The sequence below is a fragment of the Orcinus orca genome, chromosome 5, assembly GCF_937001465.1.
Source record: "Orcinus orca chromosome 5, mOrcOrc1.1, whole genome shotgun sequence".
NCBI lineage: Eukaryota > Metazoa > Chordata > Mammalia > Artiodactyla > Delphinidae > Orcinus > Orcinus orca.
This window is the reverse complement of record NC_064563.1, coordinates 676,927-749,015: the sequence shown is the minus strand read 5'-3', so window position 1 is coordinate 749,015 and position 72,089 is coordinate 676,927.

Here is a 72,089-nt window from a genome sequence, read left to right as displayed (position 1 = left end):
TTAGCTGAAGGAAGAATCCCTTAAACCTGGAGAGTTGAGACCCGTGGAATGGGTACCATGCAATATGACTTCAAAGGGTCTTCATTTGCTCACCAAAACTCTCCAATCCTATCACTGCTGCGTTTTTGCCCCTGTACTCACGATTGATTCACTTTCAGAGACATAGCAATCCATAGGTTTTAAGATACTTACTAGTCAGGTACATTATTAGGCGTTTAATATGGGGTTTTGAGTCCATTTCGTTGAGCAAGGAGTAGCTCTTGTCTATTACATATTTGGCTTAAGGAACTTTATCTGTGCTCATTTCAATCTCTGGTTTTATGCAGCACCCCAACTCACCTTTCCCCTTAAGCAAGCATAAGTTGATTTTCTAAATTTGGGACCATGTTCTGTTTTGAAATTCAGTTCCTGTGTAGCCAAGTTTACATTCCGTGTATTAGTGATATCTTATGATGTTTCTTTTTCTGTGTGACTTATTTCAGTTAGAATCATCATACCTGAATCCACTCATTATGCTGCTATGGGCCTGATGACATAGATGTCATTGCTGAGTGATATTGCATTGTACGTAAGTACCACAACTTCTTTATCCATTTTTCGCTTTATGCGATATTGAACTTGTACCGTAAACGAGTTTCTTGTAAACAGAGCCATCCCAAACTTTGGGGTGGCTGTGTCTTTTTGATTTCAATTTCCCTAAGCTATAGGACCATAAGTGGAAGTGCCCTAGGCTCTGTTGCTTTGTTTTTTAGATGTTTCAGGAAACACCATACACTTCTCCCGAGTGGCTGTTGGCAATTTACATCCCGCCCATCAGCATAACAAGGCTCCCAGTTCTCCATGGCCTGTCCTGCCTTTCTGGATTTTACACTTTTTTCAGATGGCCTTTTTCACGGGGGGGAAGTGAGACTTCATTGTAGTGCAGATTTCCTTTGCAAGCTTGCTTGGTTGGCCAAAAAGGGCGTATGCGTTTTTTCCTGAATATATTCAGGAAAAAACGCATACGCCCTTTTTGGCCAAGTGCATCATTGTCTACCTTCTGCCTCTTTTCCTATGCTTTAAATGCAATTCCAGTCTACCTCCTGAAATCGGTTTCCTGCAATTCTGCCCGGCTTTCAAGTCCTCTTGGCAGACTTACTTCAGTATATTTTTGGATGATAGCTGTCATTTATAACTCTGCAGGTTTGTGAATTACAGTGCCCCTGAGCTCCTTTCTTCAACTCGCTTTCTTGTGAGCTGGCCGCAACACCGCAGTATTGCTTCAGGCCCTAATCTGGTTCCGGCATGGCACGCTGAGCCTTTGGTTAATTCCTCTTCCTGGTGGGAAATGAGAGTTAAATTTTCCCGTCCAGACACCTCCAGCTAGTCTCTCATTGGTTCTCCCTATTCCTGTTCATCTTCCACGGAATTTGCAAACTGGGCCAAACAGGAGGTTAAAGGCACTGTCTCTCCAAGTCGGGAGAGTGTTAGTAAAGCATCCGGAATGTTGCACCCGAGTACCAGGGGACGAGAACTGAGACATATTTCAACACGTCTCCCGATCACACGGTTGATCATACTCTGGGTTCCACATGCATGTTTTAGCTGAAGGAAGAATCCCTTAAACCTGGAGAGTTGAGACCCGTGGAATGGGTACCATGCAATATGACTTCAAAGGGTCTTCATTTGCTCACCAAAACTCTCCAATCCTATCACTGCTGCGTTTTTGCCCCTGTACTCACGATTGATTCACTTTCAGAGACATAGCAATCCATAGGTTTTAAGATACTTACTAGTCAGGTACATTATTAGGCGTTTAATATGGGGTTTTGAGTCCATTTCGTTGAGCAAGGAGTAGCTCTTGTCTATTACATATTTGGCTTAAGGAACTTTATCTGTGCTCATTTCAATCTCTGGTTTTATGCAGCACCCCAACTCACCTTTCCCCTTAAGCAAACATAAGTTGATTTTCTAAATTTGGGACCATGTTCTGTTTTGAAATTCAGTTCCTGTGTAGCCAAGTTTACATTCCGTGTATTAGTGATATCTTATGATGTTTCTTTTTCTGTGTGACTTATTTCAGTTAGAATCATCATACCTGAATCCACTCATTATGCTGCTATGGGCCTGATGTCATAGATGTCATTGCTGAGTGATATTGCATTGTACGTAAGTACCACAAATTCTTTATCCATTTTTCGCTTTATGCGATATTGAACTTGTACCGTAAACGAGGTTCTTGTAAACAGAGCCATCCCAAACTTTGGGGTGGCTGTGTCTTTTTGATTTTAATTTCCCTAAGCTATAGGACCATAAGTGGAAGTGCCCTAGGCTCTGTTGCTTTGTTTTTTAGATGTTTCAGGAAACACCATACACTTCTCCTGAGTGGCTGTTGGCAATTTACATCCCGCCCATCAGCATAACAAGGCTCCCAGTTCTCCATGGCCTGTCCTGCCTTTCTGGATTTTACACTTTTTTCAGATGGCCCTTTTGACGGGGGGGGGGGAAGTGAGACTTCATTGTAGTGCAGATTTCCTTTGCAAGCTTGCTTGGTTGGCCAAAAAGGGCGTATGCGTTTTTTCCTGAATATATTCAGGAAAAAACGCATACGCCCTTTTTGGCCAAGTGCATCATTGTCGACCTTCTGCCTCTTTTCCTATGCTTTAAATGCAATTCCAGTCTACCTCCTGAAATCGGTTTCCTGCAATTCTGCCCGGCTTTCAAGTCCTCTTGGCAGACATACTTCAGTATATTTTTGGATGATAGCTGTCATTTATAACTCTGCAGGTTTGTGAATTACAGTGCCCCTGAGCTCCTTTCTTCAACTCGCTTTCTTGTGAGCTGGCCGCAACACCGCAGGATTGCTTCAGGCCCTAATCTGGTTCTGGCATGGCACGCTGAGCCTTTGGTTAATTCCTCTTCCTGGTGGGAAATGAGAGTTAAATTTTCCCGTCCAGACACCTCCAGCTAGTCTCTCATTGGTTCTCCCTATTCCTGTTCATCTTCCACGGAAGTTGCAAACTGGGCCAAACAGGAGGTTAAAGGCACTGACTCTCCAAGTCGGGAGAGTGTTAGTAAAGCATCTGGAATGTTGCACCCGAGTACCAGGGGACGAGAACTGAGACATATTTCAACACGTCTCCCGATCACACGGTTGATCATACTCTGGGTTCCACATGCATGTTTTAGCTGAAGGAAGAATCCCTTAAACCTGGAGAGTTGAGACCCGTGGAATGGGTACCATGCAATATGACTTCAAAGGGTCTTCATTTGCTCACCAAAACTCTCCAATCCTATCACTGCTGCGTTTTTGCCCCTGTACTCACGATTGATTCACTTTCAGAGACATAGCAATCCATAGGTTTTAAGATACTTACTAGTCAGGTACATTATTAGGCGTTTAATATGGGGTTTTGAGTCCATTTCGTTGAGCAAGGAGTAGCTCTTGTCTATTACATATTTGGCTTAAGGAACTTTATCTGTGCTCATTTCAATCTCTGGTTTTATGCAGCACCCCAACTCACCTTTCCCCTTAAGCAAGCATAAGTTGATTTTCTAAATTTGGGACCATGTTCTGTTTTGAAATTCAGTTCCTGTGTAGCCAAGTTTACATTCCGTTTATTAGTGATATCTTATGATGTTTCTTTTTCTTTGTGACTTATTTCAGTTAGAATCATCATACCTGAATCCACTCATTATGCTGCTATGGGCCTGATGACATAGATGTCATTGCTGAGTGATATTGCATTGTACGTAAGTACCACAACTTCTTTATCCATTTTTTGCTTTATGCGATATTGAACTTGTACCGTAAACGAGTTTCTTGTAAACAGAGCCATCCCAAACTTTGGGGTGGCTGTGTCTTTTTGATTTCAATTTCCCTAAGCTATAGGACCATAAGTGGAAGTGCCCTAGGCTCTGTTGCTTTGTTTTTTAGATGTTTCAGGAAACACCATACACTTCTCCCGAGTGGCTGTTGGCAATTTACATCCCGCCCATCAGCATAACAAGGCTCCCAGTTCTCCATGGCCTGTCCTGCCTTTCTGGATTTTACACTTTTTTCAGATGGCCTTTTTCACGGGGGGGAAGTGAGACTTCATTGTAGTGCAGATTTCCTTTGCAAGCTTGCTTGGTTGGCCAAAAAGGGCGTATGCGTTTTTTCCTGAATATATTCAGGAAAAAACGCATACGCCCTTTTTGGCCAAGTGCATCATTGTCTACCTTCTGCCTCTTTTCCTATGCTTTAAATGCAATTCCAGTCTACCTCCTGAAATCGGTTTCCTGCAATTCTGCCCGGCTTTCAAGTCCTCTTGGCAGACTTACTTCAGTATATTTTTGGATGATAGCTGTCATTTATAACTCTGCAGGTTTGTGAATTACAGTGCCCCTGAGCTCCTTTCTTCAACTCGCTTTCTTGTGAGCTGGCCGCAACACCGCAGTATTGCTTCAGGCCCTAATCTGGTTCCGGCATGGCACGCTGAGCCTTTGGTTAATTCCTCTTCCTGGTGGGAAATGAGAGTTAAATTTTCCCGTCCAGACACCTCCAGCTAGTCTCTCATTGGTTCTCCCTATTCCTGTTCATCTTCCACGGAATTTGCAAACTGGGCCAAACAGGAGGTTAAAGGCACTGACTCTCCAAGTCGGGAGAGTGTTAGTAAAGCATCCGGAATGTTGCACCCGAGTACCAGGGGACGAGAACTGAGACATATTTCAACACGTCTCCCGATCACACGGTTGATCATACTCTGGGTTCCACATGCATGTTTTAGCTGAAGGAAGAATCCCTTAAACCTGGAGAGTTGAGACCCGTGGAATGGGTACCATGCAATATGACTTCAAAGGGTCTTCATTTGCTCACCAAAACTCTCCAATCCTATCACTGCTGCGTTTTTGCCCCTGTACTCACGATTGATTCACTTTCAGAGACATAGCAATCCATAGGTTTTAAGATACTTACTAGTCAGGTACATTATTAGGCGTTTAATATGGGGTTTTGAGTCCATTTCGTTGAGCAAGGAGTAGCTCTTGTCTATTACATATTTGGCTTAAGGAACTTTATCTGTGCTCATTTCAATCTCTGGTTTTATGCAGCACCCCAACTCACCTTTCCCCTTAAGCAAGCATAAGTTGATTTTCTAAATTTGGGACCATGTTCTGTTTTGAAATTCAGTTCCTGTGTAGCCAAGTTTACATTCCGTGTATTAGTGATATCTTATGATGTTTCTTTTTCTGTGTGACTTATTTCAGTTAGAATCATCATACCTGAATCCACTCATTATGCTGCTATGGGCCTGATGTCATAGATGTCATTGCTGAGTGATATTGCATTGTACGTAAGTACCACAACTTCTTTATCCATTTTTCGCTTTATGCGATATTGAACTTGTACCGTAAACGAGGTTCTTGTAAACAGAGCCATCCCAAACTTTGGGGTGGCTGTGTCTTTTTGATTTTAATTTCCCTAAGCTATAGGACCATAAGTGCAAGTGCCCTAGGCTCTGTTGCTTTGTTTTTTAGATGTTTCAGGAAACACCATACACTTCTCCTGAGTGGCTGTTGGCAATTTACATCCCGCCCATCAGCATAACAAGGCTCCCAGTTCTCCATGGCCTGTCCTGCCTTTCTGGATTTTACACTTTTTTCAGATGGCCCTTTTGACGGGGGGGGGGGGGGAAGTGAGACTTCATTGTAGTGCAGATTTCCTTTGCAAGCTTGCTTGGTTGGCCAAAAAGGGCGTATGCGTTTTTTCCTGAATATATTCAGGAAAAAACGCATACGCCCTTTTTGGCCAAGTGCATCATTGTCGACCTTCTGCCTCTTTTCCTATGCTTTAAATGCAATTCCAGTCTACCTCCTGAAATCGGTTTCCTGCAATTCTGCCCGGCTTTCAAGTCCTCTTGGCAGCCTTACTTCAGTATATTTTTGGATGATAGCTGTCATTTATAACTCTGCAGGTTTGTGAATTACAGTGCCCCTGAGCTCCTTTCTTCAACTCGCTTTCTTGTGAGCTGGCCGCAACACCGCAGGATTGCTTCAGGCCCTAATCTGGTTCCGGCATGGCACGCTGAGCCTTTGGTTAATTCCTCTTCCTGGTGGGAAATGAGAGTTAAATTTTCCCGTCCAGACACCTCCAGCTAGTCTCTCATTGGTTCTCCCTATTCCTGTTCATCTTCCACGGAAGTTGCAAACTGGGCCAAACAGGAGGTTAAAGGCACTGACTCTCCAAGTCGGGAGAGTGTTAGTAAAGCATCTGGAATGTTGCACCCGAGTACCAGGGGACGAGAACTGAGACATATTTCAACACGTCTCCCGATCACACGGTTGATCATACTCTGGGTTCCACATGCATGTTTTAGCTGAAGGAAGAATCCCTTAAACCTGGAGAGTTGAGACCCGTGGAATGGGTACCATGCAATATGACTTCAAAGGGTCTTCATTTGCTCACCAAAACTCTCCAATCCTATCACTGCTGCGTTTTTGCCCCTGTACTCACGATTGATTCACTTTCAGAGACATAGCAATCCATAGGTTTTAAGATACTTACTAGTCAGGTACATTATTAGGCGTTTAATATGGGGTTTTGAGTCCATTTCGTTGAGCAAGGAGTAGCTCTTGTCTATTACATATTTGGCTTAAGGAACTTTATCTGTGCTCATTTCAATCTCTGGTTTTATGCAGCACCCCAACTCACCTTTCCCCTTAAGCAAGCATAAGTTGATTTTCTAAATTTGGGACCATGTTCTGTTTTGAAATTCAGTTCCTGTGTAGCCAAGTTTACATTCCGTGTATTAGTGATATCTTATGATGTTTCTTTTTCTGTGTGACTTATTTCAGTTAGAATCATCATACCTGAATCCACTCATTATGCTGCTATGGGCCTGATGTCATAGATGTCATTGCTGAGTGATATTGCATTGTACGTAAGTACCACAAATTCTTTATCCATTTTTCGCTTTATGCGATATTGAACTTGTACCGTAAACGAGGTTCTTGTAAACAGAGCCATCCCAAACTTTGGGGTGGCTGTGTCTTTTTGATTTTAATTTCCCTAAGCTATAGGACCATAAGTGGAAGTGCCCTAGGCTCTGTTGCTTTGTTTTTTAGATGTTTCAGGAAACACCATACACTTCTCCTGAGTGGCTGTTGGCAATTTACATCCCGCCCATCAGCATAACAAGGCTCCCAGTTCTCCATGGCCTGTCCTGCCTTTCTGGATTTTACACTTTTTTCAGATGGCCCTTTTGACGGGGGGGGGGGGAAGTGAGACTTCATTGTAGTGCAGATTTCCTTTGCAAGCTTGCTTGGTTGGCCAAAAAGGGCGTATGCGTTTTTTCCTGAATATATTCAGGAAAAAACGCATACGCCCTTTTTGGCCAAGTGCATCATTGTCGACCTTCTGCCTCTTTTCCTATGCTTTAAATGCAATTCCAGTCTACCTCCTGAAATCGGTTTCCTGCAATTCTGCCCGGCTTTCAAGTCCTCTTGGCAGCCTTACTTCAGTATATTTTTGGATGATAGCTGTCATTTATAACTCTGCAGGTTTGTGAATTACAGTGCCCCTGAGCTCCTTTCTTCAACTCGCTTTCTTGTGAGCTGGCCGCAACACCGCAGTATTGCTTCAGGCCCTAATCTGGTTCCGGCATGGCACGCTGAGCCTTTGGTTAATTCCTCTTCCTGGTGGGAAATGAGAGTTAAATTTTCCCGTCCAGACACCTCCAGCTAGTCTCTCATTGGTTCTCCCTATTCCTGTTCATCTTCCACGGAATTTGCAAACTGGGCCAAACAGGAGGTTAAAGGCACTGACTCTCCAAGTCGGGAGAGTGTTAGTAAAGCATCCGGAATGTTGCACCCGAGTACCAGGGGACGAGAACTGAGACATATTTCAACACGTCTCCCGATCACACGGTTGATCATACTCTGGGTTCCACATGCATGTTTTAGCTGAAGGAAGAATCCCTTAAACCTGGAGAGTTGAGACCCGTGGAATGGGTACCATGCAATATGACTTCAAAGGGTCTTCATTTGCTCACCAAAACTCTCCAATCCTATCACTGCTGCGTTTTTGCCCCTGTACTCACGATTGATTCACTTTCAGAGACATAGCAATCCATAGGTTTTAAGATACTTACTAGTCAGGTACATTATTAGGCGTTTAATATGGGGTTTTGAGTCCATTTCGTTGAGCAAGGAGTAGCTCTTGTCTATTACATATTTGGCTTAAGGAACTTTATCTGTGCTCATTTCAATCTCTGGTTTTATGCAGCACCCCAACTCACCTTTCCCCTTAAGCAAGCATAAGTTGATTTTCTAAATTTGGGACCATGTTCTGTTTTGAAATTCAGTTCCTGTGTAGCCAAGTTTACATTCCGTGTATTAGTGATATCTTATGATGTTTCTTTTTCTGTGTGACTTATTTCAGTTAGAATCATCATACCTGAATCCACTCATTATGCTGCTATGGGCCTGATGTCATAGATGTCATTGCTGAGTGATATTGCATTGTACGTAAGTACCACAAATTCTTTATCCATTTTTCGCTTTATGCGATATTGAACTTGTACCGTAAACGAGGTTCTTGTAAACAGAGCCATCCCAAACTTTGGGGTGGCTGTGTCTTTTTGATTTTAATTTCCCTAAGCTATAGGACCATAAGTGGAAGTGCCCTAGGCTCTGTTGCTTTGTTTTTTAGATGTTTCAGGAAACACCATACACTTCTCCTGAGTGGCTGTTGGCAATTTACATCCCGCCCATCAGCATAACAAGGCTCCCAGTTCTCCATGGCCTGTCCTGCCTTTCTGGATTTTACACTTTTTTCAGATGGCCCTTTTGACGGGGGGGGGGGAAGTGAGACTTCATTGTAGTGCAGATTTCCTTTGCAAGCTTGCTTGGTTGGCCAAAAAGGGCGTATGCGTTTTTTCCTGAATATATTCAGGAAAAAACGCATACGCCCTTTTTGGCCAAGTGCATCATTGTCGACCTTCTGCCTCTTTTCCTATGCTTTAAATGCAATTCCAGTCTACCTCCTGAAATCGGTTTCCTGCAATTCTGCCCGGCTTTCAAGTCCTCTTGGCAGCCTTACTTCAGTATATTTTTGGATGATAGCTGTCATTTATAACTCTGCAGGTTTGTGAATTACAGTGCCCCTGAGCTCCTTTCTTCAACTCGCTTTCTTGTGAGCTGGCCGCAACACCGCAGGATTGCTTCAGGCCCTAATCTGGTTCTGGCATGGCACGCTGAGCCTTTGGTTAATTCCTCTTCCTGGTGGGAAATGAGAGTTAAATTTTCCCGTCCAGACACCTCCAGCTAGTCTCTCATTGGTTCTCCCTATTCCTGTTCATCTTCCACGGAAGTTGCAAACTGGGCCAAACAGGAGGTTAAAGGCACTGACTCTCCAAGTCGGGAGAGTGTTAGTAAAGCATCTGGAATGTTGCACCCGAGTACCAGGGGACGAGAACTGAGACATATTTCAACACGTCTCCCGATCACACGGTTGATCATACTCTGGGTTCCACATGCATGTTTTAGCTGAAGGAAGAATCCCTTAAACCTGGAGAGTTGAGACCCGTGGAATGGGTACCATGCAATATGACTTCAAAGGGTCTTCATTTGCTCACCAAAACTCTCCAATCCTATCACTGCTGCGTTTTTGCCCCTGTACTCACGATTGATTCACTTTCAGAGACATAGCAATCCATAGGTTTTAAGATACTTACTAGTCAGGTACATTATTAGGCGTTTAATATGGGGTTTTGAGTCCATTTCGTTGAGCAAGGAGTAGCTCTTGTCTATTACATATTTGGCTTAAGGAACTTTATCTGTGCTCATTTCAATCTCTGGTTTTATGCAGCACCCCAACTCACCTTTCCCCTTAAGCAAGCATAAGTTGATTTTCTAAATTTGGGACCATGTTCTGTTTTGAAATTCAGTTCCTGTGTAGCCAAGTTTACATTCCGTTTATTAGTGATATCTTATGATGTTTCTTTTTCTTTGTGACTTATTTCAGTTAGAATCATCATACCTGAATCCACTCATTATGCTGCTATGGGCCTGATGACATAGATGTCATTGCTGAGTGATATTGCATTGTACGTAAGTACCACAACTTCTTTATCCATTTTTCGCTTTATGCGATATTGAACTTGTACCGTAAATGAGTTTCTTGTAAACAGAGTCATCCCAAACTTTGGGGTGGCTGTGTCTTTTTGATTTTAATTTCCCTAAGCTATAGGACCATAAGTGGAAGTGCCCTAGGCTCTGTTGCTTTGTTTTTTAGATGTTTCAGGAAACACCATACACTTCTCCCGAGTGGCTGTTGGCAATTTACATCCCGCCCATCAGCATAACAAGGCTCCCAGTTCTCCATGGCCTGTCCTGCCTTTCTGGATTTTACACTTTTTTCAGATGGCCCTTTTGACCGGGGGGAAGTGAGACTTCATTGTAGTGCAGATTTCCTTTGCAAGCTTGCTTGGTTGGCCAAAAAGGGCGTATGCCTTTTTTCGTGAATATATTCAGGAAAAAACGCATACGCCCTTTTTGGCCAAGTGCATCATTGTCGACCTTCTGCCTCTTTTCCTATGCTTTAAATGCAATTCCAGTCTACCTCCTGAAATCGGTTTCCTGCAATTCTGCCCGGCTTTCAAGTCCTCTTGGCAGCCTTACTTCAGTATATTTTTGGATGATAGCTGTCATTTATAACTCTGCAGGTTTGTGAATTACAGTGCCCCTGAGCTCCTTTCTTCAACTCGCTTTCTTGTGAGCTGGCCGCAACACCGCACGATTGCTTCAGGCCCTAATCTGGTTCCGGCATGGCACGCTGAGCCTTTGGTTAATTCCTCTTCCTGGTGGGAAATGAGAGTTAAATTTTCCCGTCCAGACACCTCCAGCTAGTCTCTCATTGGTTCTCCCTATTCCTGTTCATCTTCCGCGGAATTTGCAAACTGGGCCAAACAGGAGGTTAAAGGCACTGACTCTCCAAGTCGGGAGAGTGTTAGTAAAGCATCTGGAATGTTGCACCCGAGTACCAGGGGACGAGAACTGAGACATATTTCAACACGTCTCCCGATCACACGGTTGATCATACTCTGGGTTCCACATGCATGTTTTAGCTGAAGGAAGAATCCCTTAAACCTGGAGAGTTGAGACCCGTGGAATGGGTACCATGCAATATGACTTCAAAGGGTCTTCATTTGCTCACCAAAACTCTCCAATCCTATCACTGCTGCGTTTTTGCCCCTGTACTCACGATTGATTCACTTTCAGAGACATAGCAATCCATAGGTTTTAAGATACTTACTAGTCAGGTACATTATTAGGCGTTTAATATGGGGTTTTGAGTCCATTTCGTTGAGCAAGGAGTAGCTCTTGTCTATTCCATATTTGGCTTAAGGAACTTTATCTGTGCTCATTTCAATCTCTGGTTTTATGCAGCACCCCAACTCACCTTTCCCCTTAAGCAAGCATAAGTTGATTTTCTAAATTTGGGACCATGTTCTGTTTTGAAATTCAGTTCCTGTGTAGCCAAGTTTACATTCCGTGTATTAGTGATATCTTATGATGTTTCTTTTTCTGTGTGACTTATTTCAGTTAGAATCATCATACCTGAATCCACTCATTATGCTGCTATGGGCCTGATGACATAGATGTCATTGCTGAGTGATATTGCATTGTACGTAAGTACCACAACTTCTTTATCCATTTTTCGCTTTATGCGATATTGAACTTGTACCGTAAACGAGTTTCTTGTAAACAGAGCCATCCCAAACTTTGGGGTGGCTGTGTCTTTTTGATTTTAATTTCCCTAAGCTATAGGACCATAAGTGGAAGTGCCCTAGGCTCTGTTGCTTTGTTTTTTAGATGTTTCAGGAAACACCATACACTTCTCCCGAGTGGCTGTTGGCAATTTACATCCCGCCCATCAGCATAACAAGGCTCCCAGTTCTCCATGGCCTGTCCTGCCTTTCTGGATTTTACACTTTTTTCAGATGGCCCTTTTGACGGGGGGGAAGTGAGACTTCATTGTAGTGCAGATTTCCTTTGCAAGCTTGCTTGGTTGGCCAAAAAGGGCGTATGCGTTTTTTCCTGAATATATTCAGGAAAAAACGCATACGCCCTTTTTGGCCAAGTGCATCATTGTTGACCTTCTGCCTCTTTTCCTATGCTTTAAATGCAATTCCAGTCTACCTCCTGAAATCGGTTTCCTGCAATTCTGCCCGGCTTTCAAGTCCTCTTGGCAGCCTTACTTCAGTATATTTTTGGATGATAGCTGTCATTTATAACTCTGCAGGTTTGTGAGTTACAGTGCCCCTGAGCTCCTTTCTTCAACTCGCTTTCTTGTGAGCTGGCCGCAACACCGCAGGATTGCTTCAGGCCCTAATCTGGTTCCGGCATGGCACGCTGAGCCTTTGGTTAATTCCTCTTCCTGGTGGGAAATGAGAGTTAAATTTTCCCGTCCAGACACCTCCAGCTAGTCTCTCATTGGTTCTCCCTATTCCTGTTCATCTTCCGCGGAATTTGCAAACTGGGCCAAACAGGAGGTTAAAGGCACTGACTCTCCAAGTCGGGAGAGTGTTAGTAAAGCATCCGGAATGTTGCACCCGAGTACCAGGGGACGAGAACTGAGACATATTTCAACACGTCTCCCGATCACACGGTTGATCATACTCTGGGTTCCACATGCATGTTTTAGCTGAAGGAAGAATCCCTTAAACCTGGAGAGTTGAGACCCGTGGAATGGGTACCATGCAATATGACTTCAAAGGGTCTTCATTTGCTCACCAAAACTCTCCAATCCTATCACTGCTGCGTTTTTGCCCCTGTACTCACGATTGATTCACTTTCAGAGACATAGCAATCCATAGGTTTTAAGATACTTACTAGTCAGGTACATTATTAGGCGTTTAATATGGGGTTTTGAGTCCATTTCGTTGAGCAAGGAGTAGCTCTTGTCTATTACATATTTGGCTTAAGGAACTTTATCTGTGCTCATTTCAATCTCTGGTTTTATGCAGCACCCCAACTCACCTTTCCCCTTAAGCAAGCATAAGTTGATTTTCTAAATTTGGGACCATGTTCTGTTTTGAAATTCAGTTCCTGTGTAGCCAAGTTTACATTCCGTGTATTAGTGATATCTTATGATGTTTCTTTTTCTGTGTGACTTATTTCAGTTAGAATCATCATACCTGAATCCACTCATTATGCTGCTATGGGCCTGATGACATAGATGTCATTGCTGAGTGATATTGCATTGTACGTAAGTACCACAACTTCTTTATCCATTTTTCGCTTTATGCGATATTGAACTTGTACCGTAAACGAGTTTCTTGTAAACAGAGCCATCCCAAACTTTGGGGTGGCTGTGTCTTTTTGATTTTAATTTCCCTAAGCTATAGGACCATAAGTGGAAGTGCCCTAGGCTCTGTTGCTTTGTTTTTTAGATGTTTCAGGAAGCACCATACACTTCTCCCCAGTGGCTGTTGGCAATTTACATCCCGCCCATCAGCATAACAAGGCTCCCAGTTCTCCATGGCCTGTCCTGCCTTTCTGGTTTTTACACTTTTTTCAGATGGCCCTTTTGACGGGGGGGAAGTGAGACTTCATTGTAGTGCAGATTTCCTTTGCAAGCTTGCTTGGTTGGCCAAAAAGGGCGTATGCGTTTTTACCTGAATATATTCAGGAAAAAACGCATACGCCCTTTTTGGCCAAGTGCATCATTGTCGACCTTCTGCCTCTTTTCCTATGCTTTAAATGCAATTCCAGTCTACCTCCTGAAATCGGTTTCCTGCAATTCTGCCCGGCTTTCAAGTCCTCTTGGCAGCCTTACTTCAGTATATTTTTGGATGATAGCTGTCATTTATAACTCTGCAGGTTTGTGAATTACAGTGCCCCTGAGCTCCTTTCTTCAACTCGCTTTCTTGTGAGCTGGCCGCAACACCGCAGGATTGCTTCAGGCCCTAATCTGGTTCCGGCATGGCACGCTGAGCCTTTGGTTAATTCCTCTTCCTGGTGGGAAATGAGAGTTAAATTTTCCCGTCCAGACACCTCCAGCTAGACTCTCATTGGTTCTCCCTATTCCTGTTCATCTTCCGCGGAATTTGCAAACTGGGCCAAACAGGAGGTTAAAGGCACTGACTCTCCAAGTCGGGAGAGTGTTAGTAAAGCATCCGGAATGTTGCACCCGAGTACCAGGGGACGAGAACTGAGACATATTTCAACACGTCTCCCGATCACACGGTTGATCATACTCTGGGTTCCACATGCATGTTTTAGCTGAAGGAAGAATCCCTTAAACCTGGAGAGTTGAGACCCGTGGAATGGGTACCATGCAATATGACTTCAAAGGGTCTTCATTTGCTCACCAAAACTCTCCAATCCTATCACTGCTGCGTTTTTGCCCCTGTACTCACGATTGATTCACTTTCAGAGACATAGCAATCCATAGGTTTTAAGATACTTACTAGTCAGGTACATTATTAGGCGTTTAATATGGGGTTTTGAGTCCATTTCGTTGAGCAAGGAGTAGCTCTTGTCTATTACATATTTGGCTTAAGGAACTTTATCTGTGCTCATTTCAATCTCTGGTTTTATGCAGCACCCCAACTCACCTTTCCCCTTAAGCAAGCATAAGTTGATTTTCTAAATTTGGGACCATGTTCTGTTTTGAAATTCAGTTCCTGTGTAGCCAAGTTTACATTCCGTGTATTAGTGATATCTTATGATGTTTCTTTTTCTGTGTGACTTATTTCAGTTAGAATCATCATACCTGAATCCACTCATTATGCTGCTATGGGCCTGATGACATAGATGTCATTGCTGAGTGATATTGCATTGTACGTAAGTACCACAACTTCTTTATCCATTTTTCGCTTTATGCGATATTGAACTTGTACCGTAAACGAGTTTCTTGTAAACAGAGCCATCCCAAACTTTGGGGTGGCTGTGTCTTTTTGATTTTAATTTCCCTAAGCTATAGGACCATAAGTGGAAGTGCCCTAGGCTCTGTTGCTTTGTTTTTTAGATGTTTCAGGAAGCACCATACACTTCTCCCCAGTGGCTGTTGGCAATTTACATCCCGCCCATCAGCATAACAAGGCTCCCAGTTCTCCATGGCCTGTCCTGCCTTTCTGGATTTTACACTTTTTTCAGATGGCCCTTTTGACGGGGGGGAAGTGAGACTTCATTGTAGTGCAGATTTCCTTTGCAAGCTTGCTTGGTTGGCCAAAAAGGGCGTATGCGTTTTTACCTGAATATATTCAGGAAAAAACGCATACGCCCTTTTTGGCCAAGTGCATCATTGTCGACCTTCTGCCTCTTTTCCTATGCTTTAAATGCAATTCCAGTCTACCTCCTGAAATCGGTTTCCTGCAATTCTGCCCGGCTTTCAAGTCCTCTTGGCAGCCTTACTTCAGTATATTTTTGGATGATAGCTGTCATTTATAACTCTGCAGGTTTGTGAATTACAGTGCCCCTGAGCTCCTTTCTTCAACTCGCTTTCTTGTGAGCTGGCCGCAACACCGCAGGATTGCTTCAGGCCCTAATCTGGTTCCGGCATGGCACGCTGAGCCTTTGGTTAATTCCTCTTCCTGGTGGGAAATGAGAGTTAAATTTTCCCGTCCAGACACCTCCAGCTAGACTCTCATTGGTTCTCCCTATTCCTGTTCATCTTCCGCGGAATTTGCAAACTGGGCCAAACAGGAGGTTAAAGGCACTGACTCTCCAAGTCGGGAGAGTGTTAGTAAAGCATCTGGAATGTTGCACCCGAGTACCAGGGGACGAGAACTGAGACATATTTCAACACGTCTCCCGATCACATGGTTGATCATACTCTGGGTTCCACATGCATGTTTTAGCTGAAGGAAGAATCCCTTAAACCTGGAGAGTTGAGACCCGTGGAATGGGTACCATGCAATATGACTTCAAAGGGTCTTCATTTGCTCACCAAAACTCTCCAATCCTATCACTGCTGCGTTTTTGCCCCTGTACTCACGATTGATTCACTTTCAGAGACATAGCAATCCATAGGTTTTAAGATACTTACTAGTCAGGTACATTATTAGGCGTTTAATATGGGGTTTTGAGTCCATTTCGTTGAGCAAGGAGTAGCTCTTGTCTATTACATATTTGGCTTAAGGAACTTTATCTGTGCTCATTTCAATCTCTGGTTTTATGCAGCACCCCAACTCACCTTTCCCCTTAAGCAAGCATAAGTTGATTTTCTAAATTTGGGACCATGTTCTGTTTTGAAATTCAGTTCCTGTGTAGCCAAGTTTACATTCCGTGTATTAGTGATATCTTATGATGTTTCTTTTTCTGTGTGACTTATTTCAGTTAGAATCATCATACCTGAATCCACTCATTATGCTGCTATGGGCCTGATGACATAGATGTCATTGCTGAGTGATATTGCATTGTACGTAAGTACCACAACTTCTTTATCCATTTTTCGCTTTATGCGATATTGAACTTGTACCGTAAACGAGTTTCTTGTAAACAGAGCCATCCCAAACTTTGGGGTGGCTGTGTCTTTTTGATTTTAATTTCCCTAAGCTATAGGACCATAAGTGGAAGTGCCCTAGGCTCTGTTGCTTTGTTTTTTAGATGTTTCAGGAAGCACCATACACTTCTCCCCAGTGGCTGTTGGCAATTTACATCCCGCCCATCAGCATAACAAGGCTCCCAGTTCTCCATGGCCTGTCCTGCCTTTCTGGATTTTACACTTTTTTCAGATGGCCCTTTTGACGGGGGGGAAGTGAGACTTCATTGTAGTGCAGATTTCCTTTGCAAGCTTGCTTGGTTGGCCAAAAAGGGCGTATGCGTTTTTACCTGAATATATTCAGGAAAAAACGCATACGCCCTTTTTGGCCAAGTGCATCATTGTCGACCTTCTGCCTCTTTTCCTATGCTTTAAATGCAATTCCAGTCTACCTCCTGAAATCGGTTTCCTGCAATTCTGCCCGGCTTTCAAGTCCTCTTGGCAGCCTTACTTCAGTATATTTTTGGATGATAGCTGTCATTTATAACTCTGCAGGTTTGTGAATTACAGTGCCCCTGAGCTCCTTTCTTCAACTCGCTTTCTTGTGAGCTGGCCGCAACACCGCAGGATTGCTTCAGGCCCTAATCTGGTTCCGGCATGGCACGCTGAGCCTTTGGTTAATTCCTCTTCCTGGTGGGAAATGAGAGTTAAATTTTCCCGTCCAGACACCTCCAGCTAGACTCTCATTGGTTCTCCCTATTCCTGTTCATCTTCCGCGGAATTTGCAAACTGGGCCAAACAGGAGGTTAAAGGCACTGACTGTCCAAGTTGGGAGAGTGTTAGTAAAGCATCTGGAATGTTGCACCCGAGTACCAGGGGACGAGAACTGAGACATATTTCAACACGTCTCCCGATCACACGGTTGATCATACTCTGGGTTCCACATGCATGTTTTAGCTGAAGGAAGAATCCCTTAAACCTGGAGAGTTGAGACCCGTGGAATGGGTACCATGCAATATGACTTCAAAGGGTCTTCATTTGCTCACCAAAACTCTCCAATCCTATCACTGCTGCGTTTTTGCCCCTGTACTCACGATTGATTCACTTTCAGAGACATAGCAATCCATAGGTTTTGAGATACTTACTAGTCAGGTACATTATTAGGCGTTTAATATGGGGTTTTGAGTCCATTTCGTTGAGCAAGGAGTAGCTCTTGTCTATTACATATTTGGCTTAAGGAACTTTATCTGTGCTCATTTCAATCTCTGGTTTTATGCAGCACCCCAACTCACCTTTCCCCTTAAGCAAGCATAAGTTGATTTTCTAAATTTGGGACCATGTTCTGTTTTGAAATTCAGTTCCTGTGTAGCCAAGTTTACATTCCGTGTATTAGTGATATCTTATGATGTTTCTTTTTCTGTGTGACTTATTTCAGTTAGAATCATCATAGCTGAATCCACTCATTATGCTGCTATGGGCCTGATGACATAGATGTCATTGCTGAGTGATATTGCATTGTACGTAAGTACCACAACTTCTTTATCCATTTTTCGCTTTATGCGATATTGAACTTGTACCGTAAACGAGTTTCTTGTAAACAGAGCCATCCCAAACTTTGGGGTGGCTGTGTCTTTTTGATTTTAATTTCCCTAAGCTATAGGACCATAGTGGAAGTGCCCTAGGCTCTGTTGCTTTGTTTTTTAGATGTTTCAGGAAACACCATACACTTCTCCCGAGTGGCTGTTGGCAATTTACATCCCGCCCATCAGCATAACAAGGCTCCCAGTTCTCCATGGCCTGTCCTGCCTTTCTGGATTTTACACTTTTTTCAGATGGCCCTTTTGACGGGGGGGAAGTGAGACTTCATTGTAGTGCAGATTTCCTTTGCAAGCTTGCTTGGTTGGCCAAAAAGGGCGTATGCGTTTTTTCCTGAATATATTCAGGAAAAAACGCATACGCCCTTTTTGGCCAAGTGCATCATTGTCAACCTTCTGCCTCTTTTCCTATGCTTTAAATGCAATTCCAGTCTACCTCCTGAAATCGGTTTCCTGCAATTCTGCCCGGCTTTCAAGTCCTCTTGGCAGCCTTACTTCAGTATATTTTTGGATGATAGCTGTCATTTATAACTCTGCAGGTTTGTGAGTTACAGTGCCCCTGAGCTCCTTTCTTCAACTCGCTTTCTTGTGAGCTGGCTGCAACACCACAGGATTGCTTCAGGCCCTAATCTGGTTCCGGCATGGCACGCTGAGCCTTTGGTTAATTCCTCTTCCTGGTGGGAAATGAGAGTTAAATTTTCCCGTCCAGACACCTCCAGCTAGTCTCTCATTGGTTCTCCCTATTCCTGTTCATCTTCCGCGGAATTTGCAAACTGGGCCAAACAGGAGGTTAAAGGCACTGACTTTCCAAGTCGGGAGAGTGTTAGTAAAGCATCCGGAATGTTGCACCCGAGTACCAGGGGACGAGAACTGAGACATATTTCAACACGTCTCCCGATCACACGGTTGATCATACTCTGGGTTCCACATGCATGTTTTAGCTGAAGGAAGAATCCCTTAAACCTGGAGAGTTGAGACCCGTGGAATGGGTACCATGCAATATGACTTCAAAGGGTCTTCATTTGCTCACCAAAACTCTCCAATCCTATCACTGCTGCGTTTTTGCCCCTGTACTCACGATTGATTCACTTTCAGAGACATAGCAATCCATAGGTTTTAAGATACTTACTAGTCAGGTACATTATTAGGCGTTTAATATGGGGTTTTGAGTCCATTTCGTTGAGCAAGGAGTAGCTCTTGTCTATTCCATATTTGGCTTAAGGAACTTTATCTGTGCTCATTTCAATCTCTGGTTTTATGCAGCACCCCAACTCACCTTTCCCCTTAAGCAAGCATAAGTTGATTTTCTAAATTTGGGACCATGTTCTGTTTTGAAATTCAGTTCCTGTGTAGCCAAGTTTACATTCCGTGTATTAGTGATATCTTATGATGTTTCTTTTTCTGTGTGACTTATTTCAGTTAGAATCATCATACCTGCATCCACTCATTATGCTGCTATGGGCCTGATGTCATAGATGTCATTGCTGAGTGATATTGCATTGTACGTAAGTACCACAACTTCTTTATCCATTTTTCGCTTTATGCGATATTGAACTTGTACCGTAAACGAGGTTCTTGTAAACAGAGCCATCCCAAACTTTGGGGTGGCTGTGTCTTTTTGATTTTAATTTCCCTAAGCTATAGGACCATAAGTGGAAGTGCCCTAGGCTCTGTTGCTTTGTTTTTTAGATGTTTCAGGAAACACCATACACTTCTCCCGAGTGGCTGTTGGCAATTTACATCCCGCCCATCAGCATAACAAGGCTCCCAGTTCTCCATGGCCTGTCCTGCCTTTCTGGATTTTACATTTTTTTCAGATGGCCCTTTTGACGGGGGGGAAGTGAGACTTCATTGTAGTGCAGATTTCCTTTGCAAGCTTGCTTGGTTGGCCAAAAAGGGCGTATGCGTTTTTTCCTGAATTTATTCAGGAAAAAACGCATATGCCCTTTTTGGCCAAGTGCATCATTGTCGACCTTCTGCCTCTTTTCCTATGCTTTAAATGCAATTCCAGTCTACCTCCTGAAATCGGTTTCCTGCAATTCTGCCCGGCTTTCAAGTCCTCTTGGCAGCCTTACTTCAGTATATTTTTGGATGATAGCTGTCATTTATAACTCTGCAGGTTTGTGAATTACAGTGCCCCTGAGCTCCTTTCTTCAACTCGCTTTCTTGTGAGCTGGCCGCAACACTGCAGGATTGCTTCAGGCCCTAATCTGGTTCCGGCATGGCACGCTGAGCCTTTGGTTAATTCCTCTTCCTGGTGGGAAATGAGAGTTAAATTTTCCCGTCCAGACACCTCCAGCTAGTCTCTCATTGGTTCTCCCTATTCCTGTTCATCTTCCGCGGAATTTGCAAACTGGGCCAAACAGGAGGTTAAAGGCACTGACTCTCCAAGTCGGGAGAGTGTTAGTAAAGCATCTGGAATGTTGCACCCGAGTACCAGGGGACGAGAACTGAGACATATTTCAACACGTCTCCCGATCACACGGTTGATCATACTCTGGGTTCCACATGCATGTTTTAGCTGAAGGAAGAATCCCTTAAACCTGGAGAGTTGAGACCCGTGGAATGGGTACCATGCAATATGACTTCAAAGGGTCTTCATTTGCTCACCAAAACTCTCCAATCCTATCACTGCTGCGTTTTTGCCCCTGTACTCACGATTGATTCACTTTCAGAGACATAGCAATCCATAGGTTTTAAGATACTTACTAGTCAGGTACATTATTAGGCGTTTAATATGGGGTTTTGAGTCCATTTCGTTGAGCAAGGGGTAGCTCTTGTCTATTACATATTTGGCTTAAGGAACTTTATCTGTGCTCATTTCAATCTCTGGTTTTATGCAGCACCCCAACTCACCTTTCCCCTTAAGCAAGCATAAGTTGATTTTCTAAATTTGGGACCATGTTCTGTTTTGAAATTCAGTTCCTGTGTAGCCAAGTTTACATTCCGTGTATTAGTGATATCTTATGATGTTTCTTTTTCTGTGTGACTTATTTCAGTTAGAATCATCATACCTGAATCCACTCATTATGCTGCTATGGGCCTGATGACATAGATGTCATTGCTGAGTGATATTGCATTGTACGTAAGTACCACAACTTCTTTATCCATTTTTCGCTTTATGCGATATTGAACTTGCACCGTAAACGAGTTTCTTGTAAACAGAGCCATCCCAAACTTTGGGGTGGCTGTGTCTTTTTGATTTTAATTTCCCTAAGCTATAGGACCATAAGTGGAAGTGCCCTAGGCTCTGTTGCTTTGTTTTTTAGATGTTTCAGGAAACACCATACACTTCTCCCGAGTGGCTGTTGGCAATTTACATCCCGCCCATCAGCATAACAAGGCTCCCAGTTCTCCATGGCCTGTCCTGCCATTCTGGATTTTACACTTTTTTCAGATGGCCCTTTTGACAGGGGGGAAGTGAGACTTCATTGTAGTGCAGATTTCCTTTGCAAGCTTGCTTGGTTGGCCAAAAAGGGCGTATGCGTTTTTTCCTGAATATATTCAGGAAAAAACGCATACGCCCTTTTTGGCCAAGTGCATCATTGTCGACTTTCTGCCTCTTTTCCTATGCTTTAAATGCAATTCCAGTCTACCTCCTGAAATCGGTTTCCTGCAATTCTGCCCGGCTTTCAAGTCCTCTTGGCAGCCTTACTTCAGTATATTTCTGGATGATAGCTGTCATTTATAACTCTGCAGGTTTGTGAATTACAGTGCCCCTGAGCTCCTTTCTTCAACTCGCTTTCTTGTGAGCTGGCCGCAACACCGCAGGATTGCTTCAGGCCCTAATGTGGTTCTGGCATGGCACGCTGAGCCTTTGGTTAATTCCTCTTCCTGGTGGGAAATGAGAGTTAAATTTTCCCGTCCAGACACCTCCAGCTAGTCTCTCATTGGTTCTCCCTATTCCTGTTCATCTTCCGCGGAATTTGCAAACTGGGCCAAACAGGAGGTTAAAGGCACTGACTCTCCAAGTCGGGAGAGTGTTAGTAAAGCATCTGGAATGTTACACCCGAGTACCAGGGGACGAGAACTGAGACATATTTCAACACGTCTCCCGATCACACGGTTGATCATACTCTGGGTTCCACATGCATGTTTTAACTGAAGGAAGAATCCCTTAAACCTGGAGAGTTGAGACCCGTGGAATGGGTACCATGCAATATGACTTCAAAGGGTCTTCATTTGCTCACCAAAACTCTCCAATCCTATCACTGCTGCGTTTTTGCCCCTGTACTCACGATTGATTCACTTTCAGAGACATAGCAATCCATAGGTTTTAAGATACTTACTAGTCAGGTACATTATTAGGCGTTTAATATGGGGTTTTGAGTCCATTTCGTTGAGCAAGGAGTAGCTCTTGTCTATTACATATTTGGTTTAAGGAACTTTATCTGTGCTCATTTCAATCTCTGGTTTTATGCAGCACCCCAACTCACCTTTCCCCTTAAGCAAGCATAAGTTGGTTTTCTAAATTTGAGACTCTGTTCTGTTTTGTAATCCAGTTCCTGTGTAGCCAAGTTTACATTCCGTGTATTAGTGATATCTTATGATGTTTCTTATTCTGTGTGACTTATTTCAGTTAGAATCATCATACCTGAATCCACTCTATGGTGTGACGGGCCTGATGACATAGATGTCATTGCTGAGTGATATTGCATTGTACGTAAGTACCACAACTTCTTTATCCATTTTTCACTTTCTGTGATATTGAACTTGTACCGTAAACGAGGTTCTTGTAAACAGAGCCGTCCCAAACATTGGGGTGGCTGTGTCTTTTTGATTTTAATTTCCCTAAGCTGCAGGACCATAAGTGGAAGTGCCCTAGGCTCTGTTGCTTTGTTTTAGATGTTCCAGGAAACACCATACACTTCTCCTGAGTGGCTGTTGGCAAGTTACATCCCGCCCATCAGCATAACAAGGCTCCCAGTTCTCTATGGCCTGTCCTGCCTTTCTGGATTTTACACTTTTTTCAGATGGCCCTTTTGACGGGGGGGAAGTGAGACTTCATTGTAGTGCAGATTTCCTTTGCAAGCTTGTTTGGTTGGCCAAGAAGGGCGTATGCGTTTTTTCCTGAATATATTCAGGAAAAAACGCATACGCCCTTTTTGGCCAAGTGCATCATTGTGGACGTTCTGCCTCTTTTTCTATGCTTTAAATGCAATTCCAGTCTGCCTCCTGAAATTGGTTTCCTGCAATTCTGTCCCGCTTTCAAGTCCTCTTGGCAGCCTTACTTCAGTATATTTTTGGACGAGAGCTGTCATTTATAACTCTGCAGGTTTGTGAATTACAGTGCCCCTGAGCTCCTTTCTTCAACTCGCTTTCTTGTGAGCTGGCCGCAACACCGCAGGATTGCTTCAGGCCCTAATCTGGTTCCGGCACGGCACGCTGAGCCTTTGGTTAATTCCTCTTCCTGGAGGGAAATGAGAGTTAAATTTGCCCGTCCAGAAACCTCCAGCTAGTCTCTCATCAGTTCTCCCTATTCCTGTTCATCTTCCACAGAAATAGCAAACTGGGCTAAACAAGAGGTTAAAGGCACTGACTCTCCAAGTCGGGAGAGTGTTAGTAAAGCATCTGGAATGTTGCACCCGAGTACCAGGGGAGGAAAACTGAGACATATTTGAACACGTCTCCCGATCACACGGTTGATCATACTCTGGGTTCCACATGCATGTTTTAGCTGAAGGAAGAATCCCTTAAACCTGGAGAGTTGAGACCCGTGGAATGGGTACCATGCAATATGATTTCAAAGGGTCTTCATTGCTCATCGAACCTCTCCAATCCTATCACTGCTGTGTTTATGCCCCTGTACACACGCTTGATTCTCTTTCGGAGACATAGCAATCCATAGGTTTTAAGATACTTACTAGTCAGGTACATTCTTAGGCGTTTAATATGGGGTGTTGAGTCCATTTCGTTGAGCAAGGAGTAGCTCTTGTCTATTACGTATTTGGCTTAAGGAACTTTATCTGTGTTCATTTCAATCTCTTGTTTTATGCAGCACCCCAACTCACCTTTCCCCTTAAGAAAGCATAAGTTGATTTTCTAAATTTGAGACCCTGTTCTGTTTTGTAATCCAGTTCCCGTGTAGCCAAGATTACATTCCGTGTATTAGTGATATCTTATGATGTTTCTTTTTCTGTGTGACTTATTTCAGTTAGAATCATCATACCTGAATCCACTCATTATGCTGCTATGGGCCTGATGACATAGATTTCATTGCTGAGGGATATTGCATTGTACGTAAGTACCACAACTTCTTTAACAAGTTTTCACTTTCTGCGATATTGAACTTGCACCGTAAACGAGTTTCTTGTAAACAGAGCCATCCCAAACTTTGGGGTGGCTGTGTCTTTTTGATTTTAATTTCCCTAAGCTATAGGACCATAAGTGGAACTGCCCTAGGCTCTGTTGCTTTGTTTTTTAGATATTTCAGGAAACACCATACACTTCTCCCCAGTGCCTGTTGGCAATTTACATCACGCCCATCAGCATAACAAGGCTCCCAGTTCTCTATGGACTGTCTTGCCTTTCTGCATTTTACACTTTTTTCAGATGGCCCTTTTGACCAGAGGTAAGTGAGACTTCATTGTAGTGCAGATTTCCTTTGCAAGCTTGCTTGGTTGGCCAAAAAGGTCGTATGCGCTTTTTCCTGAATATATTCAGGAAAAAACGCATATGCCCTTTTTGGCCAAGTGCATCATTGTCAACGTTCTGCCTCTTTTCCTATGTTTTAAATGCAATTCCAGTCTACCTCCTGAAATCGGTTTCCTGCAATTCTGCCCCGCTTTCAAGTCCTCTTGGCAGCCTTACTTCAGTATATTTTTGGACGATAGCTGTCATTTATAACTCTGCAAGTTTGTGAATTACAGTGCCCCTGAGCTCCTTTCTTCAACTCGCTTTCTTGTGAGCTGGCCGCAACACCGCAGGATTGCTTCAGGCCCTAATCTGGTTCCGGCACGGCACGCTGAGCCTTTGGTTAATTCCTCTTCCTGGTGGAAATGAGAGTTAAATTTGCCCGTCCAGACTCCTCCAGCTAGTCTCTCATTGGTTCTCCCTATTCCTGTTCATCTTCCGCAGAAATTGCAAACTGGGCCAAACAGGAGGTTAAAGGCACTGACTCTCCAAGTCGGGAGAGTGTTAGTAAAGCATCTGGAATGTTGCACCCGAGTACCAGGGGAGGAAAACTGAGACATATTTGAACAAGTCTCCCGATCACACGGTTGATCATACTCTGAGTTCCACATGCATGTTCTAGCTGAAGGAAGAATCCCTTAAACCTGGAGAGTTGAGACCCGTGGAATGGGTACCATTCAATATGACTTCAAAGGGTCTTCGTTTGCTCACCGAACCTCTCCAATCCTATCACTGCTGCGTTTATGCCCCTCTACACATGCTTGATTCTCTTTCGGAGACATAGCAATCCATAGATTTTAAGATATTACTAGTCAGGTACATTCTTAGGCGTTTAATATGGGGTTTTGAGTCCATTTCGTTGAGCAAGGAGTAGCTCTTGTCTATTACATATTTGGCTTAAGGAACTTTATTTGTGCTCATTTCAATCTCTGGTTTTATGCAGCACCCCAACTCACCTTTCCCCTTAAGCAAGCATAAGTTGATTTTCTAAATTTGGGACCATGTTCTGTTTTGAAATTCAGTTCCTGTATAGCCAAGTTTACATTCCGTGTATTAGTGATATCTTATGATGTTTCTTTTTCTGTGTGACTTATTTCAGTTAGAATCATCATACCTGAATCCACTCATTATGCTGCTATGGGCCTGATGACATAGATGTCATTGCTGAGTGATATTGCATTGTACGTAAGTACCACAACTTCTTTATCCATTTTTCGCTTTATGCGATATTGAACTTGTACCGTAAACGAGTTTCTTGTAAACAGAGCCATCCCAAACTTTGGGGTGGCTGTGTCTTTTTGATTTTAATTTCCCTAAGCTATAGGACCATAAGTGGAAGTGCCCTAGGCTCTGTTGCTTTGTTTTTTAGATGTTTCAGGAAACACCATACACTTCTCCCGAGTGGCTGTTGGCAATTTACATCCCGCCCATCAGCATAACAAGGCTCCCAGTTCTCCATGGCCTGTCCTGCCTTTCTGGATTTTACACTTTTTTCAGATGGCCCTTTTGACGGGGGGGAAGTGAGACTTCATTGTAGTGCAGATTTCCTTTGCAAGCTTGCTTGGTTGGCCAAAAAGGGCGTATGCGTTTTTTCCTGAATATATTCAGGAAAAAACGCATACGCCCTTTTTGGCCAAGTGCATCATTGTCGACCTTCTGCCTCTTTTCCTATGCTTTAAATGCAATTCCAGTCTACCTCCTGAAATCGGTTTCCTGCAATTCTGCCCGGCTTTGAAGTCCTCTTGGCAGCCTTACTTCAGTATATTTTTGGACGATAGCTGTCATTTATAACTCTGCAGGTTTGTGAATTACAGTGCCCCTGAGCTCCTTTCTTCAACTCGCTTTCTCGTGAGCTGGCCGCAACACCACAGGATTGCTTCAGGCCCTAATCTGGTTCCGGCACGGCACGCTGAGCCTTTGGTTAATTCCTCTTCCTGGTGGGAAATGAGAGTTAAATTTGCCCGTCCAGACACCTCCAGCTAGTCTCTCATTGGTTCTCCCTATTCCTGTTCATCTTCCGCAGAAATTGCAAACTGGGCCAAACTAGAGGTTAAAGGCACTGACTCTCCAAGTCGGGAGAGTGTTAGTAAAGCATCTGGAATGTTGTACCCGAGTACCAGGGGAGGAAAACTGAGACATATTTGAACAAGTCTCCCGGTCACACGGTTGATCATACTCTGGGTTCCACATGCATGTTTTAGCTGAAGGAAGAATCCCTTAAACCTGGAGAGTTGAGACCCGTGGAATGGGTACCATTCAATATGACTTCAAAGGGTCTTCGTTTGCTCACCGAACCTCCCCAATCCTATCACTGCTGCGTTTATGCCCCTCTTCACATGCTTGATTCTCTTTCGGAGACATAGCAATCCATAGATTTTAAGATATTACTAGTCAGGTACATTCTTAGGCGTTTAATATGGGGTTTTGAGTCCATTTCGTTGAGCAAGGAGTAGCTCGTGTCTATTACATATTTGGCTTAAGGAACTTTATTTGTGCTCATTTCAATCTCTGGTTTTATGCAGCACCCCTACTCACCTTTCCCCTTAAGCAAGCATTAGTTGATTTTCTAAATTTGGGACCATGTTCTGTTTTGAAATTCAGTTCCTGTGTAGCCAAGTTTACATTCCGTGTATTAGTGATATCTTATGATGTTTCTTTTTCTGTGTGACTTATTTCAGTTAGAATCATCATACCTGAATCCTCTCATTATGCTGCTATGGGCCTGATGACATAGATGTCATTGCTGAGTGATATTGCATTGTACGTAAGTACCACAACTTCTTTATCCATTTTTCGCTTTATGCGATATTGAACTTGTACCGTAAACGAGTTTCTTGTAAACAGAGCCATCCCAAACTTTGGGGTGGCTGTGTCTTTTTGATTTTAATTTCCCTAAGCTATAGGACCATAAGTGGAAGTGCCCTAGGCTCTGTTGCTTTGTTTTTTAGATGTTTCAGGAAACACCATACACTTCTCCCGAGTGGCTGTTGGCAATTTACATCCCGCCCATCAGCATAACAAGGCTCCCAGTTCTCCATGGCCTGTCCTGCCTTTCTGGATTTTACACTTTTTTCAGATGGCCCTTTTGACGGGGGGGAAGTGAGACTTCATTGTAGTGCAGATTTCCTTTGCAAGCTTGCTTGGTTGGCCAAAAAGGGCGTATGCATTTTTTCCTGAATATATTCAGGAAAAAACGCATACGCCCTTTTTGGCCAAGTACATCATTGTCGACCTTCTGCCTCTTTTCCTATGCTTTAAATGCAATTCCAGTCTACCTCCTGAAATCGGTTTCCTGCAATTCTGCCCGGCTTTCAAGTCCTCTTGGCAGCCTTACTTCAGTATATTTTTGGATGATAGCTGTCATTTATAACTCTGCAGGTTTGTGAATTACAGTGCCCCTGAGCTCCTTTCTTCAACTCGCTTTCTTGTGAGCTGGCCGCAACACCGCAGGATTGCTTCAGGCCCTAATCTGGTTCTGGCATGGCACGCTGAGCCTTTGGTTAATTCCTCTTCCTGGTGGGAAATGAGAGTTAAATTTTCCCGTCCAGACACCTCCAGCTAGTCTCTCATTGGTTCTCCCTATTCCTGTTCATCTTCCGCGGAATTTGCAAACTGGGCCAAACAGGAGGTTAAAGGCACTGACTCTCCAAGTCGGGAGAGTGTTAGTAAAGCATCTGGAATGTTGCACCCGAGTACCAGGGGACGAGAACTGAGACATATTTGAACAAGTCTCCCGGTCACACGGTTGATCATACTCTGGGTACCACATGCATGTTTTAGCTGAAGGAAGAATCCCTTAAACCTGGAGAGTTGAGACCCGTGGAATGGGTACCATTCAATATGACTTCAAAGGGTCTTCGTTTGCTCACCGAACCTCTCCAATCCTATCACTGCTGCGTTTATGCCCCTCTTCACATGCTTGATTCTCTTTCGGAGACATAGCAATCCATAGATTTTAAGATATTACTATTCAGGTACATTCTTAGGCGTTTAATATGGGGTTTTGAGTCCATTTCGTTGAGCAAGGAGTAGCTCGTGTCTATTACATATTTGGCTTAAGGAACTTTATTTGTGCTCATTTCAATCTCTGGTTTTATGCAGCACCCCTACTCACCTTTCCCCTTAAGCAAGCATTAGTTGATTTTCTAAATTTGGGACCATGTTCTGTTTTGAAATTCAGTTCCTGTGTAGCCAAGTTTACATTCCGTGTATTAGTGATATCTTATGATGTTTCTTTTTCTGTGTGACTTATTTCAGTTAGAATCATCATACCTGAATCCTCTCATTATGCTGCTATGGGCCTGATGACATAGATGTCATTGCTGAGTGATATTGCATTGTACGTAAGTACCACAACTTCTTTATCCATTTTTCGCTTTATGCGATATTGAACTTGTACCGTAAACGAGTTTCTTGTAAACAGAGCCATCCCAAACTTTGGGGTGGCTGTGTCTTTTTGATTTTAATTTCCCTAAGCTATAGGACCATAAGTGGAAGTGCCCTAGGCTCTGTTGCTTTGTTTTTTAGATGTTTCAGGAAACACCATACACTTCTCCCGAGTGGCTGTTGGCAAGTTACATCCCGCCCATCAGCATAACAAGGCTCCCAGCTCTCCATGGCCTGTCCTGCCTTTCTGGATTTTACACTTTTTTCAGATGGCCCTTTTGACGGGGGGGAAGTGAGACTTCATTGTAGTGCAGATTTCCTTTGCAAGCTTGCTTGGTTGGCCAAGAAGGGCGTATGCGTTTTTTCCTGAATATATTCAGGAAAAAACGCATACGCCCTTTTTGGCCAAGTGCATCATTGTGGACGTTCTGCCTCTTTTTCTATGCTTTAAATGCAATTCCAGTCTGCCTCCTGAAATTGGTTTCCTGCAATTCTGTCCCGCTTTCAAGTCCTCTTGGCAGCCTTACTTCAGTATATTTTTGGACGAGAGCTGTCATTTATAACTCTGCAGGTTTGTGAATTACAGTGCCCCTGAGCTCCTTTCTTCAACTCGCTTTCTTGTGAGCTGGCCGCAACACCGCAGGATTGCTTCAGGCCCTAATCTGGTTCCGGCACGGCACGCTGAGCCTTTGGTTAATTCCTCTTCCTGGAGGGAAATGAGAGTTAAATTTGCCCGTCCAGAAACCTCCAGCTAGTCTCTCATCAGTTCTCCCTATTCCTGTTCATCTTCCACAGAAATAGCAAACTGGGCTAAACAAGAGGTTAAAGGCACTGACTCTCCAAGTCGGGAGAGTGTTAGTAAAGCATCTGGAATGTTGCACCCGAGTACCAGGGGAGGAAAACTGAGACATATTTGAACACGTCTCCCGATCACACGGTTGATCATAGTCTGGGTTCCACATGCATGTTTTAGCTGAAGGAAGAATCCCTTAAACCTGGAGAGTTGAGACCCGTGGAATGGGTACCATGCAATATGATTTCAAAGGGTCTTCATTGCTCATCGAACCTCTCCAATCCTATCACTGCTGTGTTTATGCCCCTGTACACACGCTTGATTCTCTTTCGGAGACATAGCAATCCATAGGTTTTAAGATACTTACTAGTCAGGTACATTCTTAGGCGTTTAATATGGGGTGTTGAGTCCATTTCGTTGAGCAAGGAGTAGCTCTTGTCTATTACGTATTTGGCTTAAGGAACTTTATCTGTGTTCATTTCAATCTCTTGTTTTATGCAGCACCCCAACTCACCTTTCCCCTTAAGAAAGCATAAGTTGATTTTCTAAATTTGAGACCCTGTTCTGTTTTGTAATCCAGTTCCCGTGTAGCCAAGATTACATTCTGTGTATTAGTGATATCTTATGATGTTTCTTTTTCTGTGTGACTTATTTCAGTTAGAATCATCATACCTGAATCCACTCATTATGCTGCTATGGGCCTGATGACATAGATTTCATTGCTGAGGGATATTGCATTGTACGTAAGTACCACAACTTCTTTAACAAGTTTTCACTTTCTGCGATATTGAACTTGCACCGTAAACGAGTTTCTTGTAAACAGAGCCATCCCAAACTTTGGGGTGGCTGTGTCTTTTTGATTTTAATTTCCCTAAGCTATAGGACCATAAGTGGAACTGCCCTAGGCTCTGTTGCTTTGTTTTTTAGATATTTCAGGAAACACCATACACTTCTCCCCAGTGCCTGTTGGCAATTTACATCACGCCCATCAGCATAACAAGGCTCCCAGTTCTCTATGGCCTGTCTTGCCTTTCTGCATTTTACACTTTTTTCAGATGGCCCTTTTGACCAGAGGTAAGTGAGACTTCATTGTAGTGCAGATTTCCTTTGCAAGCTTGCTTGGTTGGCCAAAAAGGTCCTATGCGCTTTTTCCTGAATATATTCAGGAAAAAACGCATATGCCCTTTTTGGCCAAGTGCATCATTGTCAACGTTCTGCCTCTTTTCCTATGTTTTAAATGCAATTCCAGTCTACCTCCTGAAATCGGTTTCCTGCAATTCTGCCCCGCTTTCAAGTCCTCTTGGCAGCCTTACTTCAGTATATTTTTGGACGATAGCTGTCATTTATAACTCTGCAAGTTTGTGAATTACAGTGCCCCTGAGCTCCTTTCTTCAACTCGCTTTCTTGTGAGCTGGCCGCAACACCGCAGGATTTCTTCAGGCCCTAATCTGGTTCCGGCACGGCACGCTGAGCCTTTGGTTAATTCCTCTTCCTGGTGGAAATGAGAGTTAAATTTGCCCGTCCAGACTCCTCCAGCTAGTCTCTCATTGGTTCTCCCTATTCCTGTTCATCTTCCGCAGAAATTGCAAACTGGGCCAAACAGGAGGTTAAAGGCACTGACTCTCCAAGTCGGGAGAGTGTTAGTAAAGCATCTGGAATGTTGCACCCGAGTACCAGGGGAGGAAAACTGAGACATATTTGAACAAGTCTCCCGATCACACGGTTGATCATACTCTGGGTTCCACATACATGTTCTAGCTGAAGGAAGAATCCCTTAAACCTGGAGAGTTGAGACCCGTGGAATGGGTACCATTCAATATGACTTCAAAGGGTCTTCGTTTGCTCACCGAACCTCTCCAATCCTATCACTGCTGCGTTTATGCCCCTCTACACATGCTTGATTCTCTTTCGGAGACATAGCAATCCATAGATTTTAAGATATTACTAGTCAGGTACATTCTTAGGCGTTTAATATGGGGTTTTGAGTCCATTTCGTTGAGCAAGGAGTAGCTCTTGTCTATTACATATTTGGCTTAAGGAACTTTATTTGTGCTCATTTCAATCTCTGGTTTTATGCAGCACCCCAACTCACCTTTCCCCTTAAGCAAGCATAAGTTGATTTTCTAAATTTGGGACCATGTTCTGTTTTGAAATTCAGTTCCTGTATAGCCAAGTTTACATTCCGTGTATTAGTGATATCTTATGATGTTTCTTTTTCTGTGTGACTTATTTCAGTTAGAATCATCATACCTGAATCCACTCATTATGCTGCTATGGGCCTGATGACATAGATGTCATTGCTGAGTGATATTGCATTGTACGTAAGTACCACAACTTCTTTATCCATTTTTCGCTTTATGCGATATTGAACTTGTACCGTAAACGAGTTTCTTGTAAACAGAGCCATCCCAAACTTTGGGGTGGCTGTGTCTTTTTGATTTTAATTTCCCTAAGCTATAGGACCATAAGTGGAAGTGCCCTAGGCTCTGTTGCTTTGTTTTTTAGATGTTTCAGGAAACACCATACACTTCTCCCGAGTGGCTGTTGGCAATTTACATCCCGCCCATCAGCATAACAAGGCTCCCAGTTCTCCATGGCCTGTCCTGCCTTTCTGGATTTTACACTTTTTTCAGATGGCCCTTTTGACGGGGGGGAAGTGAGACTTCATTGTAGTGCAGATTTCCTTTGCAAGCTTGCTTGGTTGGCCAAAAAGGGCGTATGCGTTTTTTCCTGAATATATTCAGGAAAAAACGCATACGCCCTTTTTGGCCAAGTGCATCATTGTCGACCTTCTGCCTCTTTTCCTATGCTTTAAATGCAATTCCAGTCTACCTCCTGAAATCGGTTTCCTGCAATTCTGCCCGGCTTTGAAGTCCTCTTGGCAGCCTTACTTCAGTATATTTTTGGACGATAGCTGTCATTTATAACTCTGCAGGTTTGTGAATTACAGTGCCCCTGAGCTCCTTTCTTCAACTCGCTTTCTCGTGAGCTGGCCGCAACACCACAGGATTGCTTCAGGCCCTAATCTGGTTCCGGCACGGCACGCTGAGCCTTTGGTTAATTCCTCTTCCTGGTGGGAAATGAGAGTTAAATTTGCCCGTCCAGACACCTCCAGCTAGTCTCTCATTGGTTCTCCCTATTCCTGTTCATCTTCCGCGGAATTTGCAAACTGGGCCAAACAGGAGGTTAAAGGCACTGACTCTCCAAGTCGGGAGAGTGTTAGTAAAGCATCTGGAATGTTGCACCCGAGTACCAGGGGACGAGAACTGAGACATATTTGAACAAGTCTCCCGGTCACACGGTTGATCATACTCTGGGTACCACATGCATGTTTTAGCTGAAGGAAGAATCCCTTAAACCTGGAGAGTTGAGACCCGTGGAATGGGTACCATTCAATATGACTTCAAAGGGTCTTCGTTTGCTCACCGAACCTCTCCAATCCTATCACTGCTGCGTTTATGCCCCTCTTCACATGCTTGATTCTCTTTCGGAGACATAGCAATCCATAGATTTTAAGATATTACTATTCAGGTACATTCTTAGGCGTTTAATATGGGGTTTTGAGTCCATTTCGTTGAGCAAGGAGTAGCTCGTGTCTATTACATATTTGGCTTAAGGAACTTTATTTGTGCTCATTTCAATCTCTGGTTTTATGCAGCACCCCTACTCACCTTTCCCCTTAAGCAAGCATTAGTTGATTTTCTAAATTTGGGACCATGTTCTGTTTTGAAATTCAGTTCCTGTGTAGCCAAGTTTACATTCCGTGTATTAGTGATATCTTATGATGTTTCTTTTTCTGTGTGACTTATTTCAGTTAGAATCATCATACCTGAATCCTCTCATTATGCTGCTATGGGCCTGATGACATAGATGTCATTGCTGAGTGATATTGCATTGTACGTAAGTACCACAACTTCTTTATCCATTTTTCGCTTTATGCGATATTGAACTTGTACCGTAAACGAGTTTCTTGTAAACAGAGCCATCCCAAACTTTGGGGTGGCTGTGTCTTTTTGATTTTAATTTCCCTAAGCTATAGGACCATAAGTGGAAGTGCCCTAGGCTCTGTTGCTTTGTTTTTTAGATGTTTCAGGAAACACCATACACTTCTCCCGAGTGGCTGTTGGCAAGTTACATCCCGCCCATCAGCATAACAAGGCTCCCAGCTCTCCATGGCCTGTCCTGCCTTTCTGGATTTTACACTTTTTTCAGATGGCCCTTTTGACGGGGGGGAAGTGAGACTTCATTGTAGTTCAGATTTCCTTTGCAAGCTTGCTTGGTTGGCCAAGAAGGGCGTATGCGTTTTTTCCTGAATATATTCAGGAAAAAACGCATACGCCCTTTTTGGCCAAGTGCATCATTGTGGACGTTCTGCCTCTTTTTCTATGCTTTAAATGCAATTCCAGTCTGCCTCCTGAAATTGGTTTCCTGCAATTCTGTCCCGCTTTCAAGTCCTCTTGGCAGCCTTACTTCAGTATATTTTTGGACGAGAGCTGTCATTTATAACTCTGCAGGTTTGTGAATTACAGTGCCCCTGAGCTCCTTTCTTCAACTCGCTTTCTTGTGAGCTGGCCGCAACACCGCAGGATTGCTTCAGGCCCTAATCTGGTTCCGGCACGGCACGCTGAGCCTTTGGTTAATTCCTCTTCCTGGAGGGAAATGAGAGTTAAATTTGCCCGTCCAGAAACCTCCAGCTAGTCTCTCATCAGTTCTCCCTATTCCTGTTCATCTTCCACAGAAATAGCAAACTGGGCTAAACAAGAGGTTAAAGGCACTGACTCTCCAAGTCGGGAGAGTGTTAGTAAAGCATCTGGAATGTTGCACCCGAGTACCAGGGGAGGAAAACTGAGACATATTTGAACACGTCTCCCGATCACACGGTTGATCATAGTCTGGGTTCCACATGCATGTTTTAGCTGAAGGAAGAATCCCTTAAACCTGGAGAGTTGAGACCCGTGGAATGGGTACCATGCAATATGATTTCAAAGGGTCTTCATTGCTCATCGAACCTCTCCAATCCTATCACTGCTGTGTTTATGCCCCTGTACACACGCTTGATTCTCTTTCGGAGACATAGCAATCCATAGGTTTTAAGATACTTACTAGTCAGGTACATTCTTAGGCGTTTAATATGGGGTGTTGAGTCCATTTCGTTGAGCAAGGAGTAGCTCTTGTCTATTACGTATTTGGCTTAAGGAACTTTATCTGTGTTCATTTCAATCTCTTGTTTTATGCAGCACCCCAACTCACCTTTCCCCTTAAGAAAGCATAAGTTGATTTTCTAAATTTGAGACCCTGTTCTGTTTTGTAATCCAGTTCCCGTGTAGCCAAGATTACATTCTGTGTATTAGTGATATCTTATGATGTTTCTTTTTCTGTGTGACTTATTTCAGTTAGAATCATCATACCTGAATCCACTCATTATGCTGCTATGGGCCTGATGACATAGATTTCATTGCTGAGGGATATTGCATTGTACGTAAGTACCACAACTTCTTTAACAAGTTTTCACTTTCTGCGATATTGAACTTGCACCGTAAACGAGTTTCTTGTAAACAGAGCCATCCCAAACTTTGGGGTGGCTGTGTCTTTTTGATTTTAATTTCCCTAAGCTATAGGACCATAAGTGGAACTGCCCTAGGCTCTGTTGCTTTGTTTTTTAGATATTTCAGGAAACACCATACACTTCTCCCCAGTGCCTGTTGGCAATTTACATCACGCCCATCAGCATAACAAGGCTCCCAGTTCTCTATGGCCTGTCTTGCCTTTCTGCATTTTACACTTTTTTCAGATGGCCCTTTTGACCAGAGGTAAGTGAGACTTCATTGTAGTGCAGATTTCCTTTGCAAGCTTGCTTGGTTGGCCAAAAAGGTCCTATGCGCTTTTTCCTGAATATATTCAGGAAAAAACGCATATGCCCTTTTTGGCCAAGTGCATCATTGTCAACGTTCTGCCTCTTTTCCTATGTTTTAAATGCAATTCCAGTCTACCTCCTGAAATCGGTTTCCTGCAATTCTGCCCCGCTTTCAAGTCCTCTTGGCAGCCTTACTTCAGTATATTTTTGGACGATAGCTGTCATTTATAACTCTGCAAGTTTGTGAATTACAGTGCCCCTGAGCTCCTTTCTTCAACTCGCTTTCTTGTGAGCTGGCCGCAACACCGCAGGATTTCTTCAGGCCCTAATCTGGTTCCGGCACGGCACGCTGAGCCTTTGGTTAATTCCTCTTCCTGGTGGAAATGAGAGTTAAATTTGCCCGTCCAGACTCCTCCAGCTAGTCTCTCATTGGTTCTCCCTATTCCTGTTCATCTTCCGCAGAAATTGCAAACTGGGCCAAACAGGAGGTTAAAGGCACTGACTCTCCAAGTCGGGAGAGTGTTAGTAAAGCATCTGGAATGTTGCACCCGAGTACCAGGGGAGGAAAACTGAGACATATTTGAACAAGTCTCCCGATCACACGGTTGATCATACTCTGGGTTCCACATACATGTTCTAGCTGAAGGAAGAATCCCTTAAACCTGGAGAGTTGAGACCCGTGGAATGGGTACCATTCAATATGACTTCAAAGGGTCTTCGTTTGCTCACCGAACCTCTCCAATCCTATCACTGCTGCGTTTATGCCCCTCTACACATGCTTGATTCTCTTTCGGAGACATAGCAATCCATAGATTTTAAGATATTACTAGTCAGGTACATTCTTAGGCGTTTAATATGGGGTTTTGAGTCCATTTCGTTGAGCAAGGAGTAGCTCTTGTCTATTACATATTTGGCTTAAGGAACTTTATTTGTGCTCATTTCAATCTCTGGTTTTATGCAGCACCCCAACTCACCTTTCCCCTTAAGCAAGCATAAGTTGATTTTCTAAATTTGGGACCATGTTCTGTTTTGAAATTCAGTTCCTGTATAGCCAAGTTTACATTCCGTGTATTAGTGATATCTTATGATGTTTCTTTTTCTGTGTGACTTATTTCAGTTAGAATCATCATACCTGAATCCACTCATTATGCTGCTATGGGCCTGATGACATAGATGTCATTGCTGAGTGATATTGCATTGTACGTAAGTACCACAACTTCTTTATCCATTTTTCGCTTTATGCGATATTGAACTTGTACCGTAAACGAGTTTCTTGTAAACAGAGCCATCCCAAACTTTGGGGTGGCTGTGTCTTTTTGATTTTAATTTCCCTAAGCTATAGGACCATAAGTGGAAGTGCCCTAGGCTCTGTTGCTTTGTTTTTTAGATGTTTCAGGAAACACCATACACTTCTCCCGAGTGGCTGTTGGCAATTTACATCCCGCCCATCAGCATAACAAGGCTCCCAGTTCTCCATGGCCTGTCCTGCCTTTCTGGATTTTACACTTTTTTCAGATGGCCCTTTTGACGGGGGGGAAGTGAGACTTCATTGTAGTGCAGATTTCCTTTGCAAGCTTGCTTGGTTGGCCAAAAAGGGCGTATGCGTTTTTTCCTGAATATATTCAGGAAAAAACGCATACGCCCTTTTTGGCCAAGTGCATCATTGTCGACCTTCTGCCTCTTTTCCTATGCTTTAAATGCAATTCCAGTCTACCTCCTGAAATCGGTTTCCTGCAATTCTGCCCGGCTTTGAAGTCCTCTTGGCAGCCTTACTTCAGTATATTTTTGGACGATAGCTGTCATTTATAACTCTGCAGGTTTGTGAATTACAGTGCCCCTGAGCTCCTTTCTTCAACTCGCTTTCTCGTGAGCTGGCCGCAACACCACAGGATTGCTTCAGGCCCTAATCTGGTTCCGGCACGGCACGCTGAGCCTTTGGTTAATTCCTCTTCCTGGTGGGAAATGAGAGTTAAATTTGCCCGTCCAGACACCTCCAGCTAGTCTCTCATTGGTTCTCCCTATTCCTGTTCATCTTCCGCAGAAATTGCAAACTGGGTCAAACAAGAGGTTAAAGGCACTGACTCTCCAAGTCGGGAGAGTGTTAGTAAAGCATCTGGAATGTTGTACCCGAGTACCAGGGGAGGAAAACTGAGACATATTTGAACAAGTCTCCCGGTCACACGGTTGATCATACTCTGGGTTCCACATGCATGTTTTAGCTGAAGGAAGAATCCCTTAAACCTGGAGAGTTGAGACCCGTGGAATGGGTACCATTCAATATGACTTCAAAGGGTCTTCGTTTGCTCACCGAACCTCTCCAATCCTATCACTGCTGCGTTTATGCCCCTCTTCACATGCTTGATTCTCTTTCGGAGACATAGCAATCCATAGATTTTAAGATATTACTAGTCAGGTACATTCTTAGGCGTTTAATATGGGGTTTTGAGTCCATTTCGTTGAGCAAGGAGTAGCTCGTGTCTATTACATATTTGGCTTAAGGAACTTTATTTGTGCTCATTTCAATCTCTGGTTTTATGCAGCACCCCTACTCACCTTTCCCCTTAAGCAAGCATTAGTTGATTTTCTAAATTTGGGACCATGTTCTGTTTTGAAATTCAGTTCCTGTGTAGCCAAGTTTACATTCCGTGTATTAGTGATATCTTATGATGTTTCTTTTTCTGTGTGACTTATTTCAGTTAGAATCATCATACCTGAATCCTCTCATTATGCTGCTATGGGCCTGATGACATAGATGTCATTGCTGAGTGATATTGCATTGTACGTAAGTACCACAACTTCTTTATCCATTTTTCGCTTTATGCGATATTGAACTTGTACCGTAAACGAGTTTCTTGTAAACAGAGCCATCCCAAACTTTGGGGTGGCTGTGTCTTTTTGATTTTAATTTCCCTAAGCTATAGGACCATAAGTGGAAGTGCCCTAGGCTCTGTTGCTTTGTTTTTTAGATGTTTCAGGAAACACCATACACTTCTCCCGAGTGGCTGTTGGCAAGTTACATCCCGCCCATCAGCATAACAAGGCTCCCAGTTCTCCATGGCCTGTCCTGCCTTTCTGGATTTTACACTTTTTTCAGATGGCCCTTTTGACGGGGGGGAAGTGAGACTTCATTGTAGTGCAGATTTCCTTTGCAAGCTTGCTTGGTTGGCCAAAAAGGGCGTATGCGTTTTTTCCTGAATATATTCAGGAAAAAACGCATACGCCCTTTTTGGCCAAGTACATCATTGTCGACCTTCTGCCTCTTTTCCTATGCTTTAAATGCAATTCCAGTCTACCTCCTGAAATCGGTTTCCTGCAATTCTGCCCGGCTTTCAAGTCCTCTTGGCAGCCTTACTTCAGTATATTTTTGGATGATAGCTGTCATTTATAACTCTGCAGGTTTGTGAATTACAGTGCCCCTGAGCTCCTTTCTTCAACTCGCTTTCTTGTGAGCTGGCCGCAACACCGCAGGATTGCTTCAGGCCCTAATCTGGTTCTGGCATGGCACGCTGAGCCTTTGGTTAATTCCTCTTCCTGGTGGGAAATGAGAGTTAAATTTTCCCGTCCAGACACCTCCAGCTAGTCTCTCATTGGTTCTCCCTATTCCTTTTCATCTTCCGCGGAATTTGCAAACTGGGCCAAACAGGAGGTTAAAGGCACTGACTCTCCAAGTCGGGAGAGTGTTAGTAAAGCATCTGGAATGTTGCACCCGAGTACCAGGGGACGAGAACTGAGACATATTTCAACACGTCTCCCGGTCACACGGTTGATCATACTCTGGGTTCCACATGCATGTTTTAGCTGAAGGAAGAATCCCTTAAACCTGGAGAGTTGAGACCCGTGGAATGGGTACCATTCAATATGACTTCAAAGGGTCTTCGTTTGCTCATCGAACCTCTCCAATCCTATCACTGCTGCGTTTATGCCCCTCTTCACATGCTTGATTCTCTTTCGGAGACATAGCAATCCATAGATTTTAAGATATTACTAGTCAGGTACATTCTTAGGCGTTTAATATGGGGTTTTGAGTCCATTTCGTTGAGCAAGGAGTAGCTCGTGTCTATTACATATTTGGCTTAAGGAACTTTATTTGTGCTCATTTCAATCTCTGGTTTTATGCAGCACCCCTACTCACCTTTCCCCTTAAGCAAGCATTAGTTGATTTTCTAAATTTGGGACCATGTTCTGTTTTGAAATTCAGTTCCTGTGTAGCCAAGTTTACATTCCGTGTATTAGTGATATCTTATGATGTTTCTTTTTCTGTGTGACTTATTTCAGTTAGAATCATCATACCAGAATCCTCTCATTATGCTGCTATGGGCCTGATGACATAGATGTCATTGCTGAGTGATATTGCATTGTACGTAAGTACCACAACTTCTTTATCCATTTTTCGCTTTATGCGATATTGAACTTGTACCGTAAACGAGTTTCTTGTAAACAGAGCCATCCCAAACTTTGGGGTGGCTGTGTCTTTTTGATTTTAATTTCCCTAAGCTATAGGACCATAAGTGGAAGTGCCCTAGGCTCTGTTGCTTTGTTTTTTAGATGTTTCAGGAAACACCATACACTTCTCCCGAGTGGCTGTTGGCAAGTTACATCCCGCCCATCAGCATAACAAGGCTCCCAGTTCTCCATGGCCTGTCCTGCCTTTCTGGATTTTACACTTTTTTCAGATGGCCCTTTTGACGGGGGGGAAGTGAGACTTCATTGTAGTGCAGATTTCCTTTGCAAGCTTGCTTGGTTGGCCAAAAAGGGCGTATGCGTTTTTTCCTGAATATATTCAGGAAAAAACGCATACGCCCTTTTTGGCCAAGTGCATCATTGTCGACCTTCTGCCTCTTTTCCTATGCTTTAAATGCAATTCCAGTCTACCTGCTGAAATCGGTTTCCTGCAATTCTGCCCGGCTTTCAAGTCCTCTTGGCAGCCTTACTTCAGTATATTTTTGGATGATAGCTGTCATTTATAACTCTGCAGGTTTGTGAATTACAGTGCCCCTGAGCTCCTTTCTTCAACTCGCTTTCTTGTGAGCTGGCCGCAACACCGCACGATTGCTTCAGGCCCTAATCTGGTTCCGGCATGGCACGCTGAGCCTTTGGTTAATTCCTCTTCCTGGTGGGAAATGAGAGTTAAATTTTCCCGTCCAGACACCTCCAGCTAGTCTCTCATTGGTTCTCCCTATTCCTGTTCATCTTCCGTGGAATTTGCAAACTGGGCCAAACAGGAGGTTAAAGGCACTGACTCTCCAAGTCGGGAGAGTGTTAGTAAAGCATCTGGAATGTTGCACCCGAGTACCAGGGGACGAGAACTGAGACATATTTCAACACGTCTCCCGATCACACGGTTGATCATACTCTGGGTTCCTCATGCATGTTTTAGCTGAAGGAAGAATCCCTTAAACCTGGAGAGTTGAGACCCGTGGAATGGGTACCATGCAATATGACTTCAAAGGGTCTTCATTTGCTCACCAAAACTCTCCAATCCTATCACTGCTGCGTTTTTGCCCCTGTACTCACGATTGATTCACTTTCAGAGACATAGCAATCCATAGGTTTTAAGATACTTACTAGTCAGGTACATTATTAGGCGTTTAATATGGGGTTTTGAGTCCATTTCGTTGAGCAAGGAGTAGCTCTTGTCTATTACATATTTGGCTTAAGGAACTTTATCTGTGCTCATTTCAATCTCTGGTTTTATGCAGCACCCCAACTCACCTTTCCCCTTAAGCAAGCATAAGTTGATTTTCTAAATTTGGGACCATGTTCTGTTTTGAAATTCAGTTCCTGTGTAGCCAAGTTTACATTCCGTGTATTAGTGATATCTTATGATGTTTCTTTTTCTGTGTGACTTATTTCAGTTAGAATCATCATACCTGAATCCACTCATTATGCTGCTATGGGCCTGATGACATAGATGTCATTGCTGAGTGATATTGCATTGTACGTAAGTACCACAAATTCTTTATCCATTTTTCGCTTTATGCGATATTGAACTTGTACCGTAAACGAGTTTCTTGTAAACAGAGCCATCCCAAACTTTGGGGTGGCTGTGTCTTTTTGATTTTAATTTCCCTAAGCTATAGGACCATAAGTGGAAGTGCCCTAGGCTCTGTTGCTTTGTTTTTTAGATGTTTCAGGAAACACCATACACTTCTCCCGAGTGGCTGTTGGCAATTTACATCCCGCCCATCAGCATAACAAGGCTCCCAGTTCTCCATGGCCTCTCCTGCCTTTCTGGATTTTACACTTTTTTCAGATGGCCCTTTTGACAGGGGGGAAGTGAGACTTCATTGTAGTGCAGATTTCCTTTGCAAGCTTGCTTGGTTGGCCAAAAAGTGCGTATGCGTTTTTTCCTGAATATATTCAGGAAAAAACGCATACGCCCTTTTTGGCCAAGTGCATCATTGTCGACGTTCTGCCTCTTTTCCTATGCTTTAAATGCAATTCCAGTCTACCTCCTGAAATCGGTTTCCTGCAATTCTGCCCGGCTTTCAAGTCCTCTTGGCAGCCTTACTTCAGTATATTTTTGGATGATAGCTGTCATTTATAACTCTGCAGGTTTGTGAATTACAGTGCCCCTGAGCTCCTTTCTTCAACTCGCTTTCTTGTGAGCTGGCCGCAACACCGCAGGATTGCTTCAGGCCCTAATCTGGTTCCGGCATGGCACGCTGAGCCTTTGGTTAATTCCTCTTCCTGGTGGGAAATGAGAGTTAAATTTTCCCGTCCAGACACCTCCAGCTAGTCTCTCATTGGTTCTCCCTATTCCTGTTCATCTTCCGCGGAATTTGCAAACTGGGCCAAACAGGAGGTTAAAGGCACTGACTCTCCAAGTCGGGAGAGTGTTAGTAAAGCATCTGGAATGTTGCACCCGAGTACCAGGGGACGAGAACTGAGACATATTTCAACACGTCTCCCGATCACACGGTTGATCATACTCTGGGTTCCACATGCATGTTTTAGCTGAAGGAAGAATCCCTTAAACCTGGAGAGTTGAGACCCGTGGAATGGGTACCATGCAATATGACTTCAAAGGGTCTTCATTTGCTCACCAAAACTCTCCAATCCTATCACTGCTGCGTTTTTGCCCCTGTACTCACGATTGATTCACTTTCAGAGACATAGCAATCCATAGGTTTTAAGATACTTACTAGTCAGGTACATTATTAGGCGTTTAATATGGGGTTTTGAGTCCATTTCGTTGAGCAAGGAGTAGCTCTTGTCTATTACATATTTGGCTTAAGGAACTTTATCTGTGCTCATTTCAATCTCTGGTTTTATGCAGCACCCCAACTCACCTTTCCCCTTAAGCAAGCATAAGTTGATTTTCTAAATTTGGGACCATGTTCTGTTTTGAAATTCAGTTCCTGTGTAGCCAAGTTTACATTCCGTGTATTAGTGATATCTTATGATGTTTTTTTTTCTGTGTGACTTATTTCAGTTAGAATCATCATACCTGAATCCACTCATTATGCTGCTATGGGCCTGATGACATAGATGTCATTGCTGAGTGATATTGCATTGTACGTAAGTACCACAACTTCTTTATCCATTTTTCGCTTTATGCGATATTGAACTTGTACCGTAAACGAGTTTCTTGTAAACAGAGCCATCCCAAACTTTGGGGTGGCTGTGTCTTTTTGATTTTAATTTCCCTAAGCTGCAGGACCATAAGTGGAAGTGCCCTAGGCTCTGTTGCTTTGTTTTTTAGATGTTTCAGGAAACACCATACACTTCTCCCTAGTGGCTGTTGGCAATTTACATCCCGCCCATCAGCATAACAAGGCTCCCAGTTCTCCATGGCCTGTCCTGCCTTTCTGGATTTTACACTTTTTTCAGATGGCCCTTTTGACAGGGGGGAAGTGAGACTTCATTGTAGTGCAGATTTCCTTTGCAAGCTTGCTTGGTTGGCCAAAAAGGGCGTATGCGTTTTTTCCTGAATATATTCAGGAAAAAACGCATACGCCCTTTTTGGCCAAGTGCATCATTGTCGACGTTCTGCCTCTTTTCCTATGCTTTAAATGCAATTCCAGTCTACCTCCTGAAATCGGTTTCGTGCAATTCTGCCCGGCTTTCAAGTCCTCTTGGCAGCCTTACTTCAGTATATTTTTGGATGATAGCTGTCATTTATAACTCTGCAGGTTTGTGAATTACAGTGCCCCTGAGCTCCTTTCTTCAACTCGCTTTCTTGTGAGCTGGCCGCAACACCGCAGGATTGCTTCAGGCCCTAATCTGGTTCCGGCATGGCACGCTGAGCCTTTGGTTAATTCCTCTTCCTGGTGGGAAATGAGAGTTAAATTTTCCCGTCCAGACACCTCCAGCTAGTCTCTCATTGGTTCTCCCTATTCCTGTTCATCTTCCGCGGAATTTGCAAACTGGGCCAAACAGGAGGTTAAAGGCACTGACTCTCCAAGTCGGGAGAGTGTTAGTAAAGCATCTGGAATGTTGCACCCGAGTACCAGGGGACGAGAACTGAGACATATTTCAACACGTCTCCCGATCACACGGTTGATCATACTCTGGGTTCCACATGCATGTTTTAGCTGAAGGAAGAATCCCTTAAACCTGGAGAGTTGAGACCCGTGGAATGGGTACCATGCAATATGACTTCAAAGGGTCTTCATTTGCTCACCAAAACTCTCCAATCCTATCACTGCTGCGTTTTTGCCCCTGTACTCACGATTGATTCACTTTCAGAGACATAGCAATCCATAGGTTTTAAGATACTTACTAGTCAGGTACATTATTAGGCGTTTAATATGGGGTTTTGAGTCCATTTCGTTGAGCAAGGAGTAGCTCTTGTCTATTACATATTTGGCTTAAGGAACTTTATCTGTGCTCATTTCAATCTCTGGTTTTATGCAGCACCCCAACTCACCTTTCCCCTTAAGCAAGCATAAGTTGATTTTCTAAATTTGGGACCATGTTCTGTTTTGAAATTCAGTTCCTGTGTAGCCAAGTTTACATTCCGTGTATTAGTGATATCTTATGATGTTTTTTTTTCTGTGTGACTTATTTCAGTTAGAATCATCATACCTGAATCCACTCATTATGCTGCTATGGGCCTGATGACATAGATGTCATTGCTGAGTGATATTGCATTGTACGTAAGTACCACAACTTCTTTATCCATTTTTCGCTTTATGCGATATTGAACTTGTACCGTAAACGAGTTTCTTGTAAACAGAGCCATCCCAAACTTTGGGGTGGCTGTGTCTTTTTGATTTTAATTTCCCTAAGCTGCAGGACCATAAGTGGAAGTGCCCTAGGCTCTGTTGCTTTGTTTTTTAGATGTTTCAGGAAACACCATACACTTCTCCCTAGTGGCTGTTGGCAATTTACATCCCGCCCATCAGCATAACAAGGCTCCCAGTTCTCCATGGCCTGTCCTGCCTTTCTGGATTTTACACTTTTTTCAGATGGCCCTTTTGACAGGGGGGAAGTGAGACTTCATTGTAGTGCAGATTTCCTTTGCAAGCTTGCTTGGTTGGCCAAAAAGGGCGTATGCGTTTTTTCCTGAATATATTCAGGAAAAAACGCATACGCCCTTTTTGGCCAAGTGCATCATTGTCGACGTTCTGCCTCTTTTCCTATGCTTTAAATGCAATTCCAGTCTACCTCCTGAAATCGGTTTCCTGCAATTCTGCCCGGCTTTCAAGTCCTCTTGGCAGCCTTACTTCAGTATATTTTTGGATGATAGCTGTCATTTATAACTCTGCAGGTTTGTGAATTACAGTGCCCCTGAGCTCCTTTCTTCAACTCGCTTTCTTGTGAGCTGGCCGCAACACCGCAGGATTGCTTCAGGCCCTAATCTGGTTCCGGCATGGCACGCTGAGCCTTTGGTTAATTCCTCTTCCTGGTGGGAAATGAGAGTTAAATTTTCCCGTCCAGACACCTCCAGCTAGTCTCTCATTGGTTCTCCCTATTCCTGTTCATCTTCCGCGGAATTTGCAAACTGGGCCAAACAGGAGGTTAAAGGCACTGACTCTCCAAGTCGGGAGAGTGTTAGTAAAGCATCTGGAATGTTGCACCCGAGTACCAGGGGACGAGAACTGAGACATATTTCAACACGTCTCCCGATCACACGGTTGATCATACTCTGGGTTCCACATGCATGTTTTAGCTGAAGGAAGAATCCCTTAAACCTGGAGAGTTGAGACCCGTGGAATGGGTACCATGCAATATGACTTCAAAGGGTCTTCGTTTGCTCACCGAACCTCTCCAATCCTATCACTGCTGCGTTTATGCCCCTCTTCACATGCTTGATTCTCTTTCGGAGACATAGCAATCCATAGATTTTAAGATATTACTAGTCAGGTACATTCTTAGGTGTTTAATATGGGGTTTTGAGTCCATTTCGTTGAGCAAGGAGTAGCTCGTGTCTATTACATATTTGGCTTAAGGAACTTTATTTGTGCTCATTTCAATCTCTGGTTTTATGCAGCACCCCTACTCACCTTTCCCCTTAAGCAAGCATTAGTTGATTTTCTAAATTTGGGACCATGTTCTGTTTTGAAATTCAGTTCCTGTGTAGCCAAGTTTACATTCCGTGTATTAGTGATATCTTATGATGTTTCTTTTTCTGTGTGACTTATTTCAGTTAGAATCATCATAACTGAATCCTCTCATTATGCTGCTATGGGCCTGATGACATAGATGTCATTGCTGAGTGATATTGCATTGTACGTAAGTACCACAACTTCTTTATCCATTTTTCGCTTTATGCGATATTGAACTTGTACCGTAAACGAGTTTCTTGTAAACAGAGCCATCCCAAACTTTGGGGTGGCTGTGTCTTTTTGATTTTAATTTCCCTAAGCTATAGGACCATAAGTGGAAGTGCCCTAGGCTCTGTTGCTTTGTTTTTTAGATGTTTCAGGAAACACCATACACTTCTCCCGAGTGGCTGTTGGCAAGTTACATCCCGCCCATCAGCATAACAAGGCTCCCAGTTCTCCATGGCCTGTCCTGCCTTTCTGGATTTTACACTTTTTTCAGATGGCCCTTTTGACGGGGGGGAAGTGAGACTTCATTGTAGTGCAGATTTCCTTTGCAAGCTTGCTTGGTTGGCCAAAAAGGGCGTATGCGTTTTTTCCTGAATATATTCAGGAAAAAACGAATACGCCCTTTTTGGCCAAGTACATCATTGTCGACCTTCTGCCTCTTTTCCTATGCTTTAAATGCAATTCCAGTCTACCTCCTGAAATCGGTTTCCTGCAATTCTGCCCGGCTTTCAAGTCCTCTTGGCAGCCTTACTTCAGTATATTTTTGGATGATAGCTGTCATTTATAACTCTGCAGGTTTGTGAATTACAGTGCCCCTGAGCTCCTTTCTTCAACTCGCTTTCTTGTGAGCTGGCCGCAACACCGCAGGATTGCTTCAGGCCCTAATCTGCTTCTGGCATGGCACGCTGAGCCTTTGGTTAATTCCTCTTCCTGGTGGGAAATGAGAGTTAAATTTTCCCGTCCAGACACCTCCAGCTAGTCTCTCATTGGTTCTCCCTATTCCTGTTCATCTTCCGCGGAATTTGCAAACTGGGCCAAACAGGAGGTTAAACGCACTGACTCTCCAAGTCGGGAGAGTGTTAGTAAAGCATCTGGAATGTTGCACCCGAGTACCAGGGGACGAGAACTGAGACATATTTCAACACGTCTCCCGGTCACACGGTTGATCATACTCTGGGTTCCACATGCATGTTTTAGCTGAAGGAAGAATCCCTTAAACCTGGAGAGTTGAGACCCGTGGAATGGGTACCATTCAATATGACTTCAAAGGGTCTTCGTTTGCTCACCGAACCTCTCCAATCCTATCACTGCTGCGTTTATGCCCCTCTTCACATGCTTGATTCTCTTTCGGAGACATAGCAATCCATAGATTTTAAGATATTACTAGTCAGGTACATTCTTAGGCGTTTAATATGGGGTTTTGAGTCCATTTCGTTGAGCAAGGAGTAGCTCGTGTCTATTACATATTTGGCTTAAGGAACTTTATTTGTGCTCATTTCAATCCCTGGTTTTATGCAGCACCCCTACTCACCTTTCCCCTTAAGCAAGCATTAGTTGATTTTCTAAATTTGGGACCATGTTCTGTTTTGAAATTCAGTTCCTGTGTAGCCAAGTTTACATTCCGTGTATTAGTGATATCTTATGATGTTTCTTTTTCTGTGTGACTTATTTCAGTTAGAATCATCATACCTGAATCCTCTCATTATGCTGCTATGGGCCTGATGACATAGATGTCATTGCTGAGTGATATTGCATTGTACGTAAGTACCACAACTTCTTTATCCATTTTTCGCTTTATGCGATATTGAACTTGTACCGTAAACGAGTTTCTTGTAAACAGAGCCATCCCAAACTTTGGGGTGGCTGTGTCTTTTTGATTTTAATTTCCCTAAGCTGCAGGACCATAAGTGGAAGTGCCCTAGGCTCTGTTGCTTTGTTTTTTAGATGTTTCAGGAAACACCATACACTTCTCCCGAGTGGCTGTTGGCAAGTTACATCCCGCCCATCAGCATAACAAGGCTCCCAGTTCTCCATGGCCTGTCCTGCCTTTCTGGATTTTACACTTTTTTCAGATGGCCCTTTTGACGGGGGGGAAGTGAGACTTCATTGTAGTGCAGATTTCCTTTGCAAGCTTGCTTGGTTGGCCAAAAAGGGCGTATGCGTTTTTTCCTGAATATATTCAGGAAAAAACGCATACGCCCTTTTTGGCCAAGTACATCATTGTCGACCTTCTGCCTCTTTTCCTATGCTTTAAATGCAATTCCAGTCTACCTGCTGAAATCGGTTTCCTGCAATTCTGCCCGGCTTTCAAGTCCTCTTGGCAGCCTTACTTCAGTATATTTTTGGATGATAGCTGTCATTTATAACTCTGCAGGTTTGTGAATTACAGTGCCCCTGAGCTCCTTTCTTCAACTCGCTTTCTTGTGAGCTGGCCGCAACACCGCACGATTGCTTCAGGCCCTAATCTGGTTCTGGCATGGCACGCTGAGCCTTTGGTTAATTCCTCTTCCTGGTGGGAAATGAGAGTTAAATTTTCCCGTCCAGACACCTCCAGCTAGTCTCTCATTGGTTCTCCCTATTCCTGTTCATCTTCCGTGGAATTTGCAAACTGGGCCAAACAGGAGGTTAAAGGCACTGACTCTCCAAGTCGGGAGAGTGTTAGTAAAGCATCTGGAATGTTGCACCCGAGTACCAGGGGACGAGAACTGAGACATATTTCAACACGTCTCCCGATCACACGGTTGATCATACTCTGGGTTCCTCATGCATGTTTTAGCTGAAGGAAGAATCCCTTAAACCTGGAGAGTTGAGATCCGTGGAATGGGTACCATGCAATATGACTTCAAAGGGTCTTCATTTGCTCACCAAAACTCTCCAATCCTATCACTGCTGCGTTTTTGCCCCTGTACTCACGATTGATTCACTTTCAGAGACATAGCAATCCATAGGTTTTAAGATACTTACTAGTCAGGTACATTATTAGGCGTTTAATATGGGGTTTTGAGTCCATTTCGTTGAGCAAGGAGTAGCTCTTGTCTATTACATATTTGGCTTAAGGAACTTTATCTGTGCTCATTTCAATCTCTGGTTTTATGCAGCACCCCAACTCACCTTTCCCCTTAAGCAAGCATAAGTTGATTTTCTAAATTTGGGACCATGTTCTGTTTTGAAATTCAGTTCCTGTGTAGCCAAGTTTACATTCCGTGTATTAGTGATATCTTATGATGTTTTTTTTTCTGTGTGACTTATTTCAGTTAGAATCATCATACCTGAATCCACTCATTATGCTGCTATGGGCCTGATGACATAGATGTCATTGCTGAGTGATATTGCATTGTACGTAAGTACCACAACTTCTTTATCCATTTTTCGCTTTATGCGATATTGAACTTGTACCGTAAACGAGTTTCTTGTAAACAGAGCCATCCCAAACTTTGGGGTGGCTGTGTCTTTTTGATTTTAATTTCCCTAAGCTGCAGGACCATAAGTGGAAGTGCCCTAGGCTCTGTTGCTTTGTTTTTTAGATGTTTCAGGAAACACCATACACTTCTCCCCAGTGGCTGTTGGCAATTTACATCCCGCCCATCAGCATAACAAGGCTCCCAGTTCTCCATGGCCTGTCCTGCCTTTCTGGATTTTACACTTTTTTCAGATGGCCCTTTTGACAGGGGGGAAGTGAGACTTCATTGTAGTGCAGATTTCCTTTGCAAGCTTGCTTGGTTGGCCAAAAAGGGCGTATGCGTTTTTTCCTGAATATATTCAGGAAAAAACGCATACGCCCTTTTTGGCCAAGTGCATCATTGTCGACGTTCTGCCACTTTTCCTATGCTTTAAATGCAATTCCAGTCTACCTCCTGAAATCGGTTTCCTGCAATTCTGCCCGGCTTTCAAGTCCTCTTGGCAGCCTTACTTCAGTATATTTTTGGATGATAGCTGTCATTTATAACTCTGCAGGTTTGTGAATTACAGTGCCCCTGAGCTCCTTTCTTCAACTCGCTTTCTTGTGAGCTGGCCGCAACACCGCACGATTGCTTCAGGCCCTAATCTGGTTCCGGCATGGCACGCTGAGCCTTTGGTTAATTCCTCTTCCTGGTGGGAAATGAGAGTTAAATTTTCCCGTCCAGACACCTCCAGCTAGTCTCTCATTGGTTCTCCCTATTCCTGTTCATCTTCCGCGGAATTTGCAAACTGGGCCAAACAGGAGGTTAAAGGCACTGACTCTCCAAGTCGGGAGAGTGTTAGTAAAGCATCTGGAATGTTGCACCCGAGTACCAGGGGACGAGAACTGAGACATATTTCAACACGTCTCCCGATCACACGGTTGATCATACTCTGGGTTCCACATGCATGTTTTAGCTGAAGGAAGAATCCCTTAAACCTGGAGAGTTGAGACCCGTGGAATGGGTACCATTCAATATGACTTCAAAGGGTCTTCGTTTGCTCACCGAACCTCTCCAATCCTATCACTGCTGCGTTTATGCCCCTCTTCACATGCTTGATTCTCTTTCGGAGACATAGCAATCCATAGATTTTAAGATATTACTAGTCAGGTACATTCTTAGGCGTTTAATATGGGGTTTTGAGTCCATTTCGTTGAGCAAGGAGTAGCTCGTGTCTATTACATATTTGGCTTAAGGAACTTTATTTGTGCTCATTTCAATCCCTGGTTTTATGCAGCACCCCTACTCACCTTTCCCCTTAAGCAAGCATTAGTTGATTTTCTAAATTTGGGACCATGTTCTGTTTTGAAATTCAGTTCCTGTGTAGCCAAGTTTACATTCCGTGTATTAGTGATATCTTATGATGTTTCTTTTTCTGTGTGACTTATTTCAGTTAGAATCATCATACCTGAATCCTCTCATTATGCTGCTATGGGCCTGATGACATAGATGTCATTGCTGAGTGATATTGCATTGTACGTAAGTACCACAACTTCTTTATCCATTTTTCGCTTTATGCGATATTGAACTTGTACCGTAAACGAGTTTCTTGTAAACAGAGCCATCCCAAACTTTGGGGTGGCTGTGTCTTTTTGATTTTAATTTCCCTAAGCTGCAGGACCATAAGTGGAAGTGCCCTAGGCTCTGTTGCTTTGTTTTTTAGATGTTTCAGGAAACACCATACACTTCTCCCGAGTGGCTGTTGGCAAGTTACATCCCGCCCATCAGCATAACAAGGCTCCCAGTTCTCCATGGCCTGTCCTGCCTTTCTGGATTTTACACTTTTTTCAGATGGCCCTTTTGACGGGGGGGAAGTGAGACTTCATTGTAGTGCAGATTTCCTTTGCAAGCTTGCTTGGTTGGCCAAAAAGGGCGTATGCGTTTTTTCCTGAATATATTCAGGAAAAAACGCATACGCCCTTTTTGGCCAAGTACATCATTGTCGACCTTCTGCCTCTTTTCCTATGCTTTAAATGCAATTCCAGTCTACCTGCTGAAATCGGTTTCCTGCAATTCTGCCCGGCTTTCAAGTCCTCTTGGCAGCCTTACTTCAGTATATTTTTGGATGATAGCTGTCATTTATAACTCTGCAGGTTTGTGAATTACAGTGCCCCTGAGCTCCTTTCTTCAACTCGCTTTCTTGTGAGCTGGCCGCAACACCGCACGATTGCTTCAGGCCCTAATCTGGTTCTGGCATGGCACGCTGAGCCTTTGGTTAATTCCTCTTCCTGGTGGGAAATGAGAGTTAAATTTTCCCGTCCAGACACCTCCAGCTAGTCTCTCATTGGTTCTCCCTATTCCTGTTCATCTTCCGTGGAATTTGCAAACTGGGCCAAACAGGAGGTTAAAGGCACTGACTCTCCAAGTCGGGAGAGTGTTAGTAAAGCATCTGGAATGTTGCACCCGAGTACCAGGGGACGAGAACTGAGACATATTTCAACACGTCTCCCGATCACACGGTTGATCATACTCTGGGTTCCTCATGCATGTTTTAGCTGAAGGAAGAATCCCTTAAACCTGGAGAGTTGAGATCCGTGGAATGGGTACCATGCAATATGACTTCAAAGGGTCTTCATTTGCTCACCAAAACTCTCCAATCCTATCACTGCTGCGTTTTTGCCCCTGTACTCACGATTGATTCACTTTCAGAGACATAGCAATCCATAGGTTTTAAGATACTTACTAGTCAGGTACATTATTAGGCGTTTAATATGGGGTTTTGAGTCCATTTCGTTGAGCAAGGAGTAGCTCTTGTCTATTACATATTTGGCTTAAGGAACTTTATCTGTGCTCATTTCAATCTCTGGTTTTATGCAGCACCCCAACTCACCTTTCCCCTTAAGCAAGCATAAGTTGATTTTCTAAATTTGGGACCATGTTCTGTTTTGAAATTCAGTTCCTGTGTAGCCAAGTTTACATTCCGTGTATTAGTGATATCTTATGATGTTTTTTTTTCTGTGTGACTTATTTCAGTTAGAATCATCATACCTGAATCCACTCATTATGCTGCTATGGGCCTGATGACATAGATGTCATTGCTGAGTGATATTGCATTGTACGTAAGTACCACAACTTCTTTATCCATTTTTCGCTTTATGCGATATTGAACTTGTACCGTAAACGAGTTTCTTGTAAACAGAGCCATCCCAAACTTTGGGGTGGCTGTGTCTTTTTGATTTTAATTTCCCTAAGCTGCAGGACCATAAGTGGAAGTGCCCTAGGCTCTGTTGCTTTGTTTTTTAGATGTTTCAGGAAACACCATACACTTCTCCCCAGTGGCTGTTGGCAATTTACATCCCGCCCATCAGCATAACAAGGCTCCCAGTTCTCCATGGCCTGTCCTGCCTTTCTGGATTTTACACTTTTTTCAGATGGCCCTTTTGACAGGGGGGAAGTGAGACTTCATTGTAGTGCAGATTTCCTTTGCAAGCTTGCTTGGTTGGCCAAAAAGGGCGTATGCGTTTTTTCCTGAATATATTCAGGAAAAAACGCATACGCCCTTTTTGGCCAAGTGCATCATTGTCGACGTTCTGCCACTTTTCCTATGCTTTAAATGCAATTCCAGTCTACCTCCTGAAATCGGTTTCCTGCAATTCTGCCCGGCTTTCAAGTCCTCTTGGCAGCCTTACTTCAGTATATTTTTGGATGATAGCTGTCATTTATAACTCTGCAGGTTTGTGAATTACAGTGCCCCTGAGCTCCTTTCTTCAACTCGCTTTCTTGTGAGCTGGCCGCAACACCGCACGATTGCTTCAGGCCCTAATCTGGTTCCGGCATGGCACGCTGAGCCTTTGGTTAATTCCTCTTCCTGGTGGGAAATGAGAGTTAAATTTTCCCGTCCAGACACCTCCAGCTAGTCTCTCATTGGTTCTCCCTATTCCTGTTCATCTTCCGCGGAATTTGCAAACTGGGCCAAACAGGAGGTTAAAGGCACTGACTCTCCAAGTCGGGAGAGTGTTAGTAAAGCATCTGGAATGTTGCACCCGAGTACCAGGGGACGAGAACTGAGACATATTTCAACACGTCTCCCGATCACACGGTTGATCATACTCTGGGTTCCACATGCATGTTTTAGCTGAAGGAAGAATCCCTTAAACCTGGAGAGTTGAGACCCGTGGAATGGGTACCATGCAATATGACTTCAAAGGGTCTTCATTTGCTCACCAAAACTCTCCAATCCTATCACTGCTGCGTTTTTGCCCCTGTACTCACGATTGATTCACTTTCAGAGACATAGCAATCCATAGGTTTTAAGATACTTACTAGTCAGGTACATTATTAGGCGTTTAATATGGGGTTTTGAGTCCATTTCGTTGAGCAAGGAGTAGCTCTTGTCTATTACATATTTGGCTTAAGGAACTTTATCTGTGCTCATTTCAATCTCTGGTTTTATGCAGCACCCCAACTCACCTTTCCCCTTAAGCAAGCATAAGTTGATTTTCTAAATTTGGGACCATGTTCTGTTTTGAAATTCAGTTCCTGTGTAGCCAAGTTTACATTCCGTGTATTAGTGATATCTTATGATGTTTTTTTTTCTGTGTGACTTATTTCAGTTAGAATCATCATACCTGAATCCACTCATTATGCTGCTATGGGCCTGATGACATAGATGTCATTGCTGAGTGATATTGCATTGTACGTAAGTACCACAGCTTCTTTATCCATTTTTCACTTTATGCGATATTGAACTTGTACCGTAAACGAGTTTCTTGTAAACAGAGCCATCCCAAACTTTGGGGTGGCTGTGTCTTTTTGATTTTAATTTCCCTAAGCTATAGGACCATAAGTGGAAGTGCCCTAGGCTCTGTTGCTTTGTTTTTTAGATGTTTCAGGAAACACCATACACTTCTCCCGAGTGGCTGTTGGCAATTTACATCCCGCCCATCAGCATAACAAGGCTCCCAGTTCTCCATGGCCTGTCCTGCCTTTCTGGATTTTACACTTTTTTCAGATGGCCCTTTTGACGGGGGGGAAGTGAGACTTCATTGTAGTGCAGATTTCCTTTGCAAGCTTGCTTGGTTGGCCAAAAAGGGCGTATGCGTTTTTTCCTGAATATATTCAGGAAAAAACGCATACGCCCTTTTTGGCCAAGTGCATCATTGTCGACCTTCTGCCTCTTTTCCTAAGCTTTAAATGCAATTCCAGTCTACCTCCTGAAATCGGTTTCCTGCAATTCTGCCCGGCTTTCAAGTCCTCTTGGCAGCCTTACTTCAGTATATTTTTGGATGATAGCTGTCATTTATAACTCTGCAGGTTTGTGAATTACAGTGCCCCTGAGCTCCTTTCTTCAACTCGCTTTCTTGTGAGCTGGCCGCAACACCGCAGGATTGCTTCAGGCCCTAATCTGGTTCCGGCATGGCACGCTGAGCCTTTGGTTAATTCCTCTTCCTGGTGGGAAATGAGAGTTAAATTTTCCCGTCCAGACACCTCCAGCTAGTCTCTCATTGGTTCTCCCTATTCCTGTTCATCTTCCGCGGAATTTGCAAACTGGGCCAAACAGGAGGTTAAAGGCACTGACTCTCCAAGTCGGGAGAGTGTTAGTAAAGCATCTGGAATGTTGCACCCGAGTACCAGGGGACAAGAACTGAGACATATTTCAACACGTCTCCCGATCACACGGTTGATCATACTCTGGGTTCCACATGCATGTTTTAGCTGAAGGAAGAATCCCTTAAACCTGGAGAGTTGAGACCCGTGGAATGGGTACCATGCAATATGACTTCAAAGGGTCTTCATTTGCTCACCAAAACTCTCCAATCCTATCACTGCTGCGTTTTTGCCCCTGTACTCACGATTGATTCACTTTCAGAGACATAGCAATCCATAGGTTTTAAGATACTTACTAGTCAGGTACATTATTAGGCGTTTAATATGGGGTTTTGAGTCCATTTCGTTGAGCAAGGAGTAGCTCTTGTCTATTACATATTTGGCTTAAGGAACTTTATCTGTGCTCATTTCAATCTCTGGTTTTATGCAGCACCCCAACTCACCTTTCCCCTTAAGCAAGCATAAGTTTATTTTCTAAATTTGGGACCATGTTCTGTTTTGAAATTCAGTTCCTGTGTAGCCAAGTTTACATTCCGTGTATTAGTGATATCTTATGATGTTTTTTTTTCTGTGTGACTTATTTCAGTTAGAATCATCATACCTGAATCCACTCATTATGCTGCTATGGGCCTGATGACATAGATGTCATTGCTGAGTGATATTGCATTGTACGTAAGTACCACAGCTTCTTTATCCATTTTTCGCTTTATGCGATATTGAACTTGTACCGTAAACGAGTTTCTTGTAAACAGAGCCATCCCAAACTTTGGGGTGGCTGTGTCTTTTCGATTTTAATTTCCCTAAGCTATAGGACCATAAGTGGAAGTGCCCTAGGCTCTGTTGCTTTGTTTTTTAGATGTTTCAGGAAACACCATACACTTCTCCCGAGTGGCTGTTGGCAATTTACATCCCGCCCATCAGCATAACAAGGCTCCCAGTTCTCCATGGCCTGTCCTGCCTTTCTGGATTTTACACTTTTTTCAGATGGCCCTTTTGACGGGGGGGAAGTGAGACTTCATTGTAGTGCAGATTTCCTTTGCAAGCTTGCTTGGTTGGCCAAAAAGGGCGTATGCGTTTTTTCCTGAATATATTCAGGAAAAAACGCATACGCCCTTTTTGGCCAAGTGCATCATTGTCGACCTTCTGCCTCTTTTCCTAAGCTTTAAATGCAATTCCAGTCTACCTCCTGAAATCGGTTTCCTGCAATTCTGCCCGGCTTTCAAGTCCTCTTGGCAGCCTTACTTCAGTATATTTTTGGATGATAGCTGTCATTTATAACTCTGCAGGTTTGTGAATTACAGTGCCCCTGAGCTCCTTTCTTCAACTCGCTTTCTTGTGAGCTGGCCGCAACACCGCAGGATTGCTTCAGGCCCTAATCTGGTTCCGGCATGGCACGCTGAGCCTTTGGTTAATTCCTCTTCCTGGTGGGAAATGAGAGTTAAATTTTCCCGTCCAGACACCTCCAGCTAGTCTCTCATTGGTTCTCCCTATTCCTGTTCATCTTCCGCGGAATTTGCAAACTGGGCCAAACAGGAGGTTAAAGGCACTGACTCTCCAAGTCGGGAGAGTGTTAGTAAAGCATCTGGAATGTTGCACCCGAGTACCAGGGGACGAGAACTGAGACATATTTCAACACGTCTCCCGATCACACGGTTGATCATACTCTGGGTTCCACATGCATGTTTTAGCTGAAGGAAGAATCCCTTAAACCTGGAGAGTTGAGACCCGTGGAATGGGTACCATGCAATATGACTTCAAAGGGACTTCATTTGCTCACCAAAACTCTCCAATCCTATCACTGCTGCGTTTTTGCCCCTGTACTCACGATTGATTCACTTTCAGAGACATAGCAATCCATAGGTTTTAAGATACTTACTAGTCAGGTACATTATTAGGCGTTTAATATGGGGTTTTGAATCCATTTCGTTGAGCAAGGAGTAGCTCTTGTCTATTACATATTTGGCTTAAGGAACTTTATCTGTGCTCATTTCAATCTCTGGTTTTATGCAGCACCCCAACTCACCTTTCCCCTTAAGCAAGCATAAGTTGATTTTCTAAATTTGGGACCATGTTCTGTTTTGAAATTCAGTTCCTGTGTAGCCAAGTTTACATTCCGTGTATTAGTGATATCTTATGATGTTTCTTTTTCTGTGTGACTTATTTCAGTTAGAATCATCATACCTGAATCCACTCATTATGCTGCTATGGGCCTGATGACATAGATGTCATTGCTGAGTGATATTGCATTGTACGTAAGTACCACAACTTCTTTATCCATTTTTCGCTTTATGCGATATTGAACTTGTACCGTAAACGAGTTTCTTGTAAACAGAGCCATCCCAAACTTTGGGGTGGCTGTGTCTTTTTGATTTTAATTTCCCTAAGCTGCAGGACCATAAGTGGAAGTGCCCTAGGCTCTGTTGCTTTGTTTTTTAGATGTTTCAGGAAACACCATACACTTCTCCCGAGTGGCTGTTGGCAAGTTACATCCCGCCCATCAGCATAACAAGGCTCCCAGTTCTCCATGGCCTGTCCTGCCTTTCTGGATTTTACACTTTTTTCAGATGGCCCTTTTGACGGGGGGGAAGTGAGACTTCATTGTAGTGCAGATTTCCTTTGCAAGCTTGCTTGGTTGGCCAAAAAGGGCGTATGCGTTTTTTCCTGAATATATTCAGGAAAAAACGCATACGCCCTTTTTGGCCAAGTGCATCATTGTCGACCTTCTGCCTCTTTTCCTATGCTTTAAATGCAATTCCAGTCTACCTCCTGAAATCGGTTTCCTGCAATTCTGCCCGGCTTTCAAGTCCTCTTGGCAGCCTTACTTCAGTATATTTTTGGATGATAGCTGTCATTTATAACTCTGCAGGTTTGTGAATTACAGTGCCCCTGAGCTCCTTTCTTCAACTCGCTTTCTTGTGAGCTGGCCGCAACACCGCAGGATTGCTTCAGGCCCTAATCTGGTTCCGGCATGGCACGCTGAGCCTTTGGTTAATTCCTCTTCCTGGTGGGAAATGAGAGTTAAATTTTCCCGTCCAGACACCTCCAGCTAGTCTCTCATTGGTTCTCCCTATTCCTGTTCATCTTCCGCGGAATTTGCAAACTGGGCCAAACAGGAGGTTAAAGGCACTGACTCTCCAAGTCGGGAGAGTGTTAGTAAAGCATCTGGAATGTTGCACCCGAGTACCAGGGGACGAGAACTGAGACATATTTCAACACGTCTCCCGATCACACGGTTGATCATACTCTGGGTTCCACATGCATGTTTTAGCTGAAGGAAGAATCCCTTAAACCTGGAGAGTTGAGACCCGTGGAATGGGTACCATGCAATATGACTTCAAAGGGTCTTCATTTGCTCACCAAAACTCTCCAATCCTATCACTGCTGCGTTTTTGCCCCTGTACTCACGATTGATTCACTTTCAGAGACATAGCAATCCATAGGTTTTAAGATACTTACTAGTCAGGTACATTATTAGGCGTTTAATATGGGGTTTTGAGTCCATTTCGTTGAGCAAGGAGTAGCTCTTGTCTATTACATATTTGGCTTAAGGAACTTTATCTGTGCTCATTTCAATCTCTGGTTTTATGCAGCACCCCAACTCACCTTTCCCCTTAAGCAAGCATAAGTTGATTTTCTAAATTTGGGACCATGTTCTGTTTTGAAATTCAGTTCCTGTGTAGCCAAGTTTACATTCCGTGTATTAGTGATATCTTATGATGTTTCTTTTTCTGTGTGACTTATTTCAGTTAGAATCATCATACCTGAATCCACTCATTATGCTGCTATGGGCCTGATGACATAGATGTCATTGCTGAGTGATATTGCATTGTACGTAAGTACCACAACTTCTTTATCCATTTTTCGCTTTATGCGATATTGAACTTGTACCATAAACGAGTTTCTTGTAAACAGAGCCATCCCAAACTTTGGGGTGGCTGTGTCTTTTTGATTTTAATTTCCCTAAGCTGCAGGACCATAAGTGGAAGTGCCCTAGGCTCTGTTGCTTTGTTTTTTAGATGTTTCAGGAAACACCATACACTTCTCCCGAGTGGCTGTTGGCAAGTTACATCCCGCCCATCAGCATAACAAGGCTCCCAGTTCTCCATGGCCTGTCCTGCCTTTCTGGATTTTACACTTTTTTCAGATGGCCCTTTTGACGGGGGGGAAGTGAGACTTCATTGTAGTGCAGATTTCCTTTGCAAGCTTGCTTGGTTGGCCAAAAAGGGCGTATGCGTTTTTTCCTGAATATATTCAGGAAAAAACGCATACGCCCTTTTTGGCCAAGTGCATCATTGTCGACCTTCTGCCTCTTTTCCTATGCTTTAAATGCAATTCCAGTCTACCTCCTGAAATCGGTTTCCTGCAATTCTGCCCGGCTTTCAAGTCCTCTTGGCAGCCTTACTTCAGTATATTTTTGGATGATAGCTGTCATTTATAACTCTGCAGGTTTGTGAATTACAGTGCCCCTGAGCTCCTTTCTTCAACTCGCTTTCTTGTGAGCTGGCCGCAACACCGCAGGATTGCTTCAGGCCCTAATCTGGTTCCGGCATGGCACGCTGAGCCTTTGGTTAATTCCTCTTCCTGGTGGGAAATGAGAGTTAAATTTTCCCGTCCAGACACCTCCAGCTAGTCTCTCATTGGTTCTCCCTATTCCTGTTCATCTTCCGCGGAATTTGCAAACTGGGCCAAACAGGAGGTTAAAGGCACTGACTCTCCAAGTCGGGAGAGTGTTAGTAAAGCATCTGGAATGTTGCACCCGAGTACCAGGGGACAAGAACTGAGACATATTTCAACACGTCTCCCGATCACACGGTTGATCATACTCTGGGTTCCACATGCATGTTTTAGCTGAAGGAAGAATCCCTTAAACCTGGAGAGTTGAGACCCGTGGAATGGGTACCATGCAATATGACTTCAAAGGGTCTTCATTTGCTCACCAAAACTCTCCAATCCTATCACTGCTGCGTTTTTGCCCCTGTACTCACGATTGATTCACTTTCAGAGACATAGCAATCCATAGGTTTTAAGATACTTACTAGTCAGGTACATTATTAGGCGTTTAATATGGGGTTTTGAGTCCATTTCGTTGAGCAAGGAGTAGCTCTTGTCTATTACATATTTGGCTTAAGGAACTTTATCTGTGCTCATTTCAATCTCTGGTTTTATGCAGCACCCCAACTCACCTTTCCCCTTAAGCAAGCATGAGTTGATTTTCTAAATTTGGGACCATGTTCTGTTTTGAAATTCAGTTCCTGTGTAGCCAAGTTTACATTCCGTGTATTAGTGATATCTTATGATGTTTCTTTTTCTGTGTGACTTATTTCAGTTAGAATCATCATACCTGAATCCACTCATTATGCTGCTATGGGCCTGATGACATAGATGTCATTGCTGAGTGATATTGCATTGTACGTAAGTACCACAACTTCTTTATCCATTTTTCGCTTTATGCGATATTGAACTTGTACCGTAAACGAGTTTCTTGTAAACAGAGCCATCCCAAACTTTGGGGTGGCTGTGTCTTTTTGATTTTAATTTCCCTAAGCTATAGGACCATAAGTGGAAGTGCCCTAGGCTCTGTTGCTTTGTTTTTTAGATGTTTCAGGAAACACCATACACTTCTCCCGAGTGGCTGTTGGCAAGTTACATCCCGCCCATCAGCATAACAAGGCTCCCAGTTCTCCATGGCCTGTCCTGCCTTTCTGGATTTTACACTTTTTTCAGATGGCCCTTTTGACGGGGGGGGGAAGTGAGACTTCATTGTAGTGCAGATTTCCTTTGCAAGCTTGCTTGGTTGGCCGAAAAGGGCGTATGCGTTTTTTCCTGAATATATTCAGGAAAAAACGCATACGCCCTTTTTGGCCAAGTGCATCATTGTCGACCTTCTGCCTCTTTTCCTATGCTTTAAATGCAATTCCAGTCTACCTCCTGAAATCGGTTTCCTGCAATTCTGCCCGGCTTTCAAGTCCTCTTGGCAGCCTTACTTCAGTATATTTTTGGATGATAGCTGTCATTTATAACTCTGCAGGTTTGTGAATTACAGTGCCCCTGAGCTCCTTTCTTCAACTCGCTTTCTTGTGAGCTGGCCGCAACACCGCACGATTGCTTCAGGCCCTAATCTGTTTCCGGCATGGCACGCTGAGCCTTTGGTTAATTCCTCTTCCTGGTGGGAAATGAGAGTTAAATTTTCCCGTCCAGACACCTCCAGCTAGTCTCTCATTGGTTCTCCCTATTCCTGTTCATCTTCCGCGGAATTTGCAAACTGGGCCAAACAGGAGGTTAAAGGCACTGACTCTCCAAGTCGTGAGAGTGTTAGTAAAGCATCTGGAATGTTGCACCCGAGTACCAGGGGACGAGAATTGAGACATATTTCAACACGTCTCCTGATCACACGGTTGATCATACTCTGGGTTCCTCATGCATATTTTAGCTGAAGGAAGAATCCCTTAAACCTGGAGAGTTGAGACCCGTGGAATGGGTACCATGCAATATGACTTCAAAGGGTCTTCATTTGCTCACCAAAACTCTCCAATCCTATCACTGCTGCGTTTTTGCCCCTGTACTCACGATTGATTCACTTTCAGAGACATAGCAATCCATAGGTTTTAAGATACTTACTAGTCAGGTACATTATTAGGCGTTTAATATGGGGTTTTGAGTCCATTTCGTTGAGCAAGGAGTAGCTCTTGTCTATTACATATTTGTCTTAAGGAACTTTATCTGTGCTCATTTCAATCTCTGGTTTTATGCAGCACCCCAACTCACCTTTCCCCTTAAGCAAGCATAAGTTGATTTTCTAAATTTGGGACCATGTTCTGTTTTGAAATTCAGTTCCTGTGTAGCCAAGTTTACATTCCGTGTATTAGTGATATCTTATGATGTTTCTTTTTCTGTGTGACTTATTTCAGTTAGAATCATCATACCTGAATCCACTCATTATGCTGCTATGGGCCTGATGACATAGATGTCATTGCTGAGTGATATTGCATTGTACGTAAGTACCACAATTTCTTTATCCATTTTTCGCTTTATGCGATATTGAACTTGTACCGTAAACGAGTTTCTTGTAAACAGAGCCATCCCAAACTTTGGGGTGGCTGTGTCTTTTTGATTTTAATTTCCCTAAGCTGCAGGACCATAAGTGGAAGTGCCCTAGGCTCTGTTGCTTTGTTTTTTAGATGTTTCAGGAAACACCATACACTTCTCCCGAGTGGCTGTTGGCAAGTTACATCCCGCCCATCAGCATAACAAGGCTCCCAGTTCTCCATGGCCTGTCCTGCCTTTCTGGATTTTACACTTTTTTCAGATGGCCCTTTTGACGGGGGGGAAGTGAGACTTCATTGTAGTGCAGATTTCCTTTGCAAGCTTGCTTGGTTGGCCAAAAAGGGCGTATGCGTTTTTTCCTGAATATATTCAGGAAAAAACGCATACGCCCTTTTTGGCCAAGTGCATCATTGTCGACCTTCTGCCTCTTTTCCTATGCTTTAAATGCAATTCCAGTCTACCTCCTGAAATCGGTTTCCTGCAATTCTGCCCGGCTTTCAAGTCCTCTTGGCAGCCTTATTTCAGTATATTTTTGGATGATAGCTGTCATTTATAACTCTGCAGGTTTGTGAATTACAGTGCCCCTGAGCTCCTTTCTTCAACTCGCTTTCTTGTGAGCTGGCCGCAACACCGCACGATTGCTTCAGGCCCTAATCTGGTTCCGGCATGGCACGCTGAGCCTTTGGTTAATTCCTCTTCCTGGTGGGAAATGAGAGTTAAATTTTCCCGTCCAGACACCTCCAGCTAGTCTCTCATTGGTTCTCCCTATTCCTGTTCATCTTCCGCGGAATTTGCAAACTGGGCCAAACAGGAGGTTAAAGGCACTGACTCTCCAAGTCGGGAGAGTGTTAGTAAAGCATCTGGAATGTTGCACCCGAGTACCAGGGGACAAGAACTGAGACATATTTCAACACGTCTCCCGATCACACGGTTGATCATACTCTGGGTTCCACATGCATGTTTTAGCTGAAGGAAGAATCCCTTAAACCTGGAGAGTTGAGACCCGTGGAATGGGTACCATGCAATATGACTTCAAAGGGTCTTCATTTGCTCACCAAAACTCTCCAATCCTATCACTGCTGCGTTTTTGCCCCTGTACTCACGATTGATTCACTTTCAGAGACATAGCAATCCATAGGTTTTAAGATACTTACTAGTCAGGTACATTATTAGGCGTTTAATATGGGGTTTTGAGTCCATTTCGTTGAGCAAGGAGTAGCTCTTGTCTATTACATATTTGGCTTAAGGAACTTTATCTGTGCTCATTTCAATCTCTGGTTTTATGCAGCACCCCAACTCACCTTTCCCCTTAAGCAAGCATAAGTTGATTTTCTAAATTTGGGACCATGTTCTGTTTTGAAATTCAGTTCCTGTGTAGCCAAGTTTACATTCCGTGTATTAGTGATATCTTATGATGTTTCTTTTTCTGTGTGACTTATTTCAGTTAGAATCATCATACCTGAATCCACTCATTATGCTGCTATGGGCCTGATGACATAGATGTCATTGCTGAGTGATATTGCATTGTACGTAAGTACCACAACTTCTTTATCCATTTTTCGCTTTATGCGATATTGAACTTGTACCGTAAACGAGTTTCTTGTAAACAGAGCCATCCCAAACTTTGGGGTGGCTGTGTCTTTTTGATTTTAATTTCCCTAAGCTATAGGACCATAAGTGGAAGTGCCCTAGGCTCTGTTGCTTTGTTTTTTAGATGTTTCAGGAAACACCATACACTTCTCCCGAGTGGCTGTTGGCAAGTTACATCCCGCCCATCAGCATAACAAGGCTCCCAGTTCTCCATGGCCTGTCCTGCCTTTCTGGATTTTACACTTTTTTCAGATGGCCCTTTTGACGGGGGGGAAGTGAGACTTCATTGTAGTGCAGATTTCCTTTGCAAGCTTGCTTGGTTGGCCAAAAAGGGCGTATGCGTTTTTTCCTGAATATATTCAGGAAAAAACGCATACGCCCTTTTTGGCCAAGTGCATCATTGTCGACCTTCTGCCTCTTTTCCTATGCTTTAAATGCAATTCCAGTCTACCTCCTGAAATCGGTTTCCTGCAATTCTGCCCGGCTTTCAAGTCCTCTTGGCAGCCTTACTTCAGTATATTTTTGGATGATAGCTGTCATTTATAACTCTGCAGGTTTGTGAATTACAGTGCCCCTGAGCTCCTTTCTTCAACTCGCTTTCTTGTGAGCTGGCCGCAACACCGCAGGATTGCTTCAGGCCCTAATCTGGTTCCGGCATGGCACGCTGAGCCTTTGGTTAATTCCTCTTCCTGGTGGGAAATGAGAGTTAAATTTTCCCGTCCAGACACCTCCAGCTAGTCTCTCATTGGTTCTCCCTATTCCTGTTCATCTTCCGCGGAATTTGCAAACTGGGCCAAACAGGAGGTTAAAGGCACTGACTCTCCAAGTCGGGAGAGTGTTAGTAAAGCATCTGGAATGTTGCACCCGAGTACCAGGGGACAAGAACTGAGACATATTTCAACACGTCTCCCGATCACACGGTTGATCATACTCTGGGTTCCACATGCATGTTTTAGCTGAAGGAAGAATCCCTTAAACCTGGAGAGTTGAGACCCGTGGAATGGGTACCATGCAATATGACTTCAAAGGGTCTTCATTTGCTCACCAAAACTCTCCAATCCTATCACTGCTGCGTTTTTGCCCCTGTACTCACGATTGATTCACTTTCAGAGACATAGCAATCCATAGGTTTTAAGATACTTACTAGTCAGGTACATTATTAGGCGTTTAATATGGGGTTTTGAGTCCATTTCGTTGAGCAAGGAGTAGCTCTTGTCTATTACATATTTGGCTTAAGGAACTTTATCTGTGCTCATTTCAATCTCTGGTTTTATGCAGCACCCCAACTCACCTTTCCCCTTAAGCAAGCATAAGTTGATTTTCTAAATTTGGGACCATGTTCTGTTTTGAAATTCAGTTCCTGTGTAGCCAAGTTTACATTCCGTGTATTAGTGATATCTTATGATGTTTCTTTTTCTGTGTGACTTATTTCAGTTAGAATCATCATACCTGAATCCACTCATTATGCTGCTATGGGCCTGATGACATAGATGTCATTGCTGAGTGATATTGCATTGTACGTAAGTACCACAACTTCTTTATCCATTTTTCGCTTTATGCGATATTGAACTTGTACCGTAAACGAGTTTCTTGTAAACAGAGCCATCCCAAACTTTGGGGTGGCTGTGTCTTTTTGATTTTAATTTCCCTAAGCTATAGGACCATAAGTGGAAGTGCCCTAGGCTCTGTTGCTTTGTTTTTTAGATGTTTCAGGAAACACCATACACTTCTCCCGAGTGGCTGTTGGCAAGTTACATCCCGCCCATCAGCATAACAAGGCTCCCAGTTCTCCATGGCCTGTCCTGCCTTTCTGGATTTTACACTTTTTTCAGATGGCCCTTTTGACGGGGGGGGGGGGAAGTGAGACTTCATTGTAGTGCAGATTTCCTTTGCAAGCTTGCTTGGTTGGCCAAAAAGGGCGTATGCGTTTTTTCCTGAATATATTCAGGAAAAAACGCATACGCCCTTTTTGGCCAAGTGCATCATTGTCGACCTTCTGCCTCTTTTCCTATGCTTTAAATGCAATTCCAGTCTACCTCCTGAAATCGGTTTCCTGCAATTCTGCCCGGCTTTCAAGTCCTCTTGGCAGCCTTACTTCAGTATATTTTTGGATGATAGCTGTCATTTATAACTCTGCAGGTTTGTGAATTACAGTGCCCCTGAGCTCCTTTCTTCAACTCGCTTTCTTGTGAGCTGGCCGCAACACCGCACGATTGCTTCAGGCCCTAATCTGTTTCCGGCATGGCACGCTGAGCCTTTGGTTAATTCCTCTTCCTGGTGGGAAATGAGAGTTAAATTTTCCCGTCCAGACACCTCCAGCTAGTCTCTCATTGGTTCTCCCTATTCCTGTTCATCTTCCGCGGAATTTGCAAACTGGGCCAAACAGGAGGTTAAAGGCACTGACTCTCCAAGTCGGGAGAGTGTTAGTAAAGCATCTGGAATGTTGCACCCGAGTACCAGGGGACAAGAACTGAGACATATTTCAACACGTCTCCCGATCACACGGTTGATCATACTCTGGGTTCCACATGCATGTTTTAGCTGAAGGAAGAATCCCTTAAACCTGGAGAGTTGAGACCCGTGGAATGGGTACCATGCAATATGACTTCAAAGGGTCTTCATTTGCTCACCAAAACTCTCCAATCCTATCACTGCTGCGTTTTTGCCCCTGTACTCACGATTGATTCACTTTCAGAGACATAGCAATCCATAGGTTTTAAGATACTTACTAGTCAGGTACATTATTAGGCGTTTAATATGGGGTTTTGAGTCCATTTCGTTGAGCAAGGAGTAGCTCTTGTCTATTACATATTTGGCTTAAGGAACTTTATCTGTGCTCATTTCAATCTCTGGTTTTATGCAGCACCCCAACTCACCTTTCCCCTTAAGCAAGCATAAGTTGATTTTCTAAATTTGGGACCATGTTCTGTTTTGAAATTCAGTTCCTGTGTAGCCAAGTTTACATTCCGTGTATTAGTGATATCTTATGATGTTTCTTTTTCTGTGTGACTTATTTCAGTTAGAATCATCATACCTGAATCCACTCATTATGCTGCTATGGGCCTGATGACATAGATGTCATTGCTGAGTGATATTGCATTGTACGTAAGTACCACAACTTCTTTATCCATTTTTCGCTTTATGCGATATTGAACTTGTACCGTAAACGAGTTTCTTGTAAACAGAGCCATCCCAAACTTTGGGGTGGCTGTGTCTTTTTGATTTTAATTTCCCTAAGCTATAGGACCATAAGTGGAAGTGCCCTAGGCTCTGTTGCTTTGTTTTTTAGATGTTTCAGGAAACACCATACACTTCTCCCGAGTGGCTGTTGGCAAGTTACATCCCGCCCATCAGCATAACAAGGCTCCCAGTTCTCCATGGCCTGTCCTGCCTTTCTGGATTTTACACTTTTTTCAGATGGCCCTTTTGACGGGGGGGAAGTGAGACTTCATTGTAGTGCAGATTTCCTTTGCAAGCTTGCTTGGTTGGCCAAAAAGGGCGTATGCGTTTTTTCCTGAATATATTCAGGAAAAAACGCATACGCCCTTTTTGGCCAAGTGCATCATTGTCGACCTTCTGCCTCTTTTCCTATGCTTTAAATGCAATTCCAGTCTACCTCCTGAAATCGGTTTCCTGCAATTCTGCCCGGCTTTCAAGTCCTCTTGGCAGCCTTACTTCAGTATATTTTTGGATGATAGCTGTCATTTATAACTCTGCAGGTTTGTGAATTACAGTGCCCCTGAGCTCCTTTCTTCAACTCGCTTTCTTGTGAGCTGGCCGCAACACCACAGGATTGCTTCAGGCCCTAATCTGGTTCCGGCATGGCACGCTGAGCCTTTGGTTAATTCCTCTTCCTGGTGGGAAATGAGAGTTAAATTTTCCCGTCCAGACACCTCCAGCTAGTCTCTCATTGGTTCTCCCTATTCCTGTTCATCTTCCGCGGAATTTGCAAACTGGGCCAAACAGGAGGTTAAAGGCACTGACTCTCCAAGTCGGGAGAGTGTTAGTAAAGCATCTGGAATGTTGCACCCGAGTACCAGGGGACGAGAACTGAGACATATTTCAACACGTCTCCCGATCACACGGTTGATCATACTCTGGGTTCCACATGCATGTTTTAGCTGAAGGAAGAATCCCTTAAACCTGGAGAGTTGAGACCCGTGGAATGGGTACCATGCAATATGACTTCAAAGGGTCTTCATTTGCTCACCAAAACTCTCCAATCCTATCACTGCTGCGTTTTTGCCCCTGTACTCACGATTGATTCACTTTCAGAGACATAGCAATCCATAGGTTTTAAGATACTTACTAGTCAGGTACATTCTTAGGTGTTTAATATGGGGTTTTGAGTCCATTTCGTTGAGCAAGGAGTAGCTCTTGTCTATTACATATTTGGCTTAAGGAACTTTATCTGTGCTCATTTCAATCTCTGGTTTTATGCAGCACCCCAACTCACCTTTCCCCTTAAGCAAGCATAAGTTGATTTTCTAAATTTGGGACCATGTTCTGTTTTGAAATTCAGTTCCTGTGTAGCCAAGTTTACATTCCGTGTATTAGTGATATCTTATGATGTTTCTTTTTCTGTGTGACTTATTTCAGTTAGAATCATCATACCTGAATCCACTCATTATGCTGCTATGGGCCTGATGACATAGATGTCATTGCTGAGTGATATTGCATTGTACGTAAGTACCACAACTTCTTTATCCATTTTTCGCTTTATGCGATATTGAACTTGTACCATAAACGAGTTTCTTGTAAACAGAGCCATCCCAAACTTTGGGGTGGCTGTGTCTTTTTGATTTTAATTTCCCTAAGCTGCAGGACCATAAGTGGAAGTGCCCTAGGCTCTGTTGCTTTGTTTTTTAGATGTTTCAGGAAACACCATACACTTCTCCCGAGTGGCTGTTGGCAAGTTACATCCCGCCCATCAGCATAACAAGGCTCCCAGTTCTCCATGGCCTGTCCTGCCTTTCTGGATTTTACACTTTTTTCAGATGGCCCTTTTGACGGGGGGGAAGTGAGACTTCATTGTAGTGCAGATTTCCTTTGCAAGCTTGCTTGGTTGGCCAAAAAGGGCGTATGCGTTTTTTCCTGAATATATTCAGGAAAAAACGCATACGCCCTTTTTGGCCAAGTGCATCATTGTCGACCTTCTGCCTCTTTTCCTATGCTTTAAATGCAATTCCAGTCTACCTCCTGAAATCGGTTTCCTGCAATTCTGCCCGGCTTTCAAGTCCTCTTGGCAGCCTTACTTCAGTATATTTTTGGATGATAGCTGTCATTTATAACTCTGCAGGTTTGTGAATTACAGTGCCCCTGAGCTCCTTTCTTCAACTCGCTTTCTTGTGAGCTGGCCGCAACACCGCACGATTGCTTCAGGCCCTAATCTGGTTCCGGCATGGCACGCTGAGCCTTTGGTTAATTCCTCTTCCTGGTGGGAAATGAGAGTTAAATTTTCCCGTCCAGACACCTCCAGCTAGTCTCTCATTGGTTCTCCCTATTCCTGTTCATCTTCCGCGGAATTTGCAAACTGGGCCAAACAGGAGGTTAAAGGCACTGACTCTCCAAGTCGGGAGAGTGTTAGTAAAGCATCTGGAATGTTGCACCCGAGTACCAGGGGACGAGAACTGAGACATATTTCAACACGTCTCCCGATCACACGGTTGATCATACTCTGGGTTCCACATGCATGTTTTAGCTGAAGGAAGAATCCCGTAAACCTGGAGAGTTGAGACCCGTGGAATGGGTACCATGCAATATGACTTCAAAGGGTCTTCATTTGCTCACCAAAACTCTCCAATCCTATCACTGCTGCGTTTTTGCCCCTGTACTCACGATTGATTCACTTTCAGAGACATAGCAATCCATAGGTTTTAAGATACTTACTAGTCAGGTACATTATTAGGCGTTTAATATGGGGTTTTGAGTCCATTTCGTTGAGCAAGGAGTAGCTCTTGTCTATTACATATTTGGCTTAAGGAACTTTATCTGTGCTCATTTCAATCTCTGGTTTTATGCAGCACCCCAACTCACCTTTCCCCTTAAGCAAGCATAAGTTGATTTTCTAAATTTGGGACCATGTTCTGTTTTGAAATTCAGTTCCTGTGTAGCCAAGTTTACATTCCGTGTATTAGTGATATCTTATGATGTTTCTTTTTCTGTGTGACTTATTTCAGTTAGAATCATCATACCTGAATCCACTCATTATGCTGCTATGGGCCTGATGACATAGATGTCATTGCTGAGTGATATTGCATTGTACGTAAGTACCACAATTTCTTTATCCATTTTTCGCTTTATGCGATATTGAACTTGTACCGTAAACGAGTTTCTTGTAAACAGAGCCATCCCAAACTTTGGGGTGGCTGTGTCTTTTTGATTTTAATTTCCCTAAGCTGCAGGACCATAAGTGGAAGTGCCCTAGGCTCTGTTGCTTTGTTTTTTAGATGTTTCAGGAAACACCATACACTTCTCCCGAGTGGCTGTTGGCAAGTTACATCCCGCCCATCAGCATAACAAGGCTCCCAGTTCTCCATGGCCTGTCCTGCCTTTCTGGATTTTACACTTTTTTCAGATGGCCCTTTTGACGGGGGGGAAGTGAGACTTCATTGTAGTGCAGATTTCCTTTGCAAGCTTGCTTGGTTGGCCAAAAAGGGCGTATGCGTTTTTTCCTGAATATATTCAGGAAAAAACGCATACGCCCTTTTTGGCCAAGTGCATCATTGTCGACCTTCTGCCTCTTTTCCTATGCTTTAAATGCAATTCCAGTCTACCTCCTGAAATCGGTTTCCTGCAATTCTGCCCGGCTTTCAAGTCCTCTTGGCAGCCTTACTTCAGTATATTTTTGGATGATAGCTGTCATTTATAACTCTGCAGGTTTGTGAATTACAGTGCCCCTGAGCTCCTTTCTTCAACTCGCTTTCTTGTGAGCTGGCCGCAACACCGCACGATTGCTTCAGGCCCTAATCTGGTTCCGGCATGGCACGCTGAGCCTTTGGTTAATTCCTCTTCCTGGTGGGAAATGAGAGTTAAATTTTCCCGTCCAGACACCTCCAGCTAGTCTCTCATTGGTTCTCCCTATTCCTGTTCATCTTCCGCGGAATTTGCAAACTGGGCCAAACAGGAGGTTAAAGGCACTGACTCTCCAAGTCGGGAGAGTGTTAGTAAAGCATCTGGAATGTTGCACCCGAGTACCAGGGGACAAGAACTGAGACATATTTCAACACGTCTCCCGATCACACGGTTGATCATACTCTGGGTTCCACATGCATGTTTTAGCTGAAGGAAGAATCCCTTAAACCTGGAGAGTTGAGACCCGTGGAATGGGTACCATGCAATATGACTTCAAAGGGTCTTCATTTGCTCACCAAAACTCTCCAATCCTATCACTGCTGCGTTTTTGCCCCTGTACTCACGATTGATTCACTTTCAGAGACATAGCAATCCATAGGTTTTAAGATACTTACTAGTCAGGTACATTATTAGGCGTTTAATATGGGGTTTTGAGTCCATTTCGTTGAGCAAGGAGTAGCTCTTGTCTATTACATATTTGGCTTAAGGAACTTTATCTGTGCTCATTTCAATCTCTGGTTTTATGCAGCACCCCAACTCACCTTTCCCCTTAAGCAAGCATAAGTTGATTTTCTAAATTTGGGACCATGTTCTGTTTTGAAATTCAGTTCCTGTGTAGCCAAGTTTACATTCCGTGTATTAGTGATATCTTATGATGTTTCTTTTTCTGTGTGACTTATTTCAGTTAGAATCATCATACCTGAATCCACTCATTATGCTGCTATGGGCCTGATGACATAGATGTCATTGCTGAGTGATATTGCATTGTACGTAAGTACCACAACTTCTTTATCCATTTTTCGCTTTATGCGATATTGAACTTGTACCGTAAACGAGTTTCTTGTAAACAGAGCCATCCCAAACTTTGGGGTGGCTGTGTCTTTTTGATTTTAATTTCCCTAAGCTATAGGACCATAAGTGGAAGTGCCCTAGGCTCTGTTGCTTTGTTTTTTAGATGTTTCAGGAAACACCATACACTTCTCCCGAGTGGCTGTTGGCAAGTTACATCCCGCCCATCAGCATAACAAGGCTCCCAGTTCTCCATGGCCTGTCCTGCCTTTCTGGATTTTACACTTTTTTCAGATGGCCCTTTTGACGGGGGGGAAGTGAGACTTCATTGTAGTGCAGATTTCCTTTGCAAGCTTGCTTGGTTGGCCAAAAAGGGCGTATGCGTTTTTTCCTGAATA